This window comes from Salmo salar, chromosome 03 (genome assembly GCF_965601325.2).
Source record: "Salmo salar chromosome 03, fSalSal1, whole genome shotgun sequence".
Lineage (NCBI taxonomy): Eukaryota > Metazoa > Chordata > Actinopteri > Salmoniformes > Salmonidae > Salmo > Salmo salar.
The window spans coordinates 49,379,842-49,451,930 of NC_138293.1; the positions used below are offsets into that span (position 1 = coordinate 49,379,842).

Sequence of the window (72,089 nt, forward strand, 5' to 3'; positions counted from 1 at the left end):
CCCCCCCTACTCACAAGGCAGGCAATACGCTTGACCTCATCTTCACTAGATGCTGTTCTTCTACTAATCTCACTGCAACTCCCCTCCAAGTCTCCGATCACTACCTTGTATCCTTTTCCCTCTCGCTCTCCTCCAACACTACTCACTCTGCCCCTACTCAGATGGTATTGCGCCGTCGCAACCTTCGCTCTCTCTCTCCTGCTACTCTCTCCTCTTCCATCCTATCATCTCTTCCCTCTGCTCAAACCTTCTCCAACCAATCTCCTGATTCTGCCTCCTCAACCCTCCTCTCCTCCCTTTCTGCATCCTTTGACTCTCTCTGTCCCCTATCCTCCCGACCGGCTCGGTCCTCCCCTCCTGCTCCGTGGCTTGACGACTCATTGCGAGCTCACAGAACAGGGCTCCGGGAGGCCGAGCGGAAATGGAGGAAAACTAGCCTCCCTGCGGACCTGGCATCTTTTCACTCCCTCCTCTCTACATTTTCCTCCTCTGTTTCTGCTGCTAAAGCCACTTTCTACCACTCTAACTTCCAAGCATCTGCCTCTAACCCTAGGAAGCTCTTTGCCACCTTCTCCTCCCTCCTGAATCCTCCTCCCCCCCTCCTCCCTCTCTGCGGATGACTTCGTCAACCATTTTGAAAAGAAGGTCGACGACATCCGATCCTCGTTTGTTAAGTCAAACGACACCGCTGGTCCTGCTCACATTGCCCTACCCTATGCTTTGACCTCTTTCTCCCCTCTCTCTCCAGATGAAATCTTGCGTCTTGTGACGGCCGGCCGCCCAACAACCTGCCCGCTTGACCCTATCCCCTCCTCTCTTCTCCAGACCATTTCCGGAGACCTTCTCCCTTACCCCCCCATCTCTCATCAACTCATCCTTGACCGCTGGCTACGTCCCTTCCGTCTTCAAGAGAGCGAGAGTTGCACCCCTTCTCAAAAAACCTACACTCGATCCCTCCGTTGTCAACAACTACAGACCAGTATCCCTTCTTTCTTTTCTCTCCAAAACTCTTGAACGTGCTGTCCTTGGCCAGCTCTCCTGCTATCTCTCTCAGAATGACCTTCTTGATCCAAATCAGTCAGGTTTCAAGGCTGGTCATTCAACTGAGACTGCTCTTCTCTGTGTCACAGAGGCTCTCCGCACTGCTAAAGCTAACTCTCTCTCTTCTGCTCTCATCCTTCTAGACCTATCTGCTGCCTTTGATACTGTGAACCATCAGATACTCCTCTCCACCCTCTCCGAGTTGGGTATCTCCGGCGCGGCTCACTCTTGGATTGCGTCCTACCTGACAGGTCGCTCCTACCAGGTGGCGTGGCGAGAATCTGTCTCCGCACCACGTGCTCTCACCACTGGTGTCCCCCAAGGCTCAGTTCTAGGCCCTCTCCTATTCTCGCTATACACCAAGTCACTTGGCTCTGTCATATCCTCACATGGTCTCTCCTATCATTGCTACGCAGACAACACACAATTAATCTTCTCCTTTCCCCCTTCTGATAACCAGGTGGCGAATCGCATCTCTGCATGTCTGGCAGACATATCAGTGTGGATGACGGATCACCACCTCAAGCTGAACCTCGGCAAGACGGAGCTGCTCTTCCTCCCGGGGAAGGACTGCCCTTTCCATGATCTCACCATCATGGTGGACAACTCCATTGTGTCCTCCTCCCAGAGTGCTAAGAGCCTCGGCGTGACCCTGGACAACACCCTGTCGTTCTCCGCTAACATCAAGGCGGTGACCCGATCCTGTAGGTTCATGCTATACAACAATCGCAGAGTACGACCCTGCCTTACACAGGAAGCGGCACAGGTCCTAATCCAGGCACTTGTCATCTCCCATCTGGATTACTGCAACTCCCTGTTGGCAGGGCTCCCTGCCTGTGCCATTAAACCCCTACAACTCATCCAGAACGCCACAGCCCGTCTGGTGTTCAACCTTCCCAAGTTCTCTCACGTCACCCCGTCCTCCGCACACTCCACTGGCTTCCAGTTGAAGCTCGCATCTGCTACAAGACCATGGTGCTTGCCTACGGAGCTGTGAGGGGAACGGCACCTCCGTACGTTCAGGCTCTGATCAGGCCCTACACCCAAACAAGGGCACTGCGTTCATCCACCTCTGGCCTGCTGGCCCCCCTACGTCTGCGGAAGCACAGTTCCCACTCAGCCCAGTCAAAACTGTTCACTGCTCTGGCACCCCAATGGTGGAACAAGCTCCCTCACGACGCCAGGACAGCGGAGTCCATCACCACCTTCCGTAGACACCTGAAACCCCACCTCTTTAAGGAATACCTGGGATAGGATATAGTAATCCTTCTAACCCCCCCCCCCCCCCAAAAAAAAAAGATATAGATGTACTATTGTAAAGTGGTTGTTCCACTGGATATCATAAGGTGAATGCACCAATTTGTAAGTCGCTCTGGATAAGAGCGTCTGCTAAATGACGTAAATGTAAAATGTAAAATGTATTTGGCCGTAGAGGGATTCTAATTGTGGATTTAAAAGAAAATATGAATCATCAGCGTACAATGACACCTTTGTTTTTTAAACCCTGGATTTCTAATCCCTTAATATTATTGTTGGATCTAATTTTAACTGCTAACGTTTCGATGGCAATAATAAATAGATATGCCGATAGTGGACAACATTGTTTTACTCCTCTTGTCTATTTAAAACTTTCTGAGATGTAGCCATTATTTACTATTTTACGCCTAGGGTTACTATACATAACTTTAATCCATTTTAGATGATATTCTCAAAACATTTAAATATTCCAGGCATTTATATATAAACTGCAGTCGTACTTTATCAAAAGCCTTTTCAAAAAGTCAAAAGTCAGCTATGAAGACCAGGCCTGGATTCCCAGATATTTCATAGTGTTCTATTGTTTCCAGTACTTGTCTCATATTATCTCCAACGTATCATCCATGTAAAAAACCTGTCTATGCGCTAAGCAATTAGCTAGACATTTTTCATCTCAACACTGAAGTGTAAGAGGCCTCCAATTTTTTAAATGGAGTGGATCTTTATATTTACCTCTTGGATCCTGTTACAGTAATAATTAATAATAATAATGAAATCAGACCTTCTTGTTGGGCTTTCTTTACAGCACTTGACCATATGACAACACAATAATCAAGATAAGATCAAACTAGAGCCTGCAGGACTTTCTTTGTGGAGTGAGGTGTCAAAGAAACTGAGCACCTCTTTATTACGGACTGACATTTCCCCATCTTTACAACCGTTGAATCTATATGTTTTGATCATGACAGTTTACAATCTAAGGTGACACCAAGTAATTTAGTCTCCTCAACTTGTTCAACAGCCACACCATTCATTACCAGATTCAGCTGAGGTCTAGAACTTACTGAATGGTTCGTACCAAATACAATGCTCTTAGTTTTAGAGATGTTCAGGACCAGTTTATTGCTGGCCACCCATTCAAAAACAGACTGTAACTCTTTGTTAACCTCTCTTGGGTAGGGGGCAGTATTTTGACGTCAGGATGAAAAGTGTGCCCAAAGTAAACTGCCTGTCACTCAGGCCCAGAAGCTAGGATATGCATAGAAAACACTCTAAAGTTTCTAAAACTGTTAAAATTATGTCTGTGAGTATAACAGAACTGATATGGCAGGCGAAACCCCGAGGACAAACCATCCCCCCCCAAAAGAAAATTCAGCCTACCATTATTTTCAATGGCTTTCACTTTTATTATAAGGCCAAGTCCTCCCAGATTGCAGTTCCTAGGGCTTCCACTAGATGTCAACAGTCTTTAGAAAGAGTTTCAGACTGGTTTTTGGAAAAATGACCCAGAAATTGTAGTTTTTGTAGATGGCTCCCATTTTGGCTGTAGTGTTTCCAAGCGCGTGGAAGAGAGTGCGTTCTTTTGTATTTTTCTCTGGTAAAGACAATAATGATTCTCCATCTTAAATTTGATCGTTTATTTACTTATTAGGGTACCTAAGGTTTGATTATAAATGTTGTTTGACTTGTTTGGAAAAGTTTATTAGTAACGTTTGGGATTCATTTTGTATGCATTTTGATGGAGGGAAACTGGGTGGATTATTGACTGAAGCGCGCCAGCTAAACTGAGTTTTTATGGATATAAAGAAGGACATTATCGAACAAAAGGACCATTTGTGATGTAACTAGGACCTTTTGGAGTGCCAACAGAAGAAGATCATCAAAGGTAAAGCATTTTTTATATCGCTATTTCTGACTTTCGTGTCACACCTGCCAGGTTGAAATATGTTTTTAATTTGTTTGTATTTGGGGCGCTGTCCTCAGGTAATCGCATGGTTTGCTTTCGCAGTAAAGCCTTTTTAAAATCTGACTGAGTGGCTGGATTAACAAGAAGTTAAGCTTTATTTTGATGTATTACACTTGTGATTTTATGAAAGTTAAATATTTATACTACTGTCATTTGAATTTCGCGCTCTGCAATTTCACCGGATGTTGGCCTGCCCATAAGAAGTTAAGGGTTTCAGTGACTTCGTAAGCTGTGGTTGCTGATGAGTAAATGGTTGAATCATCAGCAGACATGAACACTCATGCTTGGTTTACTGCCAGTGGCAGGTCATTAGTAAAACTAGAAAAGAGTAGAGGGCCTAGAGAGCTGCCCTACTGTACACCACACTTTACATGTTTGACATTACATAAGTTTCCATTAAAGAAAACCCTCTGTTCTATTAGATAGATAGCTCTGAATCCACAGTATGGCAGAGGTTTCATCTCCTTCCAGACTCATATTAAACATCTCCAATCCAAAATGAAATCTAGAATCGGCTTCCTATTTTGTAACAAAACCTCCTTCACTCACGCCAACATACCCTCATAAAACTGACTATCCTACCGATCCTCGACTTCGGCGATGTCATTTACAAAATAGCATCCAATACTCTACTCAGCAAACTGGATGCAGTCTATCACAGTGCCATTCATTTTGTCACCAAAGCCCCTTATACCACTCACCACTGCGACCTGTATACGCTTGTCGGCTGGCCCTCGTTACATATTCATCGCTAGACCCACTGGCTCCAGGTCATCTATAAGTTTATGCTAGGTAAAGCTCCGCCTTACCTCAGCTCACTGGTCACGATAACAACACCCACCTGTAGCAGGCGCTCCAGCAAGTATATCTCACTGGTCATCCCCAAAGCCAACACCTCGTTTGGCTGCCTTTCCTTCCAGTTCTCTGCTGCCAATCACTGGAACGAATTGCAAAAATCACTGAAGCTGGAGACTTACATATCCCTCACCAACTTTAAACATCAGCTATCTGAGCAGCTAACCGATCGCTGCAGCTGTACATAGCCGATCTGTAAATAGCCCACCCAATCTACCTACCTCATCCCCATATTGTTTTAATTTACTTTTCTGTTCTTTTGCACACCAGTATTTCTACTTTCACATCGTCATCTGCTATTTATCACTCCAGTGTTCATTTGCTAAACTGTAATTACTTCGCTACTATGGCCTATTTATTGCCTTACGCCATTTGCACACACTGTATATAGACTTTTTTTCTATTGTGTTATTGACTGTACGCTTGTTTATTCCATGTGTAACTCTGTGTTGTTGTTTGAGTCGCACTGCTTTGCTATATCTTGGCCAGGTCGCAGTTGTAAATGAGAACTTGTTCTCAACTAGCTTACCTGGTTAAATAAAGGGGAAATAAAATAATAAAATAAAAAGGTTGAAAAGCCAAAACACATATGTTTTGTCATCAACAGGTCAATAATGTCAAAGGCTGCACTGAAATCTAACAATACAACTCCCACAATCTTCTTATTATCACTTTATTTCAGTCAATCATCAGTCATTTGTGTCAGTGCAGTACATGTTGAGTACCCTTCTCTATAAGCATGCTGAAAGTGTGTTGATGATTTTTTTTACAGAGAAATAGCACTGTGTTTGGTCAAAGACAATTTTTTCCAACAGTTTGCTAAGAGCTGGCAGCAGGCTGATAGGTCTGCTGTTTGAACCAGTGAAGACTGCTTTACCACTCCAGGCCTGAGGACAAAGACTTTCCTCTAGGCTCAGATTAAAGATATGACAGATAGGAGGGGCTATAGAGTCAGCTAAAAATGTGATTATTTATTAGCCTAGTGGATATAAGTATTTTGGTCATGCAACAGTATCAATGATTTTGCATGAGGCCTAATTCACATGATATGCCTAACAGGTGCTGTAAGATTACAATATAATTTATCTGCCAGTTTGGAACAGCGTAAACAATACTAAATAAAGTTTAAGTAATACCATAGAGTCTGTTCTAATGAAAACAAATCGTAAAGCCTTTAATACAGCATAGCATAGTTTAAAAACAGACGGATTTGTGAAATTGCTTCATCCAACATTTTGCATGAGGCTGGGTGATCACAGAATCAGTAGGATATTAAACAAACACTCCAATAGCCAACAGAAGCAGGAACAGAAGCATATGGCTGAGTGATTCACTTATTCTTGGCTTTCGTTCAAAATAAGTTATATTATAATGCAGGGTTTGTCACACCCTGATCTGTTTCACCTGTCTGTGCTTGTCTCCACCCACTCCAGGTGTCGCCCATCTGCACCATTGTCCCCTGAGCATTTATACCTGTGTTCGCTGTTTGTCTGTTGCCAGTTTGTCTTTTTTTAATACATTTTTTATTTAACCAGGCTATTAATCAGTTAAGGACAAATTCTTATTTATAATGACGACCTAGGGAACAGTGGGTTAACTGCCTTGTTCAGGGGCAGAATGACAGATTTTTACCTTGTCAGCTCGGGGATTCGGTCTAGCAACCTTTCGGTTACTGGCCGCTCTAACCACTAGGCTACTTGCTGCCTCTACCTGCCGTCTTGTTTCGTCAAGCCTACCAGCGTTTTTCCCGTACTCCTGTTTTCTCTCTAGTCCCTGTTTTTTAGTTTTCCTGGGTTTTGACCATTCTGCCTGCCCTGACCCTGAGCCTGCCTGCCGTTCTATACCTTGTGACACTGCCCTGGATTACTGACCTCTGCTTGCCCTGACCCTGAGCCTGCATGCCGTTCTGTACCTTTCGGACTCTGCTCTGGATTACTGACCTCTGCCTGATTGTCTTTAGCATGCAGTCTAACCTCCTCTCTCTACAGCTAATTTCATTAAAATTATTAAGTAGATTATAATAAATTAATATATTTGTAGCGGTTGATGCCTTTTTTGTTAGGATAAATCTGGTCTGTGATATTTAGTTAGAAATGTAAAACTTTAGAGTACTTAAGCCTCGAATGGATTGCAAGTTTGCCCTTTTTTGGCCATTAGGCTACACTTTACAATAGGACTCAACTCTGACTGACCACAGCATCTATCGGTAGTCTAAACTGTGGCACAAATTGGGGGATTTTTCACACCTAGCCGAGCTATTAGACTATCCTTTTGTAAACTAATGGAGGTGTGAATGTTTCAGTCAGTCTCTCCTGTTGCACTAGAGTCCTGCATCAGGCAAAAAAATCAGCTGGCGGGTGTTCCCGGAGTTGTGAGAGAACTTTGGTAAATACAATATTAGAAGGCAGGAAAAGAGGATTATTAGACTAGAGTCTGAAGTTATAAAAACAATTAGGCTAAATAAATTGATGTTATTTTGTTGGGTAACTAATTGGCTGTCAGGACCCATGAAGAGGCGGCTTCTATCTTCTATATAATCATTCATTCAGAAGGTTAAAGCCATAGGTCTTAGGCTTGCACTAAACTAAATTACCAAGTTCATTTTTCATTAGGTTATAATCATTCATGCCTTTTTTATTGTATTTTTAAATTGAACCTTTAATTAACTAGGCAAGTCAGTTAAGAACAAATTGTTATTTTACAATGACGGCCTACCCTGGCCAAACCCTCCCTTAACTCAGAGGATGCTGGGCCAATTGTGTGCCGCCCTATGGAATTCCCGATCACGGACAGTTGTGATAGAGCCCGTGATCGAACCAGAGTCTGTAGTGACACCTCTAGCACTGAGATGCAGTGCCTTAGACCGCTGCGCCACTTGGAAGCTTTTGACCCAGAACTTTCAACTGTCATGGAAATTCTTAAACAGGGGCACTCAATCTTTAATGAATCATTCTCTATTATCAGCGTGCTGGAGAGGTTCCAACCAACTCAATGCACCAAGTACACATGTCGATCAGGAGCTGTACCCGGGGTAGTCGCGTTAGTTCTCTTATATACAGACAAGTTATATTTGCGTGATTTAGCTTATTCATCATTCATCGTTAATTCATTATTAACAGGTGCATGTTTATCAATTCATCAAGCATGTTCATCAATTCATCAAGTGCAGCATCGGGATGCTCATTATTAATCACATCAGTCCAACAAATATTTTTAACATCATCCACATAAGAGTCACAGCAAAATCTTTCGTATGATCTCTTATACACTATTTTAGTCCCAGCTGTTGGAACTTTGGCTTTCCTGGATATAGCCACTATATTGTGATCACTGCATCCAATGGGTACGGATATACAGTAGCTTTAGAACAAAGTTCTACAGTATTAGTAAAAATGTGATCAATACATGTGGATGATCTTGTTCCTGTAGTGTTTGTAAACACCCTGGTAGGTTGATTAATAACCTGAACCAGATTACAGGCACTGGTAGGGTGATTAATAAGATCTTCTTTAAGCATTACAGGGATATGGCTCTGAATATATATATACAGCAACACCTCCCCCATAAGCATTTCTGTCTCTTCTATAAAAGTTATATTCTTGTATTGCTACTGCTGTATCATCAAAGGAATTATCTAAGTTAATCTCAGAAATGGCTAATATATTAATGTTATCTGATGTTAGCAAGTTATTGATTTCATGATCCTTATTTCTTCGTCTACATATTTTAATATGGGCTATTTTCATTCCTTTCATCCCAGCAGTCCCAGCAGTGTGTGTGTGCTGTGGGGTTGAAGCTACTAACCCATAGGCTTGGCTCTTTCATCTCTTCCACACTTTTTGGAGGGAAGGTGGACAATGAGCCTGTCATATAAGAAGACAAAGTCGTCTTCAGGTAGAGTTCTCCTGTCACAGGCAAAGGGTTTATCTCCTTACATCTTTAGGCATTCCCAAGTCCATTCTCAACTAATTATTATTCAATTTAATTTGGAAAAATAAGACACACAAGATCAGGAAGCATGTCATTACCAACAAGATTTGTGATGGTGGTCTTAATGTTTTAGATTTTATGCAGTTTATTCAGACTAGAAATTGAACTGGATAAAGAGGTATCTCAAATAACCTTACAGGCCTTGGAATAAAATACCATATTTGATTTTCCAGAAAATTGGGGGGCTTCATATTTCATTATACTGTGGGTAAACATCCTGTTAAATTGGCAACTTTTCATAAACTAGCTGTAATGTGCTAGTCCTTGTTATACAAGCACAACTTCACTCCACACAAATGTTTTATTTCGAAATAACAGTGATATTACATATAGAAATAAAACCTTATTTTTTCATAATTGGTTTGCCAATAATATCTTTGTTGTTAGTCAACTTATAAATTATAATGGTGATCTTTATACTTCCAAGGAATTATTAGCCAAATATAACTTTGCTATGTTGTGTAAGGAACATGACATTTCAATGAAAGGTATTCTCAATGAAATCCTTACTTTAATTGAAGGATTAATCAAGCTTTTCATTACATTTGTGATGGTGTAGAACTGAATGGCATGAATATATTAGATGAGAAATGTAACTATTTAGTTATAGAAATTATTAACATGAAGTTCACCCCTGCTGCAATTTTTCAATGGGCATCTTAATTTGATGTGAAATGGCAGCATGCGTGGACTAATCCACATAAATATTTGATAAGTAATAAAGTAAGAGAAGTCTCTTACAAGATCCTTCACAAATGTTATCATTGTAATAGCTGTGTTTCTAAATATGTTGTTAATGTAATGTAGAAAATGAATGTAGCTTTTGTGAATTGGAAAATTATTTTGTCATTGTTTGCATAGTGAAATATTTTTGACAGATATGAACATGTATATTAATGATAAGATGAGTAAAACTGTAAGCATTACCACATTTGATATAATAGTTTATTTTACATACAGTACATACACAATGACTGCCAATACATTGTGGATTTGTTACTTTTATTGGGAAAAATGTTCATCCATGATGTGAAGTTCACGGGTAAAAAAAGTGATTTAGAATATTATATAATATCCATGCAAGTATAAATAGCAAATTGTCAAATACATGTCAACAGTATTTGTCAAGATGTAACTTGTCTATAATATACTTGCTTTGTGTCTTTCTGGTTTTATTTATTATTTACATTTTTGGCTATGGTCTTTTGTCATATGTGATATTTGGATATTGTTTTGAACAATGTTCGTGTGATGCAATAACATTTATTTGAAAAAAATAAGACGAAGTCTTCCGAAGTTGCATACCTTCCGGAACGTTTCTCATTCTATGTTTTTGTCTTTTGGGGCAATATTTTAGGCACGCACAGTAATGTTGCACCAACTAGTAACGTGAACGCATCTACTAAACTTTCAGGTACAGTGAATTTTTTGGAAACGTATTGATTTTCGAAACACGACTGTAGTGTTTTAGTTAAGTATGTTAACCTTACATACATTTGGGCAAGTGTTAAGCAGCTAACTGTATCTATAGAGTTCAATTTAGAACTGTCTTGCTAGTCTTGCTAAGTTAGTTAACGCTAGCTATCGAACGTTGACTACTAGAGCTAGCTATCTAGCTTGCTAGCTCAAAGCATAATAAAGTATAACAGATCTGATATGTACGGTATGCATGATGTTCAAAGAACTAGCTAGCTAACGTCTGTATTGATCCATTCCCATCACTGTGGGAACAGCCATGGCAACGGTGGACATGGATCCCGAGGTGGCACGGGGGTTGTTTGAGGAGGGGGCGACCGTCGTACTGCTGGGGGTTCCCGAGGGAACTGAGCTGGGAATTGACTACAAGAGCTGGCAGGTCGGGCCTCGCTTCCGCGGGGTGAAGATGATCCCACCAGGTCTCCACTTCCTCCACTACTGCTCCTCTAACGCACCAGACCGCGGGGGTGAAACAGGCCCAAGAACAGGCCTCTTCCTCACCCTGAAGCCCAGAGAGATCCTGCTGGCCCACTGGGACCCCAAAGAGGAGGATCTGGACTTCTCTGCCACTCAGAATGAAGATGAGGTGGGTCGGGTCCGGGCAGTCCTACGAGACCTGGACCCTTTCCTGGGGCCCTACCCGTACGAGGTGATGCGGAAATGGGTCTCCCTAACTGACAGGGTGAACCAGGAGCTGGCCACCAGGCTGCAGCCTCTCTCTGGGCGTGTGTGTGCCTTCAGCGACGTGATCCCAGAGCTCCAGCTCACACACACCAAGGATCGCGACGAGCAGAACCTGCCCAGGAACGACACAGAGTGTCAGAGCATGAAGGAGGGCCTGGACAGGCTTCCCAGGATGAAGCCAAGAGAGGGGACTGAGCTGAGGTTCTCCCCCATCCCCAGGCAGACCTACCCTCCTGGGGCCACCCCAGCCCAGATCACCCAGTGCAGCCTGGACTTGAGCTATGCCCTGGACAGTCTGCTAGAGAAACATCACCAGCAGCAGCCACTCAACGTGCTGGGTGAGTGAGAAGGGAGACCTATGTGGTATATTTGACCAGTTTATATGAATTTATGGAGCAATTGAATTGGAACTTAGACTAGAATTGTATAGACAGCGGAACATTACATTTTTTACATTTTAGTCATTTAGCAGATGCTCTTATCCAGAGCGACTTACAGTAGTGAAAGCATACATTTCATACATTTTTTATTTTTTCCGTACATCAAATGAGATTGGGGCTTAGACATTTGAATTGACATGATTAGAGCCCTGCTGTAGGTCATATTTCTGCCTCAGCTGCCAATCCTTAACCACTATAAACCACATTTTATGGGAAAACCGACAAGGACAGTCTTTGCTTTATATGGAGGTGTAAAGTAAACTGGATATCACATTTATTTATATAGCCCTTCTTACATCAGCTGATATCTCAAAGTGCTGTCACTATTGTTTTGAGTTCATTACCAGTTGATCATAAACTGTCTTCTCTTTCTCATCTTCTCTTTCTCTCCCTCTTTGCTTTTCTCCATTGCCCTTCTCTACCTGCCTCCCCCTTCCAGGTGAGCTGCAGTTTGCGTTTGTGTGTTTCCTCATTGGGAATGTGTACGAGGGCTTTGAGCACTGGAAGCGCCTTCTAGCCCTGCTGTGTCGTAGTGAGGAGGCCATGCGTCAACGCCGGGATCTGTACCTGGGCCTCATCGCTGTGCTTTACCACCAGTTGGGAGAGATACCTCCAGACTTCTTTGTCGACATCGTGTCCCAGGACAACTTCCTCACCTCCACGCTACAGGTGAGCTGGCATTTTATTAATCATCAATCATTACTGATGTCTGTGTTATAGAGTATCTTCCCCAGGGATCATTCCATGTCATTTTAGCAAGACACACCCACCTTTTCAGATTGTTTTGAAATACTTTCTGTCTGTAAGCTGTTAGTGTCTTAATGACCGTTCAACAGGTGCATGTTCATTAATTGTTTATGGTTCATTGAACAAGCATGGGAAACAGTGTTTAAACCCTTTACAATGAAGATCTGTGAAGTTATTTGGATTTTTACGAATTATCTTTGAAAGACAGGGTCCTGAAAAAGGATTGTTTCTTTTTTTGCTGACTTTATTATAAAGATGCATTTACAATATTGCTTCTTCATCCTTTGTAATGTATTTCCTGTGAATTTGGTCATTTTCTACCATAGGTTACAAAGAAAATGTTGTGATCAATTTAACCCCCGAGTGCGATGTCCACGCCCCGTGGAAATCCAATTAGTGTAATAAAAACATCACCATGAAATCTGTCAGTTTAAGCTAGAGATATATATTTTTTGTATTGGATGCATCTCAATCCACTGCATTTCCCACTTCCGCATCTGTGGTGACAGAGCTAGAGTTGTGTTTGTCAGACCATAAGACATTCTGTAAATCGGTCTTCTCACAAAATCGTCAGTAGCGTCCAAACGGTTTGGCCTACAAACTATGACCCCTATGGAAAGATGAGACTCTCATGAACACTAGGGTCTTCTCTGTTTTGCTCTATGACTCCCACAAGCGTCTTGGGACTCGACCTGCCAACATGTCTGTAGGGTTCGAACAGTTATGGCTACACACTTATATGACCCCTCTGTAGAAAGGTGAGACTCTCACAAACACGTACAGTTTAAGTCAGAAGTTTACATACACTTAGGTTGTAGTCATTAAAACTCGTTTTTCAACCACTCCACAAATTTCTTGTTAACAAACTATAGTTTTGGCAAGTCGGTTAGGACATCTACTTTTTGCATGCCACAAGTAATTATTCCAACAATTGTTTACAGACAGATTATTTCACTTATAATTCACTGTATCACAATTCCAGTGGGTCAGAAGTTTCCATACACTAAGGGAAATTCCAGAAAATGATGTCATGGCTTTAAAAGCTTCTGATAGGCTAATTGACACTATTTGAGTCAATTGGAGGTTTACCTGTGGATGTATTTCAAGGCCTACCTTCAAACTCATTGTCTCTTTGCTTGACATCATGGGAAAATCTAATGAAATCAGCCAAGATCTCAGCCAAAAAATTGCTGACGTCCACAAGTCTGCTTCAACCTTGGGAGCAATTTTCAAACCCCTGAAGGTACCACGTTCATCTGTACAAACAATAGTATGCAAGTATAAGCACCATGGGACCACGCAGCCGTCATACTGCTCAGGAATGAGACGTGTTCTGTCTCCTTCAGATGAATGTACTTTGGTGCGAAAAGTGCAAATCAATCCCAGAACAACAGCAAAGGACCGTGTGAATGCTGGAGGAAACAGGTACAAAGTATGTATATCCACAGTAAAACGAGTTCTATATCGGCATAACCTGAAAGGCCGCTCAGCAAGGAAGAAGCCACTGCTCCAAAATCGCCATAAAAAAACAGACTACGGTTTGCAACTGCACATGGGGACAAAGATTGTACTTTTTGGAGAAATGTTCTCTGGTCTGATGAAACAAAAATAGTACTGTTTGGCCATAATGACCATCGTTATGTTTGGAGGGGAAAGGGAGATGCTTGCAAGCCGAAGAACCCCATCCCAACCGTGAAGCACTGGGGTGGCAGCATCATGTTGTGGCGGTGCTTTGCTGCAGGAGGGACTGGTGCACTTCACAAAATAGATGGCATCATGAGGGAGGAAAATTATGTTGATATATTGAAGCAACATCTCAAGACATCAGTCAGGAAGTTACAGCTTGGTCGCAAATGGACAATGACCCCAAGCACACTTCCAAAGTTGTGGCAAAATGGCTTAAGGACAACAAAGTCAAGGTATTGGAGTGGCCATCACAAAGCCCTGACCTCAATCCTATAGAACATGTGTAGGCAGAACTGAAAAAGCCTGTGCGAGCAAGGAGGCCTACAAACCTGACTCAGTTACACCAGCTCTGTCAGGAGGAATGGGCCAAAATTCACCCAACTTATTGTGGGAAGCTTGTGGAAGGCTACCTGAAACCTTTGACCCAAGTTAAACAATTTAAAAGCAATGCTACCAAATACTAATTGAGTGTATGTAACTTCTGACCCACTGGGAATGTGATGAAAGAAATAAAAGCTGAAATAAATCATTATCTACTATTATTCTGACATTTCACATTCTTAAAATAAAGTGGTGATCCTAACTGACCTAAAGACATGGAATTTTTACTAGGATTATATGTCAGGAATTGTGAAACTGAGTTTAAATGTATTTTGCTAAGGTGTATGTAAACTTCTGACTTCAACTGTACATGTCTAGGACTTCCACAGGCCTCAAGACTCAGGCCTGAATGTGTTATTTCATAGTTTTGATGTCTTCACTATTATTCTACAATGTAGAAAATAGTAAAAAATAAATTAAAACCCTTGAATGAAGGTTTGTCAACATTTGACTGGTACTGTACTTCAAGGGATTTTAAAATTCATAATCAAATAGCTAAATTATCCTTAAGACTTTCTTAAAACAATTCCATATAGCTTAGTAGAACCACATCTCCCGGCTTAGATGGCTTAATAAACACGAGACCAGCAAAATTGATAAAGGTGTCAGAAACAGCGGTATCTAGTTGGCTTAACTTGGCACTTTTCACCATCATTTTTGGTAAATAATGCAAGCGACTTAAATGGCACATTTCTCTGATCGGAAACGATTAATTGTATCACCAGATTCACAAGGGAATACATTACTAACGATGAAGAAACAATACTTAATATTTTTCCGGCCCCTGTTCCCTCCATCAAAATTCAGGCCGTGGCTGATTCTAGTGTAAAAATGTCTGCGTACTGCGCTGAAGCTTCAAAACAGTCAGTCATCTAGGGTTTATACACATCATTGGTCCTATCGCATCTGGCCACTTCAAAACAGTCAGTCATCTAGGGTTTATACACATCATTGGTCCAATCGCATCTGGCCACTTCTAAACAGTCAGTCATCTAGGGTTTATACACATCATTGGTCCTATCGCATCTGGCCACTTCAAAACAGTCAGTCATCTAGGGTTTATACACATCCTTGGTCCTATCGCATCTGGCCACAAAACATTGTCTGCCATTTTCTATTAATTTCCTGTTGATTCATCTTCGTTTGTCGGCACCCAGCAGGTGATCTACTGAGTACGGCCTACGTTCGTTAGGGTGTCTCGCGCCTCTAACTTGCTCTCCATTTCCCTGCTCTCCCTCAGGACTTCTTCCAGTTTGCCAGTGGGCCGGGGGTGGACGGCACCCTGCGGAAGCGGGCAGAGAAGTTCAAGGCCCACCTGACCAAGAAGTTCCGCTGGGACTTTGAGGTAGATCCTGACGATTGTGATCCTGTCGTGGTGGAACTGCCTGATGGGGTCACACTGGACTGAACATGCTCTGAAGATTATCCAGGTTCCCGGGTCAGGGGAGGAGGAAACAGGACTGAAACCTCATTTTAAAAGAAGAGCGAGGACTTCTGTTGTGTTTGTCTCATTTCCTTCCAGTGGGTTGCCTTGAATGGGAGTTTTACCACTAAGGAAACACGACTCTGTCCTCCAAGGCACTAGATTCTGGGGTGTCACTCTCCATAGGCTAACCAGGGGCAGTTCTGACCATGCTTTCCCCTCCCTGGCTCTCTGTCTGTAACCTCTGTCAGTCTACACATGAATGAGCACTTGTCCATCTGAACTGAATGGTCCAATTGGAATGAGATCAATGTGGTACTTTCTAGCTGGATCATTCTAAGGTTTTAGAGGAGAATTCTGAAATGTGGAAAACCTCACTTTAGTGGTGTTTCTGTGTTCAGGCAAGCACCTATCAAGTGAGGTATTTTTTGTTTTGGGGAATTGCTTGTCTTTGACAGTACATCAGAAAAAGCCCAAGTAGGTTACTGTTGATTTGTGTTGACACCATATCTGAAACTCATGTATTTCTTACAATGTAGAACATTCTAGTGGAAAATGACCCTAGAACAGTTAATTCTGAACATTATAAACTCTGACTTAATCTTACTTGTTGTTTTTCACAATGTGTGGGTATTTTACCCTGTGTGGACTATCCAGCAGTGTAACCCCCCCCCCCTTTTGTTTCCTTTGTACCCACTCACTGTAACATTCTGTGACTGGACATTTCCTTTGTACCCACTCACTGTAACATTCTGTAACTGGACGTTTCCTTTGTACCCACTCACTGAAACATTCTGTGACTGGACATTTCCTTTGTACCCACTCACTGTAACATTCTGTGACTGGATGTTTCCTTTGTACCCACTCACTGTAACATTCTGTGACTGGACGTTTCCTTTGTACCCACTCACTGTAACATTCTGTGACTGGACGTTTCCTTTGCACCCACTCACTGTAACATTCTGTGACTGGATGTTTCCTTTGTACCCACTCACTGAAACATTCTGTGACTGGACGTTTCCTTTGTACCCACTCACTGAAACAATCTGTGACTGGACATTTCCTTTGTACCCACTCACTGTAACATTCTGTGACTGGATGTTTCCTTTGTACCCACTCACTGTAACATTCTGTGACTGGACGTTTCCTTTGTACCCATTCACTGTAACATTCTGTGACTGGACGTTTCCTTTGATTAAACAACTTTTGATACCATGTGTCTGATTTTTGGTTATTCTGTTATGAACAGATTATGTTCACTAGATGGCAGCGCTGATCTTCACTAGCTCTGTACTTTTTATTGAATGTAGATCAATCTGGAGGGAGAAATGTTTGGTCTCTGATTGAGGATGTCAGTAAAATACCTTTTCCCCCATTGATCTGTGATGGTTTCCACTAGATAACACAGCCACGGTCAAATTCCACAGCCACAAAGTTGAAATTGGGTACAAACATTACAAAAGGTTAGCAGTGTGTTTAGGTTTAAAATCACATTTTAAGAAGATAAACTGTAGAATGCTGTTAACTCCTGCCAGTGCAGCACTGTTCTAAAGGTGCCATACGGTATGTGCCATTCCACCTAAAGGTGCCATTACACCAGCCTCATCAACACTGTGTTTGAGGTTTGTTTTATAGCAGGAAAGATCTGCCAGGAGGTTGATTTATAACCGCAAGACCTTGTCGTGGAAATTCTGCCTGTGTGCGTGTTTGCATTCACAGCTGCGGCTAGATGACCAACACTTTTCAGACTGAGGAGGAATCGGCCCCCCCCCCCCCCGCCCACAGCATGAAAAATTCACACCGTGCTGCAATTAGCAGTCGGATCCCATGGATGAATGCAGCCCTCTACTTCAGTGGACCTGTGAACACCCTGGTGTGGAGGTGCGAGGGCATTTGACTTTAGGAGGACAGTTACTCACCCAACTGTCCAATTAGTTTGGAGTTCCAGTCAGACAGATCCTCACTGCCCCATTTCATTCCAATAACTCCCTGTCCCTTGTAAAACTATCCTGCTTGGGTCTGGAATTGCAACCATTTTCCTTTTAATATCCCTGATTTGTTTTGTTTGGTGCGCCTTCCCCATGCTGCCTGCCAGCCACACTTCTAAAGACACACATGGGACCAGGGCAGAGTGGATGTTCACTGTGTATAGCCTCAAAGCATACCCACCCAGCCCCTGTCAGTCAATGTGGATTTTCTACTTCATTAGATGTGGCATTTCCATGGAGCTCACATGCTGGTCAGGCTGCCAGTACAAACATTGACCTATCTGTCTCTCAATCTATCCCCTCAGAGCAGGAATAATACATGGAGGTAGTGTGTGTGTCCGTGCGTGCATTCGTGTGCATGTGAATGAGAGAGTTATGCATCCGTCTTCATAGGCATATTTCTCTGGCTGTTTAATGGAAGCATTGGCATTCTCTCTCACATTGAGTCAATCTGTTACCACTTTGTAGTAAAGCAAGGTGCATAATTATAATGAATTGGTTGTCACTGTCTTTTTAGTAACTGACCAAGTCCCCATGATTACATATGGAAAGGACTGGTGTGTGTTTGTTGACTATAGCTGCTTTTTACAGTGCTATGGGGACCACTGGTTCCTCAGCCCAATGTGTGTTTAGAAATGTTCACCAATGTGATTTCCTCTGACAGTGAATGGTAAACAGCTCGGTCCAGTCCTTCACTATGTAATGCACAGCCAATCAGTGTTAACTACACAAAAAATATTATTGGAAATAAATGACGCCATATGAATATGCAGTGAGGGAATCTTGTGTACTGTATGTGCAGTGAGGACTCAGTGAAATATGTGGCCATGTGAATATGCAGTGAGGAATCTTGTGTACTGTATGTGCAGTGGAGACTCAGTGACATATGTGGCCATGTGAATATGCAGTGAGGAATCTTGTGTACTGTATGTGCAGTGAGACTCAGTGAAATATGTGGCCATGTGAATATGCAGTGAGGAATCTTATGTACTGTATGTGCAGTGAGACTCAGTGAAATATGTGGCCATGTGAATATGCAGTGGAGAATCTTGTGTACTGTATGTGCAGTGAGACTCAGTGAAATATGTGGCCATGTGTGTAACTAAATTGTGTTTGTGCATAGGTGCCTGTGTGTAGTAGTGAAGCCTTTACCAATGTGAGTCCACTGTGGCAGCCCGACTAGCGCTGCTCTCTGACTCACATGACCCAAACGTGAGGCAGGCAGGTGCACGCTCCCAGGGAGTGTGTGTCACCGTCTGTGTGTAAGGAACAGGGTTTGAGAGAGTGTATGTGTGTGTTTATAGCTTAGTGTACAGGATAAGTATGTTCAGAGGAGAGCTGTGTGTGAGTACGTGTGAACAATGTTTTCTGTTATAAACTCAACAAAAAAGAAATGTCCCTTTTTCAGGACCTTGTCTTTCAAAGATAATTCGGAAATATCCAAATAACTTCACAGATCTTCATTGTAAAGGGTTTAAACGCGGTTTCCCATGCTTGTTCAATGAACCATAAACAATTAATGAACATGGACCTGTGGAATGGTCATTAAGACACTAACAGCTTATCAACGGTAGGCAATTAAGGTCACAGTTATGAAAACTTAGGACATAAAAGAGGCTTTTCTACTGCCCGAGTTACACCAGGAATGCACAATCCCGCCATCAGTGCTCAGACTTTCCGCAATAGGCTGAGAGAGGCTGGACTGAGGGCTTGTAGGCCTGTTGTAAGGCAGGTCCTCACCAGATATCACCGGCAACAACATCGCCTATGGGCACAAACCCACCGTTGCTGGACCAGACAGGACTGGCAAAAAGTGCTCTTCACTGACGAGTCGCCGTTTTGTCTCACCAGGGGTGATGGTCGGATTCGCGTTTATCGTCGAAGGAATGAGTGTTACACCAAGGCCTGTACTCTGGAGCGGGATCGATTTGAAGGTGGAGGGTCCGTCATGGTCTGGGGCGGTGTGTCACAGCATCATCGGACTGAGCTTGTTGTCATTGCAGGTAATCTCAACGCTATGCGTTACAGGGAAGACATCCTCCTCCCTCATGTGGACCCTTCCTGCAGGCTCATCCTGACATGACCATCCAGCATGACAATGCCACCAGCCATACTGCTCATTCTATGCATGATTTCCTGCAAGACAGGAATGTCACTGTTCTGCCATGGCCAGCGAAGAGCCCGAGTCGCAATCCCATTGAGCACGTCTAGGACCTGTTGGATCGGAGGGTGAGGGCTAGGGCCATTCCCCCCAGAAATGTCTGGGAACTTGCAGGTGCCTTGGTGGAAGAGTGGGGTAACATCTCACAGCAAGAACTGGCAAATCTGGTGCAGTCCATGAGGAGGAGATACACTGCAGTACTCAATGCAGCTGTTGGCCACACCAGATACTGACTGTTACTTTTGATTTTGATCCCCCTTTGTTTAGGGACACATTATTCCATTTCTGTTAGTCACATGTCTGTGGAACTTGTTCAGTTTATGTCTCTGTTGTTGAATCTTGTTATGTTCACACAAATATTTACACGTTAAGTTTGCTGAAAATAAATGCAGTTGACAGTGAGAGGATGTTTTTTTTTTCAGAGCTTAGTAATCTGCAGAAGTAATTAATGGCAAGAGCAGCCCTTTGATGCCTTGCGAGAGAGAGAGGCATGCATGCTTTGTTGCCCAGACACAAGGACAGGGGGCTATGAGTCTGGTCCTTGAGCAACCCTTTTAACTTGGCATGAAAGCCTGCTGTATTGGCCTACTCGCTTTAATGAAGCAACACATCAACAACTATTAACTAAGTGAATCGACTGAAGTTGTAGGAGTGGTCAAAACATTACACGTATACCAGCAAGGTGTTGATATTTTCCTTTCTTTTTGTGTTGTATACCCTGCAGCTATAGGCAAGGAATTGTAACCTTGACTTTAGCCATGAGATCCTGACACGGGATAGAGGGATCTAAAAGAATAACAGCACACACCCTGAGGTTCCCAGTGCAGAGGAGGTACTCTTCTCGGTTGCGAGAAGATATGCCTGAGTTTTGTCACTAAGAACTATGCTGAAATACGGCATTCCAACATTTTGGATTTCCATGTAACCCAGCAAGTAACGAACACCAATGTTTGTTGTCAGGACTCAAATGTAAGCCATGCACTTCCTGATCCTGCACCATCTCCATTTCTACTCTACCGAGGACTCTCATTTTCTCTCTTCTCTCCTCCCACCTCTCCCGTCCTGTTGTCTTTCCTCTGTGGGTATATAATTTCCTCCTGCTGTGTGAAGTGTGGAGCAGCAGCAAACTGTCATTAGTCTCTCTCTCTCTCACTGTTGAGTCTGTCTGCCATGCTCCCTTTCTAATGTGGAGCATAAAGTAAGGGATATAGTACAGTTACTCTTTCTCTGTTTCTGTATTTCTCTCTTTTTGTAAGAGGTTTTGTGGTTCATGCTCTGTCTTTCACTGTCTCTCTCTGTCAGGGTGTGACTAGGGTGGGAAGTCTTATGTTTTCTATTTCTTTGTTGGCCGGGTATGGTTCTCAATCAGAGGCAGCTGTCTTTCGTTTTCTCTGATTGGGGATCATACTTAGGCAGCCTTTTTCCCACCTTTGTTTGTGTGATCTTGTTTTTGGTACTGTGCTGTATGCCCTACTGAACGTTACGTTTCCATTTGTATTTGTTTTGTTTTCGGTGTTCATTTAATAAATGTAACATGTACGCCAACCACGCTGCACCTTGGTCCGATCCTTCCATCGACGAGCGTAACAGAAGATCCCACCACCAAAGGACCAAGCAGCGTGGCCAGGAGGAGCAGGGCTCCTGGGCCCGGGAGAAAAGGGAGTGGAGGACATCATGGACATGGGAGGAGGCGGAGGCAGCGAAGGAGGATCAACGGTGACTCCGAAGTTCACGACCACGACGGAAGCCCGAGAGGCAGCCCCACATTTTTTTGGGGGGTGCACACGGGTTGGTCGGCGAAGCCGAGGGGCAAGTCTGAGAGCGAGGAGGAATATTGGGATAGACTGAGCGAGGAGTATTGTGAGATAGTTGAGTGGGGTGATGAGGTAGAGTGGATGCATTGGTGTCTGGAGCAAGACAGTCGCCGTGAGGAGCGTGGGACCAGTCAGGCACCATGTTTTGCGGAGATACGCAATGTGTCTCCAGTGCGCATCCACAGCCCAGTGCGTTCTGTGCCAGCTCCTCGCACTTGCCGTGCGAAAGTGAGCATTCAGCCAGGACGGGTTGTGCCGGCTCAGCGTTCCTGGTCTCCAGTACGCCTCCTCGGTCCAGGATATCCTGCGCCAGCTCTACACGCTGTGTCGCCAGTGCGCCATCACAGCCCAGTGCGTCCTGTGCCAGGGCCCCGCACTTGCCGGGCTAAAGTGAGTATCCAGCCAGGACAGGTTGTGCCAGCTCTACGCTCCAGACCTCCATTGCGCCTCCATGGTCCAGTATATCCTGCACCGGTTCTACACACCAGGTCTCCAGTGCACCTCCACAGCCCAGTACGTCCTGTGCCTGCTCCTCGCACTCTTCCTGAAGTGCGTGTCCCCAGTCAGGTACATCCTGTGCCTGCTCCCCGCACTCGCCCTGAGGTGCATGTCACCAGTCTGGTGCCACCTGTCCCGGCTCCACACACCAGGCCTCCAGTGCACCTTCCCAGTCCAGAGCTTCCGGCGACAGTTCCAGTCCAGAGCTTCCGGCGACGGTTCCCAGTCCAGAGCTTCCGGCGACGGTTCCCAGTCCAGAGCTTCCGGCGACGGTTCCCAGTCCAGAGCTTCCGGCGACGGTTCCCAGTCCAGAGCTTCCGGCGACGGTTCCAAGTCCAGAGCTTCCGGCGACGGTTCCAAGTCCAGAGCTTCCGGCGACGGTCCCCGGTCCAGAGCTTCCGGCGACGGTCCACGGTCCGGAACCTCCTGAGACGGCCCACGGTCCGGAACCTCCTGAGACGGCTTACGGTCCGGAACCTCCTGAGACGGCTTACGGTCCGGAACCTCCTGAGACGGCTTACGGTCCGGAACCTCCTGAGATGGCTTACGGTCCGGAACCTCCTGAGACGGCTTATGGTCCGGAACCTCCTGAGATGGCTTTACGGTCCGGAACCTCTTGAGACGGTCCACGGTCTGGAACCTCTTGAGCCCAGTCAGGAACCTCTTTAGACGGTCCACGGCCTGAAGCCTCCAGTGACGATCCTCGGCCCGGAGCCTCCAGCGACGGTCGGCGGTCCGGAGCCTCCAGCGACGGTCGGCAGTCTGGAGCCTCCAGTGACGGTCGGCGGTCCAGAACCTCCAGCGACGGTCGGCGGTCCAGAGCCTCCAGCGGGGGTTCCCAGTCTGGAACCTTCTGCGGCGAACTACGGTCCGGAGTCTCCGGCGATGATCCACGGTCCGGTTCCTCCGACGACGATCCACAGTCCGGTTCCCCCGGCGACGATCCATGGTCCGGAGCTTCCGGTGACGATCGCCGCACCAGAGTCGCCACCAAAGATGGCGGATCCGCGAGCGGAGCGGGGTCTACGTCCCGCCCCGGAGCCGCCACCGAGGCTAGATGCCCACCCGGACCCTCCCCTATATAATCAGGTTTTGCGGCCGGAGTCCGCACCTTTGGGGGGTTACTGTCACGCCCTGACCTTAGAGATCCCTTTTATTCTCTATTAGGTTAGGTCAGGGTGTGACTAGGGTGGGAAATCTATGTTTTCTATTTCTTTGTTGGCCGGGTATGGTTCTCAATCAGAGGCAGCTGTCTATCGTTGTCTCTGATTGGGGATCATACTTAGGCAGCGTAACACTCTCCCTTTATCCCTGTTTCTCCCTCCCTTGCTAACCATATCCCTGTCAGTCAGGTGAGAGATCTGTGCGCTCTGTGCCGCAGAGTGTGTGTTGCTTTTGGCAGCCGGTGCTACACCCTATCACCGCAGAGAGGATCTGAGCCCTGGAATATATACTCCCTCCCTCCATTTCTATCTATCTGTTTTAGCCAGTGCTACACCCTATCACCGCAGAGAGGATCTGAGTCCTGTTATATATACTCCCTCCCTCCATCCCCCCATTTCTATCTGTCTGTGTCACGACTTCCATTGAAGTCGGTTCCTCTCCTTGTTTGGGCGGCGTTCGGCGGTCGGCGTCACCGGTCTTCTAGCCATCGTCGATCCACTTTTCATTTTCCATTTGTTTTGTCTTGTCTTCCTACACACCTGGTTCTCATTTCCCTCATTAAGTGTTGTGTATTTAACCCTCTGTTCCCCCCATGTCTTTGTGTGGAATTGTTTGTTGTAAGTGCTTGTGCACATGTTTACTGGTGCGCGTCGGGTTTTGTACCCATGTTAGTTATTTCCTTATGCCATTGGTTTTGAAATTAAACTGCTCCGGCTATTACCGAGTTCTGCTCTCCTGCATCTGACTTCACTGCCACCAGTTATGCACCCCTTTACAATCTGTTTTATGAAAGAATGTTATGGAAGAATAAATAGGTCCAGCTTGCTGTGCGTGCGTGCGTGCGAGCATATGTGTGGAGCACAGGTCTTGATGGCCTCTGTGTTTTCTTAGTGTCTGTGTGTTGGAGCTGTGAGGTGCAAGCAGACCTCTCTCAGCAGCTCTAGGCCCTGGGGACGTCCCTGTCAAAGGCTCAGGGAGGTAGATCAAAAGGGAAACTCAGAGCTCAATATGACTTTCAGCTGTGGATCTGGGGATGGCTACACAGTCATCAGCAGCCATGTTTCTTATTCTTTATTTCTGAGTTATCCACACAAAAACTTCCCTGCTCATTTCCTTCTGACTATGTCTCTCTTTCCATTTCTGTCTCTGACAATTGTGCAGAACTTCAAATCAACCCCCCCTCACTCTCTCTGTCTTCCCTCACTCCCTCCCTCTCCAGCAGCATGTGTGTTGAGTGCTAGCCTGTTTATCACAGTCTAACTCTCATGGTAGGACCTGTGATTTATCCTCAGACACAAGGAGCTTTTAAAAACCCAGAGTGTCTAACAGTAAATCTCTCTCCCCACTCCTCTCGCTGTCCTCCCCCACCTTTCTCTTGCAATGTCTTTCTCTCCTCCCCTCTCTCTTCATCACCTCATCCTGTTTCTGTGGTTTAGTGACCTGCCTGGTTCTACAGACAGGCTTCTCAAGGGGGGTTTTAGGGGACAGACAGCCAGGCCCGTGGGGCCCAGGACAGCTGGCTGGATGGCTGGATTGGATTGGTGGGCTATCAGTACATTAGTGTCCAGTTTGAGAAACAGACGCCTTACAAGTCCTCCACTGGCAGCTTCATTAAATAGTACCCGCAAAACACCAGTCTCAACGTCAACAGTGAAGAGGCTACTCCAGGACGCTGGCCTTCTAGGCAGGGGTTGCAAGGGTTTTGCAAGGGTTTTCTAATTGCAATTGCAAGGGTTTTTTAATGATCTGTTAGCCTTTTAAAAATGCTAAACTTGGATTAGCTAACTCAACGTGCCATTGGAACACAGGAGTGACGGTTGCTGATAATGGGCCTCTGTACGCCTATGTAGATATACCATAACAAAATGAGCCGTTTCCAGCTACAATAGTCATTTACAGCGTTAACAATGTCTACACTGTATTTCTGATCAATTTGATGTTATTTTAATGGACAAAAAAATGTGCTTTTCTTTCAAAAACAAGGACATTTCTAACTGACCCCAAACTTTTGAAAGGCAGTGTATATAGATGATTTCTCGAACTCTTGAATGACCCTTCTGCCACCGCGAGCGCGGCACTGCGTTGCTGCACTCGTTGTAGTCGCTACTGACCAGCGGTGAGTTTCAAATGAATACTGCCAGTATTAGGTTACTTTGGAGTTGCTATCATGTGTTGTCTCACAGTCAGGTACAGTTTGACCATTTGTTAGTAGCAGAACAAATTCAAATCATGTAAAAACTAGCTTGTTTTAGCAGCATTGCCTAGCTAATTAGAATCATTCAGTTGATTCCCGCTAAGGTCAATACTAGGCCACCTGGGAACATTCAATGTCGTCTTGACACAGTAAAGGGTTGTATACTGCCTTACAGACTGCTAACTGCTGGACCAGTTCCATTTAACGTCGATACAGTGTGATCCATGTGCACTGTTGGTCAGAGAACTAATCTCTCTGCCTGCCTGCCTGCTCCCCGCCTGCCCTGGTCTGTCTCTCCTATTCTGGTACAGGTGCCCTCACCACTCTCTCTCTCCCCGTAGCTTTGCTCGCCTACATTATACACATACATCGCTGACTTTTTGTTGATCTGCGGTTGGACTATTTGATTAGTGATTCTTAGGGCAATAAACAAACATGATGCTGTTGTCTATCCTTGACTTGTACAATGTTGGCAATGCTTTTAGAGCTCGTCTCTCTGTGAATGAGGAAATATATATGACTGTTTCTCCTTCGAGTTTTATGAGAAACCACACGCTTGCTCCGTAAATGCACGTGAGAACTATGCACATTTCTCCCAAACAATATGGGAGAAATTGGACTCTTGCGCTTATATGTCAGGACTGTTCTCTTGGTACTTAATAACCATTCCTGCTCTGACATGTCAGGACTTTTCTCTTGGTACTTAACCATTCCTGCTCTGACATGTCAGGACTGTTCTCTTGGTACTTAACCATTCCTGCTCTGACATGTCAGGACTGTTCTCTTGGTACTTAACCATTCCTGCTCTGACATGTCAGGACTGTTCTCTTGGTACTTAACCATTCCTGCTCTGACATGTCAGGACTGTTCTCTTGGTACTTAACCATTCCTGCTCTGACATGTCAGGACTGTTCTCTTGGTACTTAACCATTCCTGCTCTGATATGTCAGGACTGTTCTCTTGGTACTTAACCATGTCTCTGGACTTTACACATCTCCTGTAATATGTGGTGTTAAAGACTCTGTTGACTATGGATTCTCGTTCAAGTGCTGTGTGTAAATCCAAATGTTTTAACCCTCGATATAGACTTGCCATTATCTTGCTGCTTCTATTGTCTGGAAATGTCCAGTCTAACCCAGGTCCTGACATTCTTACCCCTGCAGAGTTAAGTAGTCAGAGTGGCCTGAAGTTTCTGCATATGAATGTAAGAAGTCTTCTGCCGAAGCTTGATTTTTGTGAATATATAAAAACTGCCGACCCTGATGTATTAATGCTTTCTGAAACCTGGCTTAAAAAATCTGTTACAGACAAAGATATTGCCATAAATGTTTACAATGTTTTTCGTATAGATCGTAAATCTAAGGGTGGTGGTGTTGCTGTATACGTAAAAAGACAAGTTCTCGGTGGTCATTCTGACTTCTGTTACTAAACCTAAGCAATATGAATATCTGTCTTTGAACCTAAACCTTGGCTCGTCTTTAAATATTGTTGTATCTTGTTGTTATAAACCTTCATCTGCTACTGTTGGCTCTCTGGATTGTATTTTCGAATTGTTATCACAGAATGTCAATTCTGAGTTTGTCCTGATGGGTGATCTGAATCAGGACTGGTTAACATCTAGCTTTGATCAACTGAAAATTCTATGCAGTACCTATAATCTCACTCAGATGGTCAACAGTGTAACTAGGTTGAATATAAAATATACTCTGAAATCCTCTTTGATTGATTTGATCTTAACCAATACTCCTCATCGTTTTAATGCTTCTGGTATTTTTGCAAATGACACAAGTGATCACTGTGCTATTGCCTGTGTGGGAGATGGTAAAATTCCTATGAAATCTCCACGTGTCATTACGAAAAGAAACTGGAAGCGGTTTGATATTCAAGGTTTTTTGCATGATGTATCTAGCATTGAATGGAATATAATGGAATTAATCCCTGATGTTGAACTAGACTTTTCTTACTTCCACAACGCATTCCAGGATGTATGCAATAGGCATAAAAATCTGGATTAAGGGCAGAGAGAACCCTTGGTTTACTAAGGAACTTACAACAATCATAAGGGAAAGAAATGCTATGTGGGCTCAAGCAAGAGGGACTGGTTTGGCAGATGATTGGATGGCTTTTAAACGTCTTTGAAATATGGGTGTGGCTATGATCCGTAAATTGAAAGCAGACCACTACCACTACTTGATATCTACTTCACATAATTTAAATAATCCATCCAAATTCTGGTAAGTCGTGAAAGGTTTGGAGTGTAAAAAAGATACACAGCTTCCCAAACAATTGTTGGTAGACACACAGATTGTAACTGAGAGAACCTCCATTCTGAAAGCATTTTTTCAGATGCAGGCAGTTTATTTGAATAGGTCAAAGGTATAATTGAGCCACCTATGAATTTACCTGATACCCCTGTGCACTCCTTCACCAGGTTCTCCTTTTCATCCTTCTCTGTTTCAGAAGTGCGTAAAGCACTGAAAGAAATTGATGGAAAGCAATCCTCTGGCCCTGATGAACTAGACCCCCGCTTCCTACACCTAGCTGCAGACATCGTTGCTCCCCCTTTAACATGTATTTTTTACCTCACGCATGATGTTAACCTGTTAGGGCTAGGGGGCAGTATTTACACGGCCGGATAAAAAACGTACCCGATTTAATCTGGTTACTACTCCTGCCCAGTAACTAGAATATGCATATAATTATTGGCTTTTGATAGAAAACACCCTAAAGTTTCTAAAACTGTTTGAATGGTGTCTGTGAGTATAACAGAACTCATATGGCAGGCAAAAACCTGAGAAGATTCCATGCAGGAAGTGGCCTGTCTGACAAGGTGTTGTTGTTCTTGCCTCTGTTTATTGAAGAGTCAGGATCTTACCTGTAACGTGACACTTCCTACGGCTCCAATAGGCTCTCAGAGCCCGGGAAAAAGCTGAACGATGTTGAGGCAGCCCCAGGCTGAAACACATAATCGCCTTTGCCAAGTGGCCGATCAGAGGACAAAGGAATTAGGCGCGTGCCCGAGTCGACCCCATGCTGTATTTTCTTTCGGCTGTTTACCTAATTGCAGATTCCCGGTCGGAATATTATCGCTTTTTTACGAGAAAAATGGCATAAAAATTTATTTTAAACAGCGGTTGACATGCTTCGAAGTACGGTAATGAAATATTTAGAAATCTTTTGTCACGAAATGCGCCGTGCGCGTGAACCTTATTTACCATTCGGATAGTGTCCTGAACGCACAAACAAAACGCCGCTGTTGGAACATAACTATGGATTATTTTGGACCAAACCAACATTTGTTATTGAAGTAGAAGTCCTGGGAGTGCATTCTGACGAAGAACAGGAAAGGTAATCACATTTTTCTAATAGTAAATCTGATTTTGGTGAAGGCTAAACTTGCTGGGTGTCTAAATAGCTAGCCCTGTGATGCCAGGCTATCTACTTAGAATATTGCAAAATGTGCTTTCACCGAAAAGCTATTTTAAAATCGGACATATCGAGTGCATAGAGGAGTTCTGTATCTATAATTCTTAAAATAATTGTTATGCTTTTTGTGAACGTTTATCGTGAGTAATTTAGTAAATTGTTAGTGAATTCGCCGGAAGTATGCTAGTTCTGAACGTCACATGCTAATGTAAAAAGCTGGTTTTTGATATAAATATGAACTTGATTGAACAAAACATGCATGTATTGTATAACATAATGTCCTAGGTGTGTCATCTGATGAAGATCATCAAAGGTTAGTGCTGCATTTAGCTGTCTTCTGGGTTTTTGTGACATAAAATGCTAGCTTGAAAAATGGGTGTCTGATTATTTCTGGCTGGGTACTCTGCTGACATAATCTAATGTTTTGCTTTCGTTGTAAAGCCTTTTTGAAATCGGACAGTGTGGTTAGATTAACGAGAGTCTTATCTTTAAATAGCTGTAAAATAGTCATATGTTTGAAAAATTGAAGTTGTTGCATTTCTAAGGTATTTGAAAATCGCGCCACAGGATTCAACTGGCTGTTACGTAGGTGGGACGATTTGGTGCCACCTAGCCCAGAGAGGTTAAGGGAATCCCCAAGTTATGGAAATGTACTTTTGTACTGCCTCTCCTGAAAGGTGGAGATCTTTCGCTAATTGACAACTATCGACCCATATCAAAATTGTCTGTACTCTCTAAGGTACTGGAGTCCTTAGTTAGTAGGCAGCTGAAGGCCTACTTCCAAGAAAATGACATCTTAAATGGAATGCTATCAGGTTTTAGGTCTGGCCACAGCACTGTTTCAGCAACATTGAAGGTTTTAAATGACATCCACTTGATAAGAAGTTACATTGTGTGTCTGTCTTTATTGATTTGTCGAAGGCTTTTGACACCGTGGACCATGCTGTGTTAGTGCAAAGGTTAACCTCTATGGGCTAGGTGGGACGCTAGCGTGCCACCCGTGGTGCACTCCATCAACAGCAGGTGCATTTCAAGAGCGGCAAATTTGAATCCAAATAAATGTCAAAATTCAAATTTTTCAAAAATACAACTATTTTACACCATTTGAAAGATAAACATCTCCTTAATCTAACCACGTTTTACGATTTCAAAAAGGTTTTACGGCGAAAGCATAAATTTAGAGTATGTTAGGACAGTACATTTACAAGAGTTGTGTGTAATGTTTTGTCAAGTCAAAGACAGGGTCACCAAAACCATAAAACCAGCTAAAATGATGCACTAACCTTTTACAATCTCCATCAGATGACACTCCTAGGACATTATGTTAGACAATGCATGCATTTTTAGTTCTATCAAGTTCATATTTATATCCAAAAACAGCGTTTTACTATGGCATTGATGTTGAGGAAATCGTTTCCCTCCAATAACCGGCAGTCAAGTCAGCGTCACAAATTAAATAATTAAAATTAGAAAACATTGGTAAAATACTATATTGTCATTTAAAGAATTATAGATTTACATCTCTTGAACGCAATCAACTTGCCAGATTTAAAAATAACCTTACTGGGAAATCACACTTTGCAATAATCTGAGCACTGCGCCCAGAAAAATACGCGTTGCGATACAGACTAGACGTCATGTTGGGGAGATCTAAAATCGAAAATACTATGTAAATAATCCATTGCCTTTGATTCTCTTCATCAGATGTCACTTCCAGGTATCACAGGTCCATAACGAATGTAGTTTTGTTCAAAAAAGCTCATCATTTATGTCCAAAAATCTCCGTCTTGTTAGCACATGATCTAAGCCAGCCGGACTTCTCGTCATGAACGAGGGGAAAAAATATATTTACGTTCGTTCAAACATGTCAAACGTTGTATAGCATAAATCATTAGGGCCTTTTTTAACCAGAACATGAATAATATTCAAGGTGGACGAATGCATACTCTTTTATAACGTATTGGAACGAGGGTACCCAACATGAACTCGCGCGCCAGGTGTCTAATGGGACATCATCGTTCCATGGCTCTTGTTCGGTCAGATCTCCCTCCAGAAGACTCAAAACACTTTGTAAAGGCTGGTGACATCTAGTGGAAGCAATAGGAAGTGCCAAAATATTCCTCAGCCCCTGTGTTTTTCAATGGGATAGGTTTAAAGTCAATACAACACATCAGGTATCCACTTCCTGTCAGAAAATGTCTCAGGGTTTTGCCTGCCAAATGAGTTCTGTTATACTCACAGACACCATTCAAACAGTTTTAGAAACTTTAGAGTGTTTTCTATCCATATATAATAAGTATATGCATATTCTAGTTACTGGGTAGGATTAGTAACCAGATTAAATCGGGTACATTTTTTTTATCCAGACGTGCAAATGCTGCCCCCTAGCCCTAACAGGTTAAAATGTTGTTGAATTACTTGTCATTCTCTGGATTGTGTACGATTTGATAGGTAATTTATAAACCAATGTGTAATGGCAGATGGTTGTAAAGTCCATAGAGGTGTGCTCAGGTGTTCCGCTAGGTTCTATTTTGGGCCCACTGTTGTTCATTTTGTATATCAACAATTTTGGGGATCTTATTGAAACAGAGGATGTTCATTTTTATGCAGATGATACTGTTCTTTATTCAATTGGTAGTAGTTTATCTTCAGCTTTTGAAAATACCCAAAGAGCATTTAACATCATACAACAGAATCTGTATGATTTAAAGCTGTAAGGCTTGGGCGTAGTGGAGGAGGAATCAGACGCAGGAAGCAGCGATAAGGGTTATAGCTTTTAACCTCTCTAGGGTAGGTGGCACCAAATCGTCCCACCTACGTAACAGCCAGTGTAATCCCGTGGCGCGTTATTCAAAAACCTCAAAAATGCAAAAACTTAAATTTTTCAAACATATGACTATTTTACACCATTTTAAAGACAAGACTCTTGTTAATCTAACCACACTGTCCGATTTCAAAAAGGCTTTACAACGAAAGCAAAACATTAGATTATGTCAGCAGAGTACCCAGCCAGAAATAATCAGACACCCATTTTTCAAGCTAGCATCTAATGTCACATAAACCCAAACCACAGCTAAATGCAGCACTAACCTTTGATGATCTTCATCAGATGACACTCCTAGGACATTATGTTATACAATACATGCATGTTTTGTTCAATCAAGTTCATATTTATATCAAAAAACAGCTTTTTACATTAGCATGTGACTAGCATGTGACTAGCATTCCCACCGAACACTGCCGGTGAATTTACTAAATTACTCACGATAAACATTCACAAAAAGCATAACAATTATTTTAAGAATTATAGATACAGAACTCCTCTATGCACTCGATATGTCCGCTTTTAAAATAGCTTTTCGGTGAAAGCACATTTTGCAATATTCTCAGTAGATAGCCCAGCATCACAGGGCTAGCTATTTAGACACCCAGCAAATTTAGCACTCACCAAAGTCAGATTTACTATAACAAAAATGTTATTACCTTTGCTGTCTTCATCAGAATGCACTCCCAGGACTTCTACTTCAATAACAAATGTTGGTTTGGTTCAAAATAATTCATAGTTATATCCAAACAGCGGCGTTTTGTTCGTGCGTTCAAGACACTAAATAAGGGTGACGAGCATGGCGCAATTCGTGACAAAAAAATTCTAAATATTCCATTACCGTACTTCGAAGCATGTCAAACGCTGTTTAAAATCAATTTTTATGCCATTTTTCTCATAAAAAAAGCCATAATATTCCGACCGGGAATCTGCGTTTAGGTAAACAGACGAAAGAAAATAAAGCATGGGGTCGAACCCGGGCACGCGCCTAAGCCCATAGTACTCTGATCGGCCACTTGCCAAAAGCGATAATGTGTTTCAGCCAGAGGCTGCCTTGATATCGTTCAGCTTTTTCCCGGGCTCTGAGAGCCTATGGGAGCCGTAGGAAGTGTCACGTTAGAGCAAAGATCCTCAGTCTTCAATAAAAAGAGCCAAGATGAAACACAACTTGTCAGACAGGCCACTTCCTGCATGGAATCTTCTCAGGTTTTGGCCTGCCATTTGAGTTCTGTTATACTCACAGACACCATTCAAACAGTTTTAGAAACTTTAGGGTGTTTTCTATCCAAAGCCAATAATTATATGCATATTCTAGTTACTGGGCAGGAGTAGTAACCAGATTAAATCGGGTACGTTTTTTATCCGGCCGTGTCAATACTGCCCCCTAGCCCTAACAGGTTAATGCTCGACAAGCAAAACACCAGCCAACCCAAAATGTGAACTGAGCGCACACAAAAATCAAAGTTCCCCAAACACAGGGGACAAAACACAGTGAGCGCAAAACCATGCACTAGCGCAAAATAATTACAGCGTGTACCAAAGCAACACACAGAGAAACAATCCTGCACAAAGAGCAGGCGGGCCAACTAGCTAATAAGGCCCCGCTAATCAACCCAACTAAGGACAGGTGCAAACAATAACAGAAAGGGGGGAAAACAAAAGGAATCAGTGGCAGCTAGTAGGCCGGTGACGACGACCGCCGAGCGCCACCCGAGCAGGAGGGGGAGCCACCTTCAGTGGGAGTCATGACAAAAGCTGGTTCTAAATTCGGGTAAATGAAATGCATGGTATTTTCAAATGCCAGGCATGTTATTAATCATGTCATTGCTACATTGGCTGGACATACTATAGAGCAAGTTAAAGTGTACAAATATTTGGGTGTGTGGGTTGATGATAAGCTGAGCTTCAATGTGCCTGTAGAGAACTTGATAAGGAAGCTCAAGCTGAGAATAGGTTTTTATTACCGGCATAAGGCTTGTTTTTCTTTTGAGGCCAGGAAGGAGCTGGTACGATGTACATTACTGGCGGTTTTAGATTTTAGTGATGTTATATATATGCAGGCCTCAAACACTACCCTGAGAGCACTTGATTCAGTGTATCATGCAGCCCTCAGGTTCATTACAAATCAAAAATGTCTAACACATCATTGTGATCTCTACAGCGCTCTTGGCTGGTCGTCATTGACCTTGCGTAGGCTTAAACACTGGTATACACTGATTTATAAGGCCATATTGGGTAAAATGCCATTTTATCTCTGTTCTTTTTAAGTGAGGTCGGTAAATAAATATAAATTACAGTCCCATTCTCATTTGCTTCTAACAGTACCAAAAATTAGAAAAGGTCATGGTAGAAATAGTTTTAGTTACTCAGCTCCGTGGTCCTGGAATTCTCTCCTGAACATTTTAAAATTTGATGATCTAGTTTCATTGGTGGAGTTTAATCACTTGATCGATGTATATATTATAGAAGAGTGTAATTGTCTTTAGGACAGCTGTTTTTAGTTAAGACTTTTGTGTTTTTTACGTTAAATGTTGTGTTAGTGTATGTAAGTTGTTTGGTCTGAAACGGTGTTCCCCTACTTCTATTGGACCAGGTCTCTCTCGAAAAGAGATGTTATCTCAATGAGAAAAACCTGTATGAATAAAGGTAAAATATAATTTTTTTTTAAATGAGCTGATTCATCTGGCCTTCAGTAATGATGATCAGCTGATATAGCCTACCCCCAGTAGTGTTTCTAGCAAAGATACTGAACTAACTCTCTTTAAGCTTTAGTTCTCGGTTGCTTAGCCTACAGTGTGTTATGAGTGATTTTGTTGCCCATTTTCACTTTGAGCACGGCCCTTTACTTAACGATGCAAATCATTCGCTTCACGACTGCAGTGATGTCACACAAAGCGGTGTTACACAATAGGGAGGCCATGTGAGAATGGTTTTACTGAATGGGTCTCAGATGGACCCCACCCAAAAGCTTTACTGTCTTTGTTGTTTACCCAGAAGGAGCATTACTCAGATGATTCAAGCTTTATGGATCGACTCACAATCCAAGAAACTGCTTTCTTTCTGTACTCTCTCTCATTCTTCTCATCCTCTTCATCTTCTGCCGCCTCCTTTTGGCTTTGTCTGCTGTCTGTTTGGTTTGTATTTATGTTCTGGAAATGTTTACTACTGACCCAGGTTTGTCCCAGTTAACACACTGGGAGCAGTCCTCCCTCCCCTGGACCTGGTCCATCTCTCTCCTGGCCCTGCTCCATCCTCTCATTACTTCTGAATTGCAGCTCTGTAATGAAAGTAATCCCCATGGACAAGAGCAGACTGCTATGTTGAAGAGTAGCTCATAGTCTTCTGTGTAGACTAGCTCATAGACTTCTGTGTAGTATAGTAGCACATAGACCTCTGTGTAGATTTGCCCATGGACTGCTATGTATTTATTTTATTTTATCAGGGAGTCATACGGAGACTGAAGTCTCTTTTACAGATGAGTCCTGAATTACATAAATTACAGAAGATACACCAATCAAAATAAAAAATGTAATCAGAAAGAAGAACACGGTCATTAAAAACAGACATTCCATCAGTAAAAGGTCCTCAATCAGCATTCTGAATTGACTTAGAGGCACCAGAACACCAGATTTGAGAACATTTTGAAGATTGCTCCACAAATAATTTAGCAAATGAAAACAGCAACGTATCAACCTACGTGACATCGAAGTGGGCCAACCAACTTTCTGGTAGAGAATGCAATGTTGAGTGCTAAAATGTTAACCTGTACTAAAGCGCAGTGCGCTATGATATGCTGCATCTAACGGCATTAATGATGTAGCAGCTGCGTTCATATACATTAGATGATGTCGCCATAATCTAGGACTGATAGGAACTTCTGCTGAATAATCTGCTTTCTAATATTTATCGAGAGGCAGGGCCTATTTCTATGTTGTGTAGAATACTAGCCCATTGACTTATGTGTAGAATGTCCCTCCCTCACTTGCTTTAAGCACCAGCTGTCAGAGCAGCTCACAGATCACTGCACCTGTACATAGCCCATCTGTAAATAGCCCAACCAACTACCTCTTCCCCTACTGTATTTATTTATTTATCTTTCTCCTTTGCACTCCAGTATCTAAACTTGTGCATTCATCTTCTGCACATACTACCATTCCAGTGTTTAATTGCTATATTGTAATTAATTTGCCACCATGGCCTATTTATTGCCTTACCTCTCTTATCCTACCTCATTTGCACATGCTGTATATAGATTTTTCTACTGTATTATTGATTGTATGTTTGTTTATTCCATGTGTAACTCTGTGTTGTTGTATGTGTCGAACTGCTTTGCTTTATCTTGGCTAGGTCGCAGTTGTAAATGAGAACTTGTTCTCAACTAGCCTACCTGGTTACATCTAGACGTTCCGCTAGCGGAACACCTGCTCCAATATGCAATGATGGGTGTGGCGCGAAATACAAACTCCTCTAAAATCCGAATACCAGCCCACAGACCGGTACCTCAAGATCAGAGCAGATGAATGTGGTTGCAGCAAACCTAATTCTTAAAGCTTTCTGAACAATTCTACAGTTAAAGAAGGTTCCAAAATGTTAAATAGGTATGAGCTTCCCCGCTGTGTAGCTTTGACAAGCACAGAGCACTGGTCTTCAGCTCAGCAGTACAGCACTTTAGATAATGGGCTTTATGCTGAACCGCTGAACATCAAACATCAAGCCATTGTATTGGGTTACCATTATGGATGTGTGTGTGTATTTTCATTTATGCATGCATGTCTTTGTGTGTCTATACTACACTGAACAAAAATATAAATGCAACATAAGGTTTTGGTGTTTCATGAGCTGAAATAAACGATCCCAGAAATGTTTAATATGAACAAAAAGCTTATTTATCTCAAATGTTGTACACATTTGTTTACATCCCTGTTAGTGAGAATTTATACTTTGCCAAGTTAATACATCCACCTGACAGGTGTGGCATATCAAGAAGCTGATTAAACAGCATGATCATTACACAGTTGCACCTTGTGCTGTGGACAAGAAAAGGCCACTCTAAAATGTGCAGTTTTGTCACACAACACAATGCCACAGATGTTTTGAGGGAGTGCGCAATTGGCATGCTGACTGCCGTAATGTCCACCAGAGCTGTTTCCAGAGAATTGATTGTTAATTTCTCTATCATAAGCCACCACCAATGTCGTTTTAGAGAATTTTGCAGTACGTTCAACCTGCCACACAACCGCAGACCACGTATTGGTGTCGTGTGGGCGAGTGGTTTGCAACTTTGTGAAGAGTGCCCCATGGTGGAGGTGGGGTTATGGTATGGGCAGGCATAAGCTACAGACAACGAACACAATTGCATTTTATCAATCGCAATTTGAATGCACAGAGATACCGTGACGAGATACTGAGGCCTATTGTCATTCATCAGCTGTCATCACCTCATCTTTCAGCATAATGCACAGCCCTGTGTCGCAAATATCTGTACAGAATTCCTGGAAGTTGAAAATGTCCCAGTTCTTCCATGGCCTGCCTACTCACCAGGCATGTCACCCATTGAGCATGTTTGGGATGCTCTGGCACAAAATATACAGAAGTCTGTTCCAGTTCCCGGCAATATCCAGCAACTTTGCACAGCCATTGAAGAGGAGTGGGACAACATTCCACTGTCCACAATCAACAGCCTGATCAACTCTATGCGAAGGAGATGAGTCACGCTGTCTGAGGCAAATGGTGATCAAACCAAATACAGGTTTTCTGATCCATGCCCCTACTATTTTTTAAAGGCATTTGTATAAAGACAGTACCGTGCAGTATCGAAGAGCCCTCACTGCTGCTCGATCATCCTATTTTTCCAACTTAATTGAGGAAAATAAGAACAATCCAAAATTTCTTTTTGATACTGTCGCAAAGCTAACTAAAATGCAGCCTTCGCAAATGGAGGATGGCTTTCACTTCAGCAGTAATACATTTATGAACTTCTTTGAGGAAAAGATCATGATCATTAGAAAGCAAATTACAGACTCCTCTTTAAATCTGGGTATTCCTCCAAAGCTCCATTGTCCTGAGTCTACACAACTCTGCCAGGACCTAGGATCAAGGGAGATACTAAAGTGTTTTAGTACTATATCTCTTGACACAATGATGAAAATAATCATGGCCTCCAAACCCTCAAGCTGCATACTGGACCCTATTCAAACTAAACTACTGAAAGAGCTGCTTCCTGTGCTTGGCCCTCCTATGTTGAACATAATAAACGGCTCTCTATCCACCGGATGTGTACCAAACTCACTAAAAGTGGCAGTAATAAAGCCTCTCTTGAAAAAGCCGAATCTTGATCCAGAAATTATAAAAAACTATCGGCCTATATCGAATCTTCCATTACTCTCAAAAATTTTAGAAAAAGCTGTTGCACAGCAACTCACTGCCTTCCTGAAGACAAACAATGTATAGGAAATGCTTCAGTCTGGTTTTAGACCCCATCATAGCACTGAGACTGCACTTGTGAAGGTGGTAAATGACCTTTTAATGACGTCAGACCGAGGCTCTGCATCTGTCCTCGTGCTCCTAGATCTTAGTGCCGCTTTTGATACCATCGATCACCACATTCTTTTGGAGAGATTGGAAACCCAAATTGGTCTACATGGACAAGTTCTGGCCTGGTTTAGATCTTATCTGTCGGAAAGATATCAGTTTGTCTCTGTGAATGGTGTTCCTCAAGGTTCCGTTTTAGGACCACTATTGTTTTCACTATATATTTTACCTCTTGGGAATGTCATTCGAAAACATAATGTTAAATTTCACTGCTATGCGGACGACACACAGCTGTACATTTCAATGAAACATGGTGAAGCCCCAAAATTGCCCTCGCTAGAAGCCTGTGTTTCAGACATAAAGAAGTGGATGGCTGCAAACTTTCTACTTTTAAACTCGGACAAAACAGAGATGCTTGTTCTAGGTCCCAAGAAACAAAGAGATCTTCTGTTGAATCTGACAATTAATCTGGATGGTTGTACAGTCGTCTCAAATAAAACTGTGAAGGACCTCGGCGTTACTCTGGACCCTGATCTCTCTTTTGAAGAACATATCAAGACTGTTTCAAGGACAGCTTTTTTCCATCTACGTAACATTGCAAAAATCAGAAACTTTCTGTCCAAAAATGACGCAGAAAAATTAATCCATGCTTTTGTTACTTCTAGGCTGGACTACTACAATGCTCTACTTTCCGGCTACCCGGATAAAGCACTAAACAAACTTCAGTTAGTGCTAAATACGGCTGCTAGAATCCTGACTAGAACCAAAAAATTTGATCATATTACTCCAGTGCTAGCCTCCCTACACTGGCTTCCTGTTAAGGCAATGGCTGATTTCAAGGTTTTACTGCTAACCTACAAAGCATTACATGGGCTTGCTCCCACCTATCTTTCCGATTTGGTCCTGCCGTACATACCTACACGTACGCTACGGTCACAAGACGCAGGCCTCCTAATTGTACCTAGAATTTCTAAGCAAACGGCTGGAGGTAGGGCTTTCTCCTATAGAGCTCAATTTTTATGGAATGGTCTGCCTACCAATGTGAGAGACGCAGACTCAGTCTCAACCTTTAAGTCTTTACTGAAGACTTATCTCTTCAGTAGGTCCTATGATTAAGTATAGTCTGGCCCAGGAGTGTGAAGGTGAACGGAACGGAAAGGCTGGAGCAACGAACCGCCCTTGCTGACTCTGCCTTGCCGGTTCCCCTCTTTCCACTGGGATTCTCTGCCTCTAACCATTTTACAGGGGCTGAGTCACTGGCTTACTGGTGTTCTTCCATGCCGTCCATGGGAGGGGTGCGTCACTTGAGTGGGTTGAGTCACTGACGTGGTCTTCCTGTCTGGGTTGGCGCCCCCCCCCCCTTGGGTTGTGCCATGGCGGAGATCGTTGTGGGCTATACTCAGCCTTGTCTTAGGACGGTAAGTTGGTGGTTGGAGATATCCCTCTAGTGGTGTGGGGGCTGTGCTTTGGCAAAATGGGTGGGGTTATATCCTGCCTGTTTGGCCCTGTCCGGGGGTATCATCGGATGGGGCCACAGTGTCTTCTGATCCCTCCTGTCTCAGCCTCCAGTATTTATGCTGCAGTAGTTTATGTGTCGGGGGGCTAGGGTCAGTCTGTTACATCTGGAGTATTTCTCTTGTCTTATCCGGTGTCCTGTGTGAATTTAAATATGCTCTCTCTAATTCTCTCTTTCTGTCTTTCTCTCGGAGGACCTGAGCCCTAGGACCATGCCTCAGGACTACCTGGTATGATGACTCCTTGCTGTCCCCAGTCCACCTGGCCGTGCTGCTGCTCCAGTTTCAACTGTTCTGCCTGCGGCTATGGAACCCTGACCTGTTCACCGGACGTGCTTGTTGCACCCTCGACAACTACTATGATTATTATTATTTGACCATGCTGGTCATTTATGAACATTTTAACATCTTGACCATGTTCTGTTATAATATCCACCCTGCACAGCCAGAAGAGGACTGGCCACCCCTCATAGCCTGGTTCCTCTCTAGGTTTCTTCCTAGGTTTTTGGCCTTTCTAGGGAGTTTTTCCTAGGGAGTTTTTCCTAGCCACCGTGCTTCTTTCACATGCATTGCTTGCTGTTTGGGGTTTTAGGCTGGGTTTCTGTACAGCACTTTGAGATATCAGCTGATGTACGAAGGGCTATATAAATACATTTGATTTGATTTGATTTGATCTGTGACCAACAGATGCATATCTGTATTCCCAGTCGTGAAATCCATAAATTAAGGCCTGATTAAAAGAAATGAATCAACTGATTTCCTTATATGAACTCTAACTCAGTAAAATATTTGAAATGGTTGCAGGTTGCATTTATATTTTTCTTCAGTGTGAGCGTTGTCAGATTGGGCTATATCAAGATCTGTTACTGCAAATTACTTGGTTTGGATGCAGTTGCCCTTATTCTAATCATTTCTGAACGGAAGATGTTGTGGCCACATTAAACAGTGGATCTGAAGGCTCCATTGGTCCGAGATAGACAGCTTGGTCTATCCGAGAAGGTCCAGGGGTCACCATTTGTTGGAGTTGCTTGGAGAGCGAAGAGCGAAAATCTACCCTGTGCCATAATGATTTCTGCTCTCACAGCCTCCCGTCTGCAGCACTGCAGGTAGACAAACACAGACGGGCCGCTCGGCCGGAAGAGCGTGCAGAGCAGTGTGGTTTCATTAGACGCCCAGTGCATGGCGAAAATGAGACTGGATGTTTTGATTCTATCTGTCATATTGAGTAGTGTGGGCCAGAGATGGAGCAGTAGATTTGCAATGAGAGAAACTTATTTATAAGTGTAGGTTGAATGGATGACATGCTACCAACAAAAGTTTCATGCACCCAGAGACCAAAGAAATCCTCTCCCATCAATCACCTGTGAATGAGAGACAGGGGGAGAGAGGGCTAGAATAGGAGAAATTATGGGAAAAAGGGAGACATTCTGTTCTTCCTTCCTTTCACAAGGTCCTCAGGTCTCTTACCTTACCTGGTCTGGCATCTCCTTCAGTTGACAGCTTACTGCATAGTTACTGTGTGTGTGTGTGTGTGTGTGTGTGTGTGTGTGTGTGTGTGTGTGTGTGTGTGTGTGTGTGTGTGTGTGTGTGTGTGTGTGTGTGTGTGTGTGTGTGTGTGTGTGTGTGTGTGTGTGTGTGTGTGTGTGTGTGTGTGTGTGTGTGTGTGTGTGTGTGTGTGTGTGTCTGTCTGTCTAAGATTAGGGGGATGACAAGAAATGATGTGCATGGCCTTATTTCTATTATAGCATATTGGATGACTGTCATTCATTCTAGCTACTACTAGATGATACTCAAATGTGCCCTATACCCATCATGAAGTTGCTACAACCTAGCAACCTCACCCAACCTCTCCCATTGTTGTCTTAGCTCTCCAAATCAACACCTGTGATTGCTTTATGCCTTTCTCTAATGTCAATATGCCTTGTATACTGTTGTTTAGGGCAGCTCTCATTGTTTGATTTTACTGCTGAGCCCCTAGTCCTGCTCAACATGCCTCAGATAACCCCCTTGTCCCACCCCCCACACATGTGGAGACCGCACCTAGCTTAACTGGTGCCTCCAGAGATGCAACCTCTCTCATCATCACTCAATGCCTAGGTTTACCCCCGTTGTACTCGCACCCTACCATACCTTTGTCTATAACTATGCCCTGAATCTATCCTACCATACCCAGAAATCTGCTCCTTTTATTCACTGTTCCCAAAGCACTAGACGACCAGTTCTTATAGCCTTTAGCCGTACCCTCATCCTACTCCTCCTCTGTTCCTCTGGTGATGTAGAGGTTAACCCAGGCCCTGTGTGTCCCCAGGCGCTCTCATTTGTCGACTTTTGCAACCGTAAAAGCCTTTGGTTCATGCATGTTAACTTCTTGGGGCTATGTGGGACGCTAGCGTGCCACCCGTGGTGCACCCTATCAACAGCAGGTGCATTTCAAGAGCTGCAAATTTGAAACCAAATAAATGTCAAAATTCAAATTTTTCAAACATACAACTATCTTACACCCTTTGAAAGATAAACATCTCCTTAATCTAACCACGTTGTCCGATTTCAAAAAGGTTTTACGGCGAAAGCATAAAGTTAGATTATGTTAGGAGAGTACATTGACAATAGCTGTGAGTAATGTTTTGTCAATTCAAAGCCAGGCGTCACCAAAACCATAAAACCAGCTAAAATGATGCACTAACCTTTTAAAATCTCCATCAGATGACACTCCTAGGACATTATGTTAGACAATGCATGCATTTTTAGTTCTATCAAGTTCATATTTATATCCAAAAACAGCGTTTTACTATGGCATTGATGTTGAGGAAATCGTTTCCCTCCAATAACCAGCAGTCAAGTCAGCACCACAAATTAAATAATTAAAATTAGAAAACATTGGTAAAATATTATATTGTCATTTAAAGAATTATAGATTTACATCTCTTGAACGCAATCAACTTGCCAGATTTAAAAATAACCTTACTGGGAAATCACACTTTGCAATAATCTGAGCACTGCGCCCAGAAAAATATGCTTTGCTATACAGACAAACGGCCATGTTGGAGAGATCTAAAATCGAAAATACTATGTAAATAATCCATTACCTTTGATTCTCTTCATCAGATGTCACTTCCAGGAATCCCAGGTCCATAACGAATGTAGTTTTGTTCAAAAAAGCTCATCATTTATATCCAAAAAGCTCCGTGTTGTTAGCACATGATCTAAGCCAGCCGGACTTCTCGTCATGAACGAGGGGAAAAAATATATTTACGTTCGTTCAAACATGTCAAACGTTGTATAGCATAAATCATTAGTGCCTTTTTTAACCAGAACATGAATAATATTCAAGGTGGACGAATGCATTCTCTTTTATAACGTATTGGAACGAGGGTACCCAACATGAACTCGCGCGCCAGAGTCTAATCGGCCATCACCGTTCCATGGCTCTTGTTCGGTCAGATCTCACAGTAAAAGACTCAAAACACTTTGTAAAGGCTGGTGACATCTAGTGGAAGCAATAGGAAAACATTAATCAACCCCTGTGTGTTTCAATGGCATAGGCTTAAAGGTAATTCAACACAACAGGTATCCACTTCCTGTCAGAAAATGTCTCAGGGTTTTGCCTGCCAAATGAGTTCTGTTATACTCACAGACACCATTCAAAGAGTTTTAGAAACTTTAGGGTGTTTTCTATCCATATATAATAAGTATATGCATATTCTAGTTACTGGGTAGGATTAGTAACCAGATTAAATCGGGTACGTTTTATTATCCAGCCGTGAATATACTGCCCCCTAGGTTAACATTAGAAGCCTCCTCCCTAAGTTTTCTTTATTCTCTGCTTTAGCGCACTCTGCCAACCCTGATGTCCTAGCCGTGTTTGAATCCTGGCTTAGGAAGGCCACCAAAAAATCTGACATTTCCATCCCCAATTACAACATTTTCCGTCAAGACAGAACTGCTAAAGAGCCTGTAGAGATAGCCTGCAGAGTTCTGTCATACTATCTAGGCCTATGCCCAAACAGTTCGAGCTTCTACTTTTAAAGATCCATCTGTCCAGAAATAAGTTCCTCACTGTTGCCGCTTGTTATAGACCCCCTCAGCTCCCAGCTGTGCCCTGGACACCATATGTGAATTGATTGCCCCATCTATCGTCAGAGTTCGTACTGCTAGGTGACCTAAATTGGGATATGCTTAGCAACCCGGCCGTCCTACAATCTAAGATAGATGCCCTCAATCTCACACAAATTATCAAGGAACCTACCAAGTACAACCCCAAATCCATCAACATGGAACCCTCATAGATATCATCCTGACCAACTTTCCCTCAAATACACCTCTGCCGTTTTCAACCAGGATCTCAGAAATCACTGCCTCATTGGCTGCCTCCGTTATGGGTCCATAGTCAAACGACCACCCCTCATCACTGTCAAATGCTCCCTAAAACACTTCTGCGAGCAGGCCTTTCTAATCGACCTGGCCCGGGTATCCTGGAAGGATATTGACCTCATCACATCAGTAGAGGATGCCTGGTTGTTCTTTAAAAGTTCTTTCCTCACCATCTTAAATAAGCATGCCCCTTTCAAAAAATGAAGAACTAAGAACAGATATAACCCTTGGTTCACCCCAGACTTGACTGCCCTTGACCACCACAAAAACACCCTGTGGCGTACTGCACTAGCTTCGAATAGTCCCTGCGATATGCAACTTTTCAGGGTAGTCAGGAACCAATACACACAGTCAGTTAGGAAAGCAATGGCTAGCTTTTTCAAACAGAAATTTGCTTCCTGCAACACAAACTCAAAAAGGTTCTGGGACACTGTAAAGTCCATGGAGAATACGAGTACCTCCTCCTAGCTGCCCACTGCACTGAGACTAGGAAACACTGTCACCACTGATAAATCCACGATAATCGAGAATTTCAATAAACATTTCTCTACGGCTGGCCATGCTTTCCACCTGGCTACCCCAACCCCAACCAACAGTTCTGCACCCCCCTCAGCAACTGACTCAACCCCCCCACCGCTTCTCCTTCACCCAAATCCAGACAGCCGATGTTCTGAAAGAGCTGCAAAATCTGGATCCTTACAAATCAGCTGGCCTAGACAATCTGGACCCTCTCTTCCTAAAATTATCCACCGCCATTGTTGCAACCTCTATGACTAGCCTGTTCAACCTCCTTTGTATTCTCTGAGATCCCTAAAGACTGGAAAGCTGCCGTGGTCATTCCCCTCTTCAAAGGGGGGAGACACTCTAGACCCAAACTGTTATAGACCTATATCCATCCTGCCTTGCCTTTCTAAAGTTTTCGAAAGCCAAGTGAACAAACAGATCACCGACCATTTCGAATCCCACCGTACCTTCTACCTTCTTCTATGCAATCTGGCTTCCGAGCTGGTCATGGGTGCACCTCAGCCACGCTCAAGGTCCTAAATGATATCATAATCGCCATCGATAAAAAAACAGTACTGTGCAGCCGTCTTCATCGACCTGGCCAAGGCTTTCGACTCGGTCAATCACCGTATTCTTATTGGCAGACTCAACAGCCTTGGTTTCTCTAATGACTGCCTCGCCTGGTTCACAAACTACTTCTCAGATGGAGTTCAGTGTGTCAAATCGCAGGGCCTCTTGTCCGGACCTCTGGCAGCTTCTATGGGGTGCCACTGGGTTCAATTCTCGGGCCGACTTTTCTCTGTGTATATCAATGATGTCGCTCTAGCTGCGGGTGATTCTTTGATCCACCTCTATGCAGACGACACCATTCTGTATACTTCTGGCCATTCTTTGGACACTGTGTTAACAAACCTCCAAACAAGCTTTAACGCCGTAAAACACGCCTTCCGTTGCCTCCAACTGCTCTTAAATGCTAGTAAAACGAAATGCATGCTCTTCTACCGATCGCTCCCCACACCCGCCCGACTAGCATCACTACTCTGGATGGTTCTGACTTAGAATATGTGGACAACTACAAATACCTAGGTGTTTGGCTAGACTGTAAACTCTCCTTCCAGACTCACATTAAGCATCTCCAATCCAAAGTTAAATCTAGAATTGGCTTCCTATTTCGCAACAAAGCCTCCTGCTCTCATGCCGCCAAACATACCCTCGTAATACTGACTATCCTACCGATCCTTGACTTCGGCGATGTCATTTACAAAATAGCCTCCAACACTCTACTCAGCAAATTGGATGCAGTCTACCACAGTGCCATCCGTTTTGTCACCAAAGCCCCATATACTACTCACCATTGCGACCTGTATACTCTCGTTGGCTGGTTCTCGCTACATATTTGTCGCCAAACCCACAGGCTCCAGGTCAACTATAAGTCTTTGCTAGATAAAGCTCCGCCTTATCTCAGCTCGCTGGTCACCATAGCAACACCCACTCGTAGCACGCCTCCAGCAGGTATATTTCACTGGTCATCCCCAAAGCCAACACCTCTTTGGCCGCCTTTCCTTCCAGTTCTCTGCTGCCAATGACTGGAACGAATTGCAAAAATCACTGAAGCTGGAGACTTATATCTCCCTCACTAACTTTAAGCGTCAGCTGTCAAAGCAGGTTACCGATCACTGCAGCTGTACATAGCCCATCTGTAAATAGCCCATCCAACCAACATCCTACCTCATCCTCATATTTGTTTTTGTTTTTCTGCTCTTTTGAACGCCAGTATTTCTACCTGCACATCCTCATCTGCACATGTATCCCTCCAGTGTAAATTGCTAAATTGTAATTACTTCACCACTATTGGCCTATTTATTGCCTTACCTCCTTACTTCATTTGCACACACTGCATACAGATTTTTCTATTGTGTTATTGACTGTACGATTGATTATACCATGTGTAACTCTGTGTTGTTTTTGTTGCACTGCTTTGCTTTATCTTGGCCAGGTCGCATTTGTAAATGAGAACTTGTTCTCAACTGGCCTACCTGGTTTCATCTAGACGTTCCGCTAGCGGAACACCTGCTCCAATATCCAATGATGGGCGTGGCGCGAAATACAAACTCCTCTAAAATCCGAAAACTTCCATTTTTCAAACATATGACTATTTTACAGCATTTTAAAGACAAGACTCTCGTTAATCTAACCACACTGTCCGATTTCAAAAAGGCTTTACAGCGAAAGCAAAACATTAGATTATGTCAGCAGAGTACCCAGCCAGAAATAATCAGACACCCATTTTTCAAGCTAGCATATAATGTCACAAAAACCAAAACCACAGCTAAATGCAGCACTAACCTTTGATGATCTTCATCAGATGACAACCCTAGGACATTATGTTATACAATGCATGCATGTTTTGTTCAATCAAGTTCATATTTATATCAAAAAACAGCTTTTTTACATTAGCATGTGACGTTCAGAACTAGCATACCACCCGCAAACATCCGGTGAATTTACTAAATTACTCACGATAAACGTTCACAAAAAACATAACAATTATTTTAAGAATTATAGATACAGAACTCCTCTATGCACTCGATATGTCCGATTTTAAAATAGCTTTTCGGTGAAAGCACATTTTGCAATATTCTCAGTAGATAGCCCAGCCATCACGGCTAGCCATTTAGACACCGACCAAGTTTAGCCCTGACCAAACTCCGATTTACTATTACAAAAGTTTGATTACCTTTGGTGGTCTTCGTCAGAATGCACTCCCAGGACTGCTACTTCAATAACAAATGTTGGTTTGGTTCAAAATAATCCATCGTTATATCCAAATAGCGGCGTTTTGTTCGTGCGTTCAAGACACTATCCGAAGTGTAAATAAGGGTCACGAGCATGGCGCAATTCGTGACAAAAGATTTCAAAATATTCCATTACCGTACTTCGAAGCATGTCAACCGCTGTTTAAAATCAATTTTTATGCCATTTTTCTCGTAAAAAAGCGATAATATTCCGACCGGGAATCTGCGTTTAGGTAAACAGACGAAAGAAAACAAGGCATGGGGTCGACGCGGGCACGCGCCTGAGTCTCACAGTACTGTAACCAGCCACTACCCAAACGCGCTACTTTTTTTCAGCCAGAGCCTGCAAAGCCACAATTCAGCTTTTTGCCGCCTTCTGAGAGCCCATGGGAGCCGTAGGAAGTGTCATGTAACAGCAGAGATCCTCTGTAATGGATAGAGATAATCAAGAAGGGCAAGAAATTGTCAGACAGGCCACTTCCTGCATGGAATCTTCTCAGGTTTTGGCCTGCCAAATGAGTTCTGTTATACTCACAGACACCATTTAAACAGTTTTAGAAACTTTGTAGTGTTTTCTATCCAAAGCTAATAATTATATGCATATTCTAGTTTCTGGGCAGGAGTAATAATCAGATTAAATCGGGTACGTTTTTTATCCGGCTGTGAAAATACTGACCCCTAGCCATAACAGGTTAAATAAAGGTAAAATTAAAAAAAACATGTCAAACTCGGGTGGCCGTGAAGTGTCAAATTTAATCAACAAGGCTGCATTTTCGGCATGTCAGAAAAAAGTATGAAGCTAGCTTGCTAAAAAAATTATATAGACATTGATTTTAGCAATTGCAAATTGTCTTAGTCTTGTAGTGAGTATCCTATAAAACGTAGCTAGATTAATAAACATGTTTTTTGGAATTCTGAAATTTTTTGGAATAAATGACCAAACTATAAAACTAGCTAGCCAGCTAAAGTTAACTGTAGCTAGCAACCTGACAGGAGTTCTAGCTAGATCCATTAGGAAAGGAAGGGAAAGGGGGATATGTAGTTAGTTGTACAACTGAATGGCTTCAACTGAAATGTGTCTTCCGCATTTAACCCAACCCCTTAGCTTGAATAGCTTTAGGTTGGTTGTTTTAAGCTCATCTTCAAAATCTCCAAGGACGGTGCCTCTCCAATCATCACTCTCCCTTGCTTGGGCAAGGGACATTTAAGGTACACTTGGATGTGACGATGTAAAACGTAATTCAAGGGCTGAGGGTTTAGGGCCGAGGGCTGTCGATTTTGAGTTTGAAATGCATTCCGTACCATACCGCCTTGCACACTCTTGCCTGCATCTAGCTGATCTGGGTATAATCATTAATCCAAACTGTTGCAAAACATGCCATTTTGCAAATAAAACATGAATACAATTGGAAAAATTCAGGTAGGTTCCTCCCCGTTTCATTCCTTTTAACCTCTACGTGTTCGGTACCCCCCCCCCCCCCCCCCCCCCCGCGGGCAGTTGAGCTAACATAGTCTAATGTGATTATCATGAGGTTGTAAGTAACAAAATAAATGCCAGGACATAGACCTATCTGATATGGGCAGAAAGCTTACATTCTCGTTAATCTAACTGCACTGTTCATTTTACCGTAGCTATTACAGTGAAAAAATACCATGCTATTGTTTGAGGAGAGTGCAATGGTTCATTGTATTTGTCCAAAACTTCGAACATACACTGAGGCCGTCTAGTGGCCAAAATCTAAATTGCACCTGGGCTGGAATAATACATTATGGTTTCAAAGACGATGGTACAAAAAGATTTTTTTTTTTAAAACTCATGTTTTTTTGGTCTGTATTATCTTTTACCAGATCTAATGTGTTATATTCTTCTAAATTAATTTCACATTTCCACAAACTTCAAAGTGTTTCCTTTCAAATGGTATCAAGAATATTCAAATCTTTGCTTCAGGTCCTGAGCTACAGGAAGTTAGATTTGGGTATGTCATTTTAGGCGAAAGTTGAAAAAAAGGGTTAGATCATTAAGAGGTTTTAAGAAGCGATTTGCAACAGAATCGTAGGAATGAATACACCCCTGGTTATCCACACACATAGTTCACTTTCATAACAGCCACATACAGCATCATCACTTTGCTCATTGTATAATTCCTTCTTGCATCTACACCAAGAATGTCATTCTGACCATTTTAAATGTTGTAATTTCAATAACTTCATTTCAATAAAAACCTTGAACCCACCTCTCCCTGACTTTTCCTTAATACGTGTATTTTACACTAGCAGTAATTTCCAGCAAATTTCATGAATGACAACTTTCAGCATTTCATCCTCAAAGCACCATGAGGTATTTTACAGTAGAATAGTAGTAGCTGGGCCTCAAGGAGTACCAATAGCCACCTGTCTGATAAATCCATTTAACTACAAAAGTCTGGCCTCATTAGACTCCCCTTCCTGCCAATTTCATTTGGTTGTGTTTATGAAGGTGTTATGTAACATTAGAATACAAAATGTAAATATTTAAAAGAACATAACATATTAATCAGTTTATGTTACTTTATGTTTCTGTTATATGAAAAAATGAAAAACTACCAAAAACACAGCATTTCAAGTGTAAAATCTATTTTATTCATGGAGTATCTTTGTTAGAACTATGAAACAAAAAGCATTTGCGTTGAAACACAGTAAAAACATATTTCTATAACCACAAAACAAACAAAAGTACCCAAACCGCAAGACATTTGGTCAATGATGAAATATCAGTAGCCTTAACATCAGTATAGGTGCCAAGCATGCTTGTGAATAGTGAAAATCAACACAAAAGCAATAATGGCATTTTAATGAATATAAGTGTCTATATGAAAGCGGTCAAAAGTAGCCTCTTATTGTCCGTTATTGGACACATTATATGTGGCCTCGCTTGTGCTTACAATATGGTGTGCGTCTTCACGCAGCAGTTTGATCTCATTTAGCTGTTATCCTTTGTCCTAAACTTTGTCACTTTCACTTGATTGCAACACTTCCCACAAAAAAGTTGCTTGCATCTGAAACAGGTGTCAGGGTTCTGTTACAAGTGCATCTGTCCACCTTGCAGTTTCTCCTCCCCGCGTGCTGACCGCAATTTGGCTCGCTCAATGGCTCACATGGGATCTTTGCTGCTGCCTTGGCCCTCATATGTCTCTCACGTAGCCCGTGTGCCAGACTAATGATGAAGTATCTCCTGCTCTGAGCTCATGGGTGTTGTTCATGCACTGCTTGGACAACACGTGTGCATTGATAGCAGCCAAGTCAAGCATGTTGTAGAACACAACAACAGGCCAGCAGCGAGTTCCTCCTTTCACATAGCACAGCCTTGCCATTACCCGACACTTGCTCACCTGCTGCTCGAAATGAACCGTTTCCCAGATATAGAAAGCCATTCAGCATGAATCAGAATAATAATCATCAGAGATGTCATGATCCATTTCTTCGCCGCCATCTGAGTCATATTCATTCAGATCTTGTAGCAACGCATATGCAGCACGTGCATCCCTTCATCTTGGTCTTGCCATTGTAAGTCAAGCACACTCTCACTGTGTAGCCTACCCCAAATAGGCGTGAAGTCGACTAATACAACTGCTTGGATTTGGTGGACTGATATAGGGTACAGTGTTTTGAGTTTAAAATTAGAATAGATTAATACAATACAATGGCCCAACCTGTTCTTCTTTCACATTTCACATAATTATGCGTCATTAGCTTCCTCTCACTCATAAAATCACCCATTAACCCCTTTGCTCCCCCATCATACTATACTTAATTGATTTAATCTGTTATATATGTGCAATTATTTTAGGTATAGTTTAGGTTATGTTTGTAGGCAGTTATTGGGGTGATTATCAACTGGGCATGACACATTCAACTATTGGAGAAGGCAGCGGAGCAGACTGGGGGAAACCATAAAAAAACTCCAGTTCTGTTTGTGATATTAAGATTCTAACAAAGACAGTGTGTTATATAGACTTATTTAGGAAAAGTCAAGGAAGAGGGGGACATGACTTTAAAAAAGGCAGAGTAATTAAACATTTACATTAGTTTTGAGTCATTATGATGCTTTTCGTCTTTCTAGTGTTAATGTTACGTTCCCCAGTTTCTGTGTTGTTGTGGGTTTGTATGTATGTGTACGAAAAAGAAAAAAAAATGTATGAAATGTATGCATTCACTACTGTAAGTCGCTCTGGATAAGAGCGTCTGCTAAATGACTAAAATGTAAATGTAAATGTATTTCAGGAAATGGCTTCCTGGATTCCCCCAAGCAGCTGAATGGTCGGCCCCATTGCAGACTGGAGGTCTGATCCTGCCCTCTTGTTAAGGGATACAGCTGTCTTCAATTGCAGACTCCTTCTCCAGCTGTATAAAAGCCAGTGTTCCTTTGCTCAGAGAGAGAGCTGATTGGGATGTCCTGTAGTGTTTGTTGCTCAGGAAGAGCTGATTGGGATGTCCTGTAGTGTTTGTTGCTCAGAAAGAGCATCTGGGTATGCCCCAGTATTGTTTGTTGCTCAGGGAGAGCTTCTTTGATGTTTTGTGTTAGTTGTTGCTCAGACAGTTTTTGCGGAGGTATGTTTATGTCAAAAGGACTGTTTTGATTATTGAAACTGTTTGTATTATTCTGTTTCGTTTGTTCCCAGGGGGGAAGGGGAAGGCACCTTGGGAGTGCTTAGGCAAGACGCCTGCGGGCATACATATACCCGTAGTATATACTCTGTCTATGCACACTAGGTAAGACCTGGGTGCACCGTCCCCTGTATTTTGGTTAGCACGCCAGGTGGCGTTAAGAATGGATAAGTTGTGGGTAGGCAGGTAAGGTAGGAGAGGGGAATCTTTAACTTTAACTTTCTTTGCTTTGGTTCCGTCCAGCCCTTTTCCCCAAATTACCGTGTGAAGGAATAAATTCCCTGTTAACGGTAAACTCCTCTGTCATCCTTACCAGCACCTACAATCACATACCTCTTTCACTCCGCGGGGACTTGAGAGTAGCAGGGTGTTGCGTTCCCTCCAAGAGGCGTGCGTAACAGTTAATATACACAATCACAAGTAAATCCATTAATGTTTTGTATAGGAAGGTCATAAAAAACATGATTCAAGACAATTTATTTGAAAAGAACAGAATAGCATGTTTTGAATTGTATTTATCTGTGCTTAGTAGCCAAGGATATGGCTATGCAATGCCAGTCTATGGCGGCTCCATGCCAATGAAATCAAATTTCCCTAACACACTATTTTACAGTAAGAATGTATGGAGCAAGCCATGTATGGAGCAAGCCAAGTGTTACTCTAGGAATACGTTATATTTGGCAAAAATATGTTAATTAGAAACCTTGGAATCTGCTCTTTCTGATAGGGTATAGCAATCAAACATCTGGCCTGCATGGACCTCTGTAGGATGATATGGAAGAAATGCCATTTGGTAAGCTCCTAGCTTCTTTGTCAATTAATGCTTTCTTTGTCAATGCATAATGTCAATGCCTAGATAGGTCATCAGTCTCTTCATTCTATATTTGACAATTGATAATATTGTCACCCATCAGACTGTCAATTTAATCTTGACTTTAGGCCACATCTATTATTGCTATTATTATTATTGCTATTATATGTGAAATTAGTTTCAATATAGTTGAGATGTACTAGATTGGATGGGCCAACTGGGCGGGAAACTGTTGTCTTAGTCAGAAAATGCATCTTATTTTTGTATTTACAGTCTACAGCACATTCGGAAAGTATTCAGACCCCTTGAGTTTTTCCAGATTTTGTTACGTTACAGCCTTATTCTAAAATGGATTAAATATATTATTTTCCTCATCAATCTACACACTACACCATCATGACAGAGCAAAAACATGTTTTAAAATAAAAAATAGAAATACCGTATTTACATACAGTACAAGTCAAAAGTTTGGACACACCTACTCATTCAAGAGTTTTCCTTCATTTTTACTATTTTCTACATTGTAGAATAATAGTGAAGAGATCAAAACTATGAAATAGCACATATGGAATCATGTAGTAACCCAAAAAGTTTTAAACAAATCAAAATGTATTTTAAATTTGATATTTTAAAAAGTAGCCACCCTTTGCCTTGATTACAACTTTGCACAAGCTTGGTATTCTCTCAACCAGCTTCACCTGGAATGCTTTTCCAAAGTCTTGAAGGATTTCCCACATATACGGAACACTTGTTGGCTGCTTTTCCTTCACTCTGTGGTCTAACTCATCCCAAACCATCTCAAATGGGCTGAGGTCAGGTGATTGTGGAAGCCAGGTCATCTGATGCAGCACTCGATCACTCTGTTCCTTGGTCAAATAGCCCTTACAAAGCCTGGAGGTGTGTTGGTCATTGTCCTGTTGAAAAACAAATGATAGTCCCACTAAGCGCAAACTAGATGAGACAGCGTATTGCTGCAGAATGCCATGGTAGCCATGCTGGCTACAAGCATTTTGCTACGCTCGCAATAACATCTGCTAACCATGTGTATGTGACCAATACAATTTGATTTGATTTAAGTGTGCCTTCAATACTAAATAAATCACTGACAGTGTCACCAGCAAAGCACCCCCACACCATCACACCACCTCCTCCATGCTTCACGGTGGGAACCACACATGCGGAGAGCATCCGTTCCCCTACTCTGAGCATTACAAAGATTCGGCGGTTGGAACCAAAAATCTCAAATTTGGACTCCAGACCAAAGGACAGATTTCCACTCGTCTAATGTCCATTGCTCATGTTTCTTGGCCCAAGCAAGTCTCTTTTTATTATTGGTGTCCGTTTTAGTAGTGGTTTCTTTGCAGCAATTTGACCATGAAGGAATGATTCACACAGTCTCCTCTGAATACTTGATTTTGAGATGTGTCTGTTACTTGAACTCTGTGAAGCATTTATTTGGGTTGCAATTTCTGAGACTGGTAATTCTAATGAACGTATCCTCTTCAGCAAAGGTAAATCTGTGTCTTCCTTTCCTGTGGTGGTCCTCATGAGAGCCAGTTTCATCGGTTGATGGTTTTTGCGACTGCACCTGAAGAAACTTTCTAAGTTCTGGCAATTTTCCGTATTGACTGACTTTCATCTCTTAAAGTAATGATTTACAGTCATTTCTCTTTGCTTATTTGAGCTGTTCTTGCTATAATATGGACATGTTTTTTTACCAAATAGGGCTATCTTCTGTATACCAACCCTACCTTGTCACAACACAACTGATTGGCTCAAACGCATTAAGAAGAAAGAAACTCTACAAATGAACTTTTAATAAGGCACATCTGTTAATTGAAATGCATTCCAGGTGACTACCTCATGAAGCTAGTTGAGAGACTGCCAAGAGTGTGCAAAGCTGTCATCAAGCCAAAGGTTGGCTACTTTGAAGAATCTCAAATATATTTTGATTTCTTTAACACTTTTTTGGTACCTACATGGTTCCATATGTGTAATTTCCTAGTTTTGATGATTTCAGTATTAGTCTACAACGTAGAACATAATAAAAATAAAGAAAAACCATTGAATGAGTGGATGGGTACAAACTTTTGACTGGTACTGTAAGTATTCAGACCATCTGCTATGAGACTCAAAATTGAGCTCAGGTGTGTCCTGTTTCCATTGATCATCCTTGAGATGTTTCTACAACTTGATTGGAGTCCACCTGTGGTAAATTCAATTGATTGGACATGCAGTAGCCATAGCGCCTGATACAGCAACTGCACTGCCCGCAACCGCAGTGCTCTCCAGAAGGTGTTGCGGTCTGCCCAACGCATCACCAGGGGCACACTGCCTGCCCTCTAGCACACCTACAGCACCCGATGTCACAGGATGGCCAAGAAGATCATCAAGGACATCAACCACCCGATCCACGTCCTGTTCACCCCGCTATCATACAGAAGGCAGGGTCAGTACAGATGCATCAAAGCTGGGACAGAGAGACTGAAAAACAGCTTCGATCTCAAGGCCATCACTGTTAAATATCCATCATGAGCCAGCTACCACCTGGTTACTCCACCCTGCCCTATATACAGTTGAAGTCAGAAGTTTACATGCACTTAGATTGGAGTCATTAAAACTCGTTTTTCAACCACTCCACAAATCTCTTGTTAAGAAACATTAGTTTTGGCAAGTTGGTTAGGACATCTACTTTGACAAGTAATTTTTCCAACAATTGTTTACAGAAAGATTATTTCACTAATAAGTCACTGTATCACAATTCCAGTAGGTCAGAAGTTTACATACACTAAGGGAAATTCCAGAAAATGATGTCATGGCTTTAGAAGCTTCTGATAGGCTAACTGACATAATTTGAGTCAATTGGAGGTGTACCTGTGGATGTATTTCAAGGACTACCTTCAAACTCAGTGCCTCTTTGCTTGACATCATGGGAAAATCAAAAGAAATCAGCCAAGACCTCCGAAAAACATTGTAGACCTCCACAAGTCTGGTTCATCCTTGGGAGCAATTTCCAAACGCCTGAAGGTACCACGTTCATTTGTACAAACAATAGTATGCAAGTATAAACACCATGGGACCACGCAGCCGTCATACCGCTCAGGAAGGAGACGTGTTCTGTACCCTAAAGATTAACTTACTTTGGTGCAAAAAGTGCAAATCAATCCCAGAACAACAGCAAAGGACCTTGTAAAGATGCTGGAGGAAACAGGTATAAAAGTATCTATATCCACAGTAAAACGAGTCCTATATCGACATAACCTGAAAGGCCGCTCAGCAAGGAAGAAGCCACTGCTCCAAAACCACCATAAAAAAGCCAGACTGCAGTTTGCAACTGCAAATGGGGAAAAAGATTGTACTTTTTGGAAAAATGCCCTCTTGTCTGATAAAAACAAAAATAGAACTGTTTGGACATAGTGACCATCGTTCTGTTTGGAGGAAAAAGGGGGAGGCTTGCAAGCAGAAGACCACCATCCCAACCCTGAAGCACTGGGATGGCAGCATCATGTTGTGGGGGTGCTTTGCTGCAGGAGGGACTGGTGCACTTCACAAAATAGATGGCATCATGAGGGAGGATAATGATGTGGATATATTGAAGCAACATCTCAAGAAATCAGTCAGGAAGTTAAAGCTTGGTTGCAAATGGTTCTTCCAAATGAATAATGACCAAAAGCATACTTTCAAAGTTGTGGCAAATTGGCTTAAGGACAACAAAGTCAAGGTATTGGAGTGGCCACCATAAAGCCCTGTCCTCATTCCTATAGAAAATTTGCGGGCAGAACTGATCAAGCGTGTGCGAGCAAGGAGGCCTGCAAACCTGACTCAGTTACACCAGCTCTGTCAGGAGGAATGGGCCAAAAATCACCCAACTTATTGTGGGAAGCTCGTGGAAGGCTTCCCAAAACATTTGACCCAAGTTAAACTATTTAAAGGCAATGCTACCAAATACTAATTGAGTGTATGTAAACTTCTGACCCACTGGGAATGTGATGAAAGAAATAAAAGCTGAAATATATAATTCTCTCTACTATTATTCTGACATTTCACATTCTTAAATTAATGTGGTGATCCTAACTGACCTAAGGCAGGGAATATTTATTAGGATAAAATGTCAGGAATTGTGAAAAACTGAGTTTAAATGTTTTTGGCCAAGGTGTATGTAATCTCCGATTTCAACTGTATTGTTAGATACAGTGAGGGAAAAAAGTATTTGATCCCCTGCTGATTTTGTACGTTTGCCCAATGACAAAGAAATGATCAGTCTACTCCCTTTAAATGTGCTCCTAATCTCAGCTCGTTACCTGTATAAAATACACCTGGGAGCCAGAAATCTTTCTGATTGAGAGGGGGTCAAATACTTATTTCCCTCATTAAAATGCAAATCATTTTAAAACATTTTTGACATGCATTTTTTTGTTGTTATTCTGTCTCTCACTGTTCAAATAAACCTACCATTAAAATTATAGACGGATCATTTCTTTGTCAGTGAGCAAATGTACAAAATCAACAGGGGATCAAATACTTTTTTCCCTCACTGTATTACTGCACTGTTGGAGCTAGGAAAAATGTGTATGTGACCACTAAGATTTTATTTAATTTGGAAAAAGACAGAGCAAAACCCAAGCCATGAGGTCGAAGGAATTGTCTGTAGAGCTCCAAGACAGGATTGGGTCGAGGCACAGATCTGGGGAAGGGTACCAAAAAATTCTGCAGCATTGGCGGTCCCCAAGAACAGCCTCTGCAGCCTCCATCATTATTAAATGTAAGATGTTTGGAACCACCTAGACTCTTCCTAGAGCTGGCGGTCCGGCCAAACTGAGCAATCGGGGGAGAAGGGCCTTGGTCAGGGAGGTGACCAAGATCCTGATGGTCACTCTAACAGAGCTCCTGAGTGCCTCTGTGGAGATGGGAGAATCTTCCAGAAGGACAACCATCTCTGCAGCACTCCAATCAGGCCTTTATGGTAGAGTGGCCAGACGGAAGCCACTCCTCAGTAAAAGGCACATGGCAGCCCGCTTGGAGTTTGCCAACAGGCATCTAAAGACTCTAATACCATGAGAAACAAGATTCTCTGGTCTGATGAAACCAAGATTGAACTATTTTGGCCTGAATGCCAAGTGTCACATCTGGAGGAAACCTGGCACTACCCCTAAGGTGAAGCATGTTGGTGGCAGCATCATGCTGTGGGGATGTTTTTCAGCGACAGGGATTGAGAGACCAGTCAGGATCGAGGAAAAGATGAACGGAGCAAAGCACAGAGAGATCCTTGATGAAAACCTGCTCGAGAACGCTCAGGACTTCAGACTGGGGCAAAGGTTTACCTTCCAACAGGACATTGACCATAAGCACACAGCCAAGACAATGCAGGAGTCGCTTCGGGATAAGTCTCTGAATGTCCTCGAACATCTCTGAGAGACCTGAAAATAGCTGTGCAGCAACGCTGACAGAGCTTGAGAGGATCTGCAGAGAAGAATGGGAGAAACTCCCCAAATACAGGTGTGCCAAGAAAACTCGAGGCTGTAATCGCTGCCAAAGGTTCTTCAACAAAGTACTGATGACCAGGTTGTTGAGTAGGCTAATTTACCTAAGGTAAGTTAAAGTAAGATATGAAATATAGTTCTCTCTCTCTCTCTGCTGCTTCTCCTTAATTTTTTGAAGAAATTAATTTGTTAACTGTTCAACTGTTGTCTTTCTCTCTTTGAGAGAACTACTCACCACACTTTATGCACTGCAGTGCTAGCTAGCTGTAGCTTATGCTTTCAGTACTAGATTAATTCTCTGATCCTTTGATTGAATGGACAACATGTCAGTTCATGCTGCCAGAGCTCTGATAGTTTTGAAAAAGTCCCCCGGAAGTTGTCATAATTACTGTGTAAATCAGTGGAAGGGGTTGTGAACCATGAGTCTCCTAGGTTTTGCATTGAAGTCAATGTACCCAGAGGAGGACGGAAGCTAGCTGTCCTCTGGTTACACCATGGTGCTACCCTAGAGGGATCGGGAAAGGGACTAGGACAATAGTTTCCTATGTAATTCAACTTCCAAGGCAGTCCCGTACTCTTTAGGTAATTTCTTTAAACAGGTCAACATTCACAAGGCCGACGGGCCAGATGGATTACCAGGACATGTACTCAGAGCATGCGACATCTGGCAAGTGTCTTCACTGACATTTTCAACTTCACCCTGACCGAGTCTGTAATACTTACAGGTTTCAAGCAGACCACTGTAGTCCCTGTGCCCAAGAAAGCGAAGGTAACCTGCCTAAATGACCACCGCCCCGTAGCCCTCATGTCGGTAGCCATGAAGTGCTTTGAAAGGCTGGTCACGTCTCACATCAACACCATCATCCTGGAAAACCTAGACCCACTCCAATTCGCCTACCACCCCAACAGATCCACAGATGATGCAATCTCAATCACACGCCACACTGCCCTTTCCCATCTGGACAAAAGGAACACCTATGTGAGAATACTGTTCATTGGCTACAGCTCAGCATTCAACACCATAGTGCCCACAAAGCTCATCACTAAGCTAAGGACCCTGGGACTAAACACCTCCCTCTGAAACTATATCCTGGACTTCCTGAGGAGCTGACACCAGGTTGTAAGGGTAGGTAACAACACATCTGCCACACTGATCCTCAACACGTGGGCCCCTCAGGGGTGTGTGCCAGAGTCCTCCTATACTCCCTGTTTACCCAAGACTGCGTGGCCAAGCAGGACTCCAACACCATCAGTAAGTTTTCTGACGACACAACGGTGGTAGGCCTGATCACCGACAATGATGAGACAGCCTATAGAGAGGATGTCAGAGATCTGGCAGTGTGGTGCCAGGACAACAACCTCTCCCTCAACGTGAGCAAGACAAACGAGATGATCGTGGACTATAGGAAAAGGAGGGCCGAACACACCCCCATTTACATCGACGGGGCTGTAGTAGAGCGGGTCGGGAAATTAAAGTTTCTTGGTGTCTACATCACCACCAAACTTTCATGGTCTAAACACACCAAGAAAATCATGAAGAGGGCACGACAACGCCTTTTCCCCCTCAGGAGACTAAAAATATTTGGCATGGGTCCCCAGACCCTCAAAAAGTTCTACAGCTGCACCACCGAGAGCATCCTGACCGGTTGCATCACGACCTAGTATGGCAACTGCTCATCATCCAACCTTAAGTCGCTACAGAGGGTAGTGAGTACGGCCCAGTAAATTACTGGGGCAAAGCTTCCTGCCATCCAGGACCTATATACTAGGCGGTGTCAAAGGATGGCCTAAAAAATGGTGAAAGACTCCAGTCACCAAACTCATAGACTGTTTTCTCTGCCACCGCACGGCAAGCGGAACCTGAGCGCCAAGTCTAGGTCCAAAAGGCTCCTTCTACCCCCAAGCCATAAGACTGCTGAAAAATGTATCAAATGGCCACCTGGACTATTTGCATTAATCCCCCCCCCCTCACGTTAACATCAAGGCGGTGACCCGATCCTGTAGGTTCATGCTCTACAACTTTCGCAGAGTACGACCCTGCCTTACACAGGAAGCGGCGCAGGTCCTAATCCAGGCACTTGTCATCTCCCGTCTGGATTACTGCAACTCGCTGCTGGCAGGGCTCCCTGCCTGTGCCATTAAACCCCTACAACTCATCCAGAACGCTGCAGCCCGTCTGGTGTTCAACCTTCCCAAGTTCTCTCACGTCACCCTGCTCCTCCGCACACTCCACTGGCTTCCAGTTGAAGCTCGCATCTGCTACAAGACCATGGTGCTTGCCTACGGAGCTGTGAGGGGAACGGCACCTCCGTACCTTCAGGCTCTGATCAGTCCCTACACCCAAACAAGGGCACTGCGTTCATCCATCTCTGGCCTGCTCGCCTCCCTACCTCTGCGGAAGCACAGTTCCCGCTCAGCCCAGTCAAAACTGTTCGCTGCTCTGGCACCCCAATGGTGGAAAAAGCACCCTCACGACGCCAGGACAGTGTAGTCAATCACCACCTTCTGGAGACACCTGAAACCCCACCTCTTTAAGGAATACCTGGGATAGGATAAAGTAATCCTTCTAACCCCCCCCCCCCCCCCCAAGAAAAAAGATATAGATGTACTATTGTAAAGTGGTTGTTCCACTGGATATCATAAGGTGAATGCACCAATTTGTAAGTCGCTCTGGATAAGAGCGTCTGCTAAATGACGTAAATGTAAATGTAAGATCTACACCTGTTGTTTTTGGCACATGTGACAAATAACATTTTATTTCATTTGATACATTGGTAAGCCACATGGCTATGGCTATCACTGACTGTACATGAGAGAGAATATGTGTGTGTCGCGTGATACTGTTTCCTAAAGTGGATCATATGGAATCCCAACAAGCTCTCACAGTCTCACTGAAGTGTTAGAAGTTTTTCCACGTTTCTCCAAACGGCTAATTTCAAAGTTGTTCCAAACATTTTGATGTGTTTGGGATGAAAAGTCAAATTTCTAAATTGCAAAAACAAATGCCTATCATTTGGATTGAACACACAACCCCTGGGGCTGGAGTTCACAGATTACACCCATCAGCCATCCCCATCCACAATGCATTAGCAAAACCCAAGCCTACTTGATGGTAATAGTGCTCACCGTAGCCATCCTGTATGTAGGCACACAGCTCCCTCATGGGTTTAGGCATATTAGGAACACAGAAACAACTCTACGAAAACTCTTAAGTATCAGCCACTTTTTTTCAATTTTTGCCTAAAATGACATACCCAAATCTAACTGCCTGTAGCTCAGGTCCTGAAGCAAGGATATGCATTTTCTTGGTACCATTTGAAGGAAACACTTTGAAGTTTGTGGAAATGCGAAAGGAATGTAGGATAAATATAACACATTAGATCTGGTAAAAGATAATACAAAGAAAAAAACGTGTTTGTTCCATCATCTTTGAAATGCAAGAGAAAGGCCATAATGTATTTTTCCAGCCCAAATGCAATTTAGATTTTGGCCACTAGATGACAGCAGTGTACGTGCAAAGCTTTAGACTGATCTAATGAACCATTGGATTTCTGTTCAAAATGTTGCATCAAGACTGCCCAAATGTGCCTAATTTGTTTATTAATACATTTTCATGTTCAAAACTGTGCACTCTCCTCAAACAATAGCATGGTATTCTTTCACTGTAATAGCTACTGTAAATTGAACAGTGCAGATAGATTAACAAGAATTTAAGCTTTTTGCCAATATCAGATATGTCTATGTCCTGGGAAATGTTCTTGTTACTTACAACCTCATGCTGATCGCATTAGCTTACGTTAGCTCAACCGTCCTGCAGGGGACCCACCGATCCTTAAGGATTATATTATTTCAGACTGGGTTAAATTAAGGGTTATGGTTTGGAATACAGAAACAACTGTAGGGTTAACTTCAGGCATTAATTCCGATTGGTTAAGTGAAGGATTAAGGTTTGGAAAAGGGTTTAAACAGAAAAACAACTCCACGGTTAAGTTTAGCCATTAATTAAGTCTTGCCTTGATAAACTCATTGTGGACAGATGGTGCAATGGTTGACTCAATGACCTTCACCTCCATACACTCCATGTTCAATTCCAGCTCTGGGCATTGAGTTTACTATTTTCGCACCTAGTGGATGGTTTGATGGCCTTGAATCTGGAGTGATCTCTATGGGAAATGTAGGATTGGTTCCGGTCCGGTTCTGGAAACTCAGGTCTTTATTAATCTAAGATTTGTTTTATATGAGGGATTATCCTGCTACAGTAGAGTAAATCACTACACACAGAGACACACAGAAGCACACACACACACACACACCACATACTCGATCTCTGCCCTACTGCTGACTACAAGCAAGTAAAACCAGAGACCGCTTTCTCTCACGTCAGCTTTGAAACCAGAGTATGCAATGCTTTTCATTACTGATTTATTTACATTGATCCATCTCTCTCTGGCATATTTACGTTCCATGCAGTACTTGTCATGGTTCCACCTGTCACCAGAGACCATCTTAGAGATATTAACGACATTTTACTCATTAGGATGTCCCTGTTAAAATAGGTCTGTTTTCTGTTGTCCTTTTCTGAAGCTTGCATTATGTTCCGTGGGCGTTTGTCTCCTCAGAGAGTCTTTGAGGCTTAGTGTTTGTTGTTTTCCCAGTGTTACTCTAATCCTTCCGTTACCGTTTCTCAGTAAAGTATTATGTTTATCCTTAACCTCTCTTCTCTGCACCTGGGTCCAACCTCACCATGTCACAGCAAGTTTCAGTCCACAACATGGACCCAGCAGAGATCACCCAGATCAAAAATGTTGTAACCCACCAAGGAGCACTTCTGGGGTGGCAGCAAGAACAACTCTTCCAGATATCAGAAACTCTCCGGGCACCTACCGACTCCCTCCAACCACAGTCCAACCCCAACCCAGGAGGAGCCAATGCCAAAGTCTCATCACCCAGTGCTACAGGCGTCACCGTAGTTCCTCCAGGGAACCTGCACTGGAAACCCAAGATCCCAGCCTCAGAGCTGTATGACGGCCACACGGGAGGATGCAAGGGGTTCCTCACCCAGTGCTCTCTGGTGTTTGAGCTACAGTCCTCTCAGGAACTGGGAGAGGACCTCGAGTCCCTGATAATGCTGGCAATCAAGATCGACAATGCCTCCGAGAACGCGTGAGACAGCGCCTTTTTGACACCACGCGAATACCCCGGTATCTTTATCACCTCAAGCCCCCCGAACACAGCATTGAGGAGCCCATGCAGCCTGGCCGCACACGTCTGAGCCCACAAGACCGTGACAGGCGCATGTGCGAAGGCTGCTGTCTCTACTGCGGAGGTCTCAGCCATCTCCGTGCTAGGACAAGGGGAGACCTTGACGAACTGTGTCGTTACATACCGGCTACCCAGTCACCATCTGTCACTACCCGTAACCCTCCACTGGGACAACCGTCAGCACCAGATTCAAGCCTTCGTGGATTCCGGGGCTGCAGATCATTTCAATGATGAAGACTTCACCAGAGAATTACAAATCCCCTGCATGAAATGTCCCATCCTCTGCAGATTCAAGCCCATGATGGACGCCCCATTGGCTTCGACCAGGTGGAATATCAGACCAAGCCCATTCTACTGCAGGTGGGGGTGAATCACTCAGACTCTTCGTTTTCTTTTGATCACGGCTCCCCTTGTCCTAGGGTACCCCTGGCTAGCTCTACATAACCCACTACTCTCCTGATCCACGGGACACCTACTAGACTGGGGTAAGAACTGCCAGGCTAAATAAATGTCTAAGACCCCCACCTAGAGCCTCGCCACATCCCCCTGTATCCATTGAAGACAAAGACTTCTCCTCTCTCCCTCCCAAATACTTCGACCTCCGGGAGGCCTTCAGTAAGAGGCAAGCCCCCACCCTCTCTCCTCATCGACTGCGCCATAGAACTCCTATCTGGCTCCACCCCTCCCTGGGGCCGTCTTTACTCCCTCTCGAACCTGAAGCTGCAGCCATGGACAATTACATCCGGGAGTTGCTGGAGGCAGGTTTCATTCGCTCCTCAACATTCCCATCTGTTGCAGATTAATTTTTTGTGGGAAAGAAAGAGGGAGGTCTGCGTCCCTGCATCGACTACCGAGGGCTGAACAGGATCACAATTAAGAACCGTTACCCCCTACCCCTGATGTCCGCCACCTTGGAGCTGGCCGAGGGGGCACAATTCTTCACCAAACTGGACCTCCTATACATTAAGGGAACTCTCGTGTGCCAGCTGTGTGGTTAGTGAGAAAGTGCATATTGCAAATGTACGCTCCCTTACTAGACGTCCGACTACGTCCGATAAATCAGCGGACGGCGTCGGGCCGCTCACAGGGGCCGGATCTTCCAGGAAGTCATCGAACGGAGTCTCTCGGACCTTCCGTTTCCGTTTAATAAAACTTTCAAATTTTGGTCATTTCTTTGCAGTTCCGGATTATTCCACGGGAGGGCGAATGGAATCATATTGCAAACGTAACGTATATCACCGATCACGACGCGGCTTTTTCTCCTAAACGGAAAAGAATTCGAAGACGAAACTCGGTCAGCGTGGGTTTGGCATAATGGGCAGTTGGCCCCGAACAGGATGGAGTCGAGGCCTCGACGCTTTTCGAGTTAAGGCTATTTTTCTGGGATTGAAAGTCAAACAGGAAAATAGAGTGCTGATTTGACCGCTTCACATCAAACTACATGAGCCTACGGTGTCAGGAGAAAAGGAACCATGCATTTACCAATGTTCATTTCAGAGAAATTGTACAATGGCACATTGGTGATATTCAACAATAGGAGTTTTTTTTTCCAAAAAGTTACAGATCCAGTTGCAGCGTGTTCAGATGAGTCCGTTAAGGCGGGTTTTGGAGCTCTGTGAGATTTCAGTGATTTTCTGTGATTTTCTGAAACAACACACACTTGTTCAACCCTCTGTAAATAAGTCAGTTCTTAACAGAAAGACCTAAAACTCAATATTCTATAAGAGCCTAACGTTCAGCTTCCTGTGTCAACCAGAAGTGCCTTAAAATGGTGTTATAGGGCCTGTTTTGAAGGGTTAAAAAGGTCAGATCTTTCCACAACTTCATATGTGTGACTAGGCAACCCTCATGAACTGTAAATCAGTCATTTATCCCATCAGATGTCAAAGAAAAGCTCTCTCTCTCACACACACACAGCAAGGACGGAGTGACACAGTGCGGTGCTTAACCTGTTAGGGCTAGGGGGCAGTATTTGCACGGCTGGATAAAAAAATGTACCCGATTTAATCTGGTTACTAATCCTACCCAGTAACTAGAATATGCATATACTTATTATATATGGATAGAAAACACTCTAAAGTTTCTAAAACTGTTTGAATGGTGTCTGTGAGTATAACAGAACTCATTTGGCAGGCAAAACCCTGAGACATTTTCTGACAGGAAGTGGATACCTGATGTGTTGTATTACCTTTAAACCTATGCCATTGAAAAACACAGGGGCTGAGGAATATTTTGGCACTTCCTATTGCTTCCACTAGATGTCACCAGCCTTTACAAAGTGTTTTGAGTCTTCTGGAGGGAGATCTGACCGAACAAGAGCCATGGAACGATGATGGCCCATTAGACACCTGGCGCACGAGTTCATGTTGGGTACCCTCGTTCCAATACGTTATAAAAGAGAATGCATTCGTCCACCTTGAATATTATTCATGTTCTGGTTAAAAAAGGCCCTAATGATTTATGCTATACAACGTTTGACATGTTTGAACGAACGGAAATATATTTTTTCCCCTCGTTCATGAAGTGAAGTCCGGCGGGCTTAGATCATGTGCTAACAAGACGGAGATTTTTGGACATAAATGATGAGCTTTTTTGAACAAAACTACATTCGTTATGGACCTGTGATACATGGAAGTGACATCTGATGAAGAGAATCAAAGGTAATGGATTATTTACATAGTATTTTCGATTTTAGATCTCCCCAACATGACGGCTTGTCTGTATCGCAACGCGTATTTTTCTGGGCGCAGTGCTCAGATTATTGCAAAGTGTGATTTCCCAGTAAGGTTATTTTTAAATCTGGCAAGTTGATTGCGTTCAAGAGATGTAAATCTATAATTCTTTAAATGACAATATAATATTTTACCAATGTTTTCTAATTTTAATTATTTAATTTGTGTTGCTGACTTGACTGCCGGTTATTGGAGGGAAACGATTTCCTCAACATCAATGCCATAGTAAAACGCTGTTTTTGGATATAAATATGAACTTGATAGAACTAAAAATGCATGCATTGTCTAACATAATGTCCTAGGAGTGTCATCTGATGGAGATTGTAAAAGGTTAGTGCATCATTTTAGCTGGTTTTATGGTTTTGGTGACCCTGTCTTTGAATTGACAAAACATTACACACAACTCTTGTAAATGTACTGTCCTAACATACTCTAAATTTATGCTTTCGCCGTAAAACCTTTTTGAAATCGTAAAACGTGGTTAGATTAAGGAGATGTTTATCTTTCAAAGGGTGTAAAATAGTTGTATGTTTGAAAAATTTGAATTTTGACATTTATTTGGATTCAAATTTGCCGCTCTTGAAATGCACCTGCTGTTGATGGAGTGCACCACGGGTGGGACGCTTGCGTCCCACCTAGCCCATAGAGGTTAAAGACACAAAGAGCCTGCAATGGCATTACCATTATCTCTAGGCTGTGCCGAGTTCAATGAGACGCCCTGCTTGACCGTAGCTCGCTCGGTCTGAGCGCAGCGACCATGAGAAAACTAGGCCCAAAATGATGCCTGCACCAATATGTCAAGTGCTTTTGGGTGACAGTGAGAGAACCGTTAGGGTTAGAAGCACAATTCAACCTCAGGAGCGTTCCCGAGGTCCTCCCGATCTGTGCAAGCCTAACCTTGACCCTGTGGCATTAACCCTTCACAGTGAAAAGAAGGTGTTTAGATCAAAAAGTGCGCAATGACTTCTCTCCCCATAGGAGTACATTGACTATTCTCCTATATTCAACCTGAAGCCTATGTGGGTTATGAATGCCTTATGAACCTGTCTTCTATAACAATCCATCAGGTTACTGTGAGGTCTACCTGTGTCAATTCTAAGGTTCCTGGAGCAACCGGAAGTTGTTAAAATGACCCTAGAGCTATTGTCATATAAGCAACCTGCAGATAGTGAAAATCACGCAACTCAAACATGTGTCATTCAGTCAATTCTTAACCTGTTATTGCTAGGGGGCAGTATTTTCACGGCCGGATAAAAAACGTACCCAATTTAATCTGATTATTACTCCTTTGTGCAATCGAGGTGTCCGATTTTAAAATAGCTTTTCGGTGAAAGCACATTTTGCAATATTCTGTGTCGATAGCCCAGCCATCACGGCTAGCTATTTAGACACCCACCAAGTTTAGCCCTGACCAAACTCCAATTTACTATTAGAAAAGTTTGATTACCTTTGGTGTTCTTCGTCAGAATGCACTCCCAGGACTGCTACTTCAATAACAAATGTTGGTTTGGATCAAAATAATCCATAGTTATATCCAAATAGCGGCGTTTTGTTTGTGCGTTCAAGACACTATCCGAAGTGTAAATAAGGGTCACGAGCATGGCGCATTTCGTGACAAAAGATTTCTGAATATTCCATTACCGTACTTCGAAGCATGTCAACCGCTGTTTAAAATCCATTTTTATGCCATTTTTCTCGTAAAAAAGCGATAATATTCCGACCGGGAATCTGCGTTTAGGTAAACAGACGAAAGAAAATAAAGCATGGGGTCGACTCGGGCACGAGCCTGAGTCTCACAGTACTGTGACCAGCCACTATCCAAACGCGCTACTTTTTTTCAGCCAGAGCCTGCAAAGCCACGATTCAGCTTTTTGCCACCTTCTGAGAGCCCATGGGAGCCGTAGGAAGTGTCACGTAACAGCAGAGATCCCCTGTAATGGATAGAGATAATCAAGAAGGGCAAGAAATTGTCAGCCAGGGCACTTCCTGCATGGAATCTTCTCAGGTTTTGGCCTGCCATTTGAGTTCTGTTATACTCACAGACACCATTCAAATAGTTTTAGAAACTTTGGAGTGTTTTCTATCCAAAGCTAATAATTATATGCATATTCTAGTTTCTAGGCAGGAGTAATAATCAGATTAAATCGGGTACGTTTTTTATCCGGCCGTGAAAATACTGCCCCCTAGCCATAACAGGTTAAAATCCATTTTTATGCCATTTTCTCGTAAAAAAGCGATAATATTCCGACCGGGAATCTGCATTTAGGTAAACAGATGAAAGAAAATAAAGCATGGGGTCGACTCGGGCACGCGCCTAAGCCTATTGTCCTCTGATCGGCCACTTGCCAAAAGCGATAATGTGTTTCAGCCTGGGGCTGCCTCGATATCATTCAGCTTTTTCCCGGGCTCTGAGAGCCTATGGGAGCCGTAGGAAGTGTCACATTACAGCAAAGATCCTCAGTCTTCAATAAAAAGAGCCAAGATGAACAACAACTTGTCAGACAGGCCACTCCCTGTTCAGAATCCTCTCAGGTTTTTGCCTGCCATTTGAGTTCTGTTATACTCACAGACACCATTCAAACAGTTTTAGAAACTGTAGGGTGTTTTCTATCCAAAGCCAATAATTATATGCATATTCTAGTTACTGGGCAGGAGTAGTAACCAGATTAAATCGGGTACATTTTTTATCCGGCCGTGTCAATACTGCCCCCTACCCCCAACCTCTTGGGGCTAGGTGGGACGCTAGCGTGCCACCCGTGGTGCACTCCATCAACAGCAGGTGCATTTCAAGAGCGGCAAATTTGAATCCAAATAAATGTCAAAATTCAAATTTTTCAAAAATACAACTATTTTACACCATTTGAAAGATAAACATCTCCTTAATCTAACCACGTTTTACGATTTCAAAAAGGTTTTACGGCGAAAGCATAAATTTAGAGTATGTTAGGACAGTACATTTACAAGAGTTGTGTGTAATGTTTTGTCAAGTCAAAGACAGGGTCACCAAAACCATAAAACCAGCTAAAATGATGCACTAACCTTTTACAATCTCCATCAGATGACACTCCTAGGACATTATGTTAGACAATGCATCCATTTTTAGTTCTATCAAGTTCATATTTATATCCAAAAACAGCGTTTTACTATGGCATTGATGTTGAGGAAATCGTTTCCCTCCAATAACCGGCAGTCAAGTCAGCGTCACAAATTAAATAATTAAAATTAGAAAACATTGGTAAAATATTATATTGTCATTTAAAGAATTATAGATTTACATCTCTTGAACTCAATCAACTTGCCAGATTTAAAAATAACCTTACTGGGAAATCACACTTTGCAATAATCTGAGCACTGCGCCCAGAAAAATACGCGTTGCGATACAGACTAGACGTCATGTTGGGGAGATCTAAAATCGAAAATACTAAGTAAATAATCCATTACCTTTGATTCTCTTCATCAGATGTCACTTCCAGGTATCACAGGTCCATAACGAATGTAGTTTTGTTCAAAAAAGCTCATCATTTATGTCCAAAAATCTCCGTCTCGTTAGCACATGATGTAAGCCAGCCGGACTTCTCGTCATGAACGAGGGGAAAAAATATATTTCCGTTCGTTCAAACATGTCAAACGTTGTATAGCATAAATCATTAGGGCCTTTTTTAACCAGAACATGAATAATATTCAAGGTGGACGAATGCATACTCTTTTATAACGTATTGGAACGAGGGTACCCAACATGAACTCGCGCGCCAGGTGTCTAATGGGACATCATCGTTCCATGGCTCTTGTTCGGTCAGATCTCCCTCCAGAAGACTCAAAACACTTTGTAAAGGCTGGTGACATCTAGTGGAAGCAATAGGAAGTGCCAAAATATTCCTAAGCCCCTGTGTTTTTCAATGGGATAGGTTTAAAGTCAATACAACACATCAGGTATCCACTTCCTGTCAGAAAATGTCTCAGGGTTTTGCCTGCCAAATGAGTTCTGTTATACTCACAGACACCATTCAAACAGTTTTAGAAACTTTAGAGTGTTTTCTATCCATATATAATAAGTATATGCATATTCTAGTTACTGGGTAGGATTAGTAACCAGATTAAATCGGGTACATTTTTTTTATCCAGACGTGCAAATGCTGCCCCCTAGACCCAACAGGTTAACACTATTCATTATTATAATCACTCTGCAGGAGAGGAGTGGTGAGGGGAAGTGATGAAGTGAAGGACATACATCTACAGTGATTGAAAACAGACCTCAACAAGGGAAACAACTGATTTAACAGGCTGGTTAACTCTGACCTATAGCACCATAACTCTAAATCATCTACAGTGATTGAAAACAGACCCCAACAAGGGAAACAACTGATTTAACAGGCTGGTTAACTCTGACCTATAGCACCATAACTCTAAATCATCTACAGTGATTGAAAACAGACCCCAACAAGGGAAACAACTGATTTAACAGGCTAGTTAACTCTGACCTACAGCACCATAACTAAATCAAGAGTCAGGAGGATGATGTGGATGTGCTCACACACACTACCCTAAGCTTCACAGGTGCAGGGTTGTCAGGATTGCCCTTGAGGAGGGAAAGAAAAATACTCCCCCACACACAGTTTAGATAGACTAGATTCTTAATTTCTTCCTAACAGGGTGAAAGCTGTACTCTCTCACACACTGGGCCTGGAAGTTTGCTTGAGTTACCTTCTAGACTGTGCAGGCTTGGATAAACACTCAGCCAAGCATGAAGTGTGATCTTCACTTAATAACCTACACTTCCCATACTCACTCCCTGACCCACGCCACGTGTGTATCTCTTTCCACTGAGGGGGGAGGGAGAGGGGTACTCTCCTCATTGCTTGGGTTGGAGTGGATGGATGAAGTATGGATTATAAAACACTCATCCAGGCATGAGTGTGATCTAGGATAAGGGTTTGTTTGTGGATTAAGCCTCTCAGTATAATTCTACCAGACTCACATAGTGCACAGTGTTTGACCAGACACCTATCTACATCTAGGAAATCAGGAAATAGGGTGTCATTTGACATTCAACCTTTGAGTGTTGCCCTATAGGAGGTGAACTATTTGAGTGTTGCTCCATTGGACTAAGATCAGAGTGTGTGCTGCTTTAATCTGACCCCCCATCTTCCTGGAGTTAAATCTTGCGAAGAAACATCGGAGGCAGGCTTCCTCTTGCTGCATGATTAGCGTGAACAATAATGGCCAAGTGGTCAAAGTGTTACTGCAGAATATAATGGCATTTTGGGGATGATATAATGGCAGATTATTCAACACAACAGCAGTGAATGGACTGTGAAGAGCCACAGAAAATGAGAGCTAATCTTCTGTATCCTATTTCTCCCTCCTCATCTCTCTTCTTTACTATCTGCCATATGCCACATGCACCTCCCCTCCCTCTACATCCATCTATCA

At 43.0% G+C, this 72,089-nt stretch overlaps 1 protein-coding gene across 1 annotated transcript; it reads left to right on the top strand.

The window, feature by feature from the left end:
- The first annotated feature begins 10,495 nt into the window (after positions 1-10,495).
- aar2 (AAR2 splicing factor) lies at positions 10,496-17,163 on the top strand. The gene is given in 4 exon segments (NM_001165362.1): positions 10,496-10,523; positions 10,843-11,607; positions 12,149-12,378; positions 15,764-17,163. Coding segments are annotated over 3 exon segments (1,161 nt in total). The 5' UTR covers positions 10,496-10,523; positions 10,843-10,844; the 3' UTR covers positions 15,932-17,163.
- The last annotated feature ends 54,926 nt before the right edge of the window (positions 17,164-72,089 follow it).